The 66,246-nt window shown below is 40.2% G+C and overlaps 1 protein-coding gene across 2 annotated transcripts; it reads left to right on the top strand.

Annotated features, from left to right (window-relative positions):
* Positions 1–8,189: 8,189 nt before the first annotated feature.
* RPS6KA6 (ribosomal protein S6 kinase A6) lies at positions 8,190–50,684 on the top strand. 2 transcript variants are annotated; one of them, XM_068411793.1, is made up of 22 exons: positions 8,190–8,362; positions 17,914–17,973; positions 21,466–21,582; positions 25,317–25,398; positions 26,212–26,292; positions 26,811–26,890; positions 29,329–29,435; positions 29,719–29,756; positions 30,966–31,108; positions 31,942–32,012; positions 33,238–33,326; positions 33,784–33,848; positions 35,835–35,937; positions 37,312–37,436; positions 37,719–37,844; positions 38,411–38,500; positions 39,180–39,338; positions 39,524–39,685; positions 40,089–40,165; positions 41,892–42,009; positions 44,003–44,143; positions 45,038–50,684. In XM_068411793.1, the coding sequence occupies exons 2-22, from the start codon at positions 17,929–17,931 to the stop codon at positions 45,161–45,163; spliced, it is 2,145 nt and encodes a 714-aa protein (XP_068267894.1). In that variant the 5' UTR covers positions 8,190–8,362; positions 17,914–17,928; the 3' UTR covers positions 45,164–50,684. The 2 variants fall into 2 exon arrangements, with proteins under 2 accessions (XP_068267894.1, XP_068267893.1); XM_068411792.1 differs by having other exon boundaries at positions 8,219–8,381.
* The last annotated feature ends 15,562 nt before the right edge of the window (positions 50,685–66,246 follow it).

The following is a 66,246-nucleotide window of genomic DNA, read 5'->3' as shown; positions in this document are numbered from 1 at the left end:
TACAAGACACACTGGTGGTTCTGAACTCCGGGGTATTCAGCAGCCATCCATTTACGTGATGGGGTCAGGATCAGCTGCGCTCCGTTTGCAGCTCAGAAGAGGGAAGGTCCCAAACCAGCCCTAGAGCAGAGCCCTTTCCAGGGGTGCAGCACAGCGTCTTGGGCTGAGGGGTTTATTGTTGCAAGAAAGTAATTTCATGACAAGTTACCAAGCCTCTCGATGAAGTTACACAAATTTTAAACAGAAACAGCACTGCCAGGTCGTTGCTATCGCATTTCATTGTGATGCAGCCTTGGCCTGTTTCCCCTTCCCATGAAGACCATCCAGGTGACAGCAGCATTTCAGCAGCAAGGCTCCAGCTCTAGCTCCTTCCTGCTGAGCTGTTTAAAGTCTTGTTATATCAGCTGTGGGGCTCAGTTCTAATTTGCTTAAATTCAGTGAAACACCACTAACTGGTGAAACGTTGTAAACTTACACCAGGCTGGGGCTGACCCTTTGTAGCTTCATTAGGGTTTTCAAGATACCCCCCACCAGCATGATTCTTGCTGTTAAAAGAAGATTATTTATTGTTTACTCTGTAGTGGTCTGCTGATGTTCTGGTTTGCTGGGTAACAGCCATTCTTTAAAAGTCTGACCTCATTCTATTAGATGCTTCCTCCGCTGAGTGCTCTCATTTCTCACTGAAGCCCATACACAACATTTACTAAAAAAATCTCCCATTAAAGGCGGTGAGAATCTGCCTCTCAGATGGTGTGGACTGTATTTTTTCCTCACCATTAAGAAGTCTGTTCGTCTGTCATTTTTCACTGCTTTCATCTGTTCTGCCATGGCTACTGATCGATGCCTGTGACAGCTCATCATTGAAAGGAGAAGCAGCTCTTCCATGTCAAAGTCAACTTGTTGAAAACTCTTCATAATCGCTTGTCCTCATGGATTGACAGCAAATGAGAAAATATTACAAAGAACTGGGAACGGTCGCAAGTAATGTCCTTTCCCAACTTTGCACGCAGCTGCCCCTCAACCACTGTCTTTTATTAAAGCAGTAGAAGAAACAAGATAATGAAATGAACTGCGAAGCGTTTTGTGGCATTGCCCTGTATGAAAGACACGGCTTGAAGATAAATTGCAATTGTAATTGCTGCTTCAGATTTGTCCTGGGAAAGCACAATGTGACTGGGATAGATAGGTTTGACTTTGCTGGTAGTGCTGTGTTATCAGAGAGCGCTGGCAGGGCTGAGCAGTTAACTCTTGCAGAGCTGCAGTTAAATTAGAAAGACGAGTAATGAGCAGAGATGGTCTGTGGACATTCTGTATTTAGTGCTTGTGTAACGCCAACTAAGAGTAACGTGAGTTAGAGGCGTGCTTCAAAGCCAAACCTCCATCTTGCCTTAGTCTTTTAAACAAACCAGTATGTGACTGCAAAGGCTGCTCAGCCTGACATCCAGCCTAGTATAGAGTTTCAAGTAAGTTCTATCACTTACCCGCTCATCTGCATACAATGCTGTTATTTCTCTAATTGTTTCTATTCTTGTATGTTTGGTATGTAAAAACGCAGTAAAGCCATTATGCAGGGAAAGAAAAGGAAGGTAGCTGAGATGATTATTCTGTTATCAGTCATGACTAAGATGAAGTGAGATGCACTAGCAAGACATTGTTCCTAAAATAGAGATCTTGCAAACAAGAAACGTCAGTCAAATGAGGTTTAAATTAAATTCCTGATAGCAATTACTTACAGAGTGATCATGCTCCCATTGAAATTATTATGGATATTGTCACCATTTTAATGGAAAAAGATGTTGAGCTCCAGATACTGGCTCTGAAACGTATTTCAGAATGTCTTCAGCTTTCACCATGTGCTCATGTCCTGCTGAACCCACAGTCACACTGCCACAAAACAGGTAACTTGGCTGAACTGTGGCTTTAAGCAAGACTCTGCACAGGACAGTATGAATATGAGTTAAACTGAGAAATGGGCACTTGCGGGAAGTATTGAATGGCCACAAACAAGTGACCTCACTGGGAGGAGAACTGATGAAGTGAAGAAATGTGATGAGCGTTCCAAATAAAGAACTGATGAGTCAAGTTGTGCCCCAACTGGAAGAGAAGCAAAGTAAAGATGGCTTGGAAATAACCTTGATAACAGTAGAGAAGAAATAACAATCCATTCCAGCTATGCGGACCCCCAGAAGCTACGAGAAGAGCAGTGGGTTGGGGAGGTACACTGATTCCCTCCAGGAGTGGGAATTCTTTAAGTGCTACAGCAATTTTCTGAAGACCTAAACTAATATTACTGAAGTGGTATTCAGCGACCTACTCTCTATTCCCGGTAATGTATCTATTACTCATGCAGTCAAGTCCTTGTGTTCCACAATAAGGAGAAAACAATTTCTAAATATATTATTTTAAACCAGTATCTTTATACTGCAAGACACAAACAGCTACTGCTGAATTATTTCTGACAGATACTAAGTCCCTATTTCATCTTCCAGGTTGAGACATTTTTCTAAGCGTGGCTCAGTAGGAAGTTAATTATAATCTTCCAAAATGGGAAGAATTTTCACCTGAGATGATTAGGATACTGGTTTGAGCCATGACACCTGGGCTCCTAGCTACAGTTAGGAACTGGCAACATCTTTGGCTCTGTATCATTTCAGAAGTACCACCCTTTGCTGTCACAAAAATTTCCCTGAAGATTTGAGATCACGATGATTTTAGATGCCATCAATTCCTTAAGCATTCATCATTGTTGATACATTTGCATATTGAAATATCATGAAGGTTTATTCTGTGCTCTGAGGCAGAATTCACTGTGAATACAAGTTGGATTTTTTGGGCTTGGTTTCAGCTTCAAGGATTAACAGGTTTGAAGACAAACAATGAAGCAAGTTTTGAAAAATACAAAAGTAAGTGAGATTCAGTTAAACAAAAAAGAGAAAGGATCAGTTGCTTGGGGTAGATTTGCCATCTGTTGGTGTATTCACCCTGCTGTGGTAACTTATTTCAGTATTTACTTTTTCTGACCTGCATTTGCTCAGCTAACCTTAGGTGTTTGTATGAGAAATAGTTGCTTAAGTTTTCTTCAGTAGTTTTTGGAAAGAGCTGAATTACCAAAGAAATTCTTGTTGATGAGTACTTAGAATGAGGTTTGATAAAGCTGAGCCTTTGGGTTCTTCACTGTAAGTCATTATGTAGAGGCTGGAGTACATCTGTGGTTCTCTGCTGGGCTTTTCTAAGCACAGACTCCAGAACTGTACACAAAGCCGGAGTATCCATCTCCACAGCATTGCTTGTGGATGTAAAAGAAACTCCCTACTTACTCGATCACTGCTTGTGTATCCAGTCCTCGTGGCAGGCTTGTAATTTACTTTGAGTCGCCTGTCATTTCCCAGAGGACTTTGATAGCTAATGACTGCTCATTACTTTCCTTTCTCTTTGTAATGTGTGCATGTTATTGGGAGTTATTTTATATTTACTTCCAAATCACTAGTGAAAATGTGTGGAATTTCCCCACCCTACATTTACAAGTGACTAAACAGCCCAGGAATCTCCAGCCTGGGAAACGGAGCAGAGCACGGTAGGAGAGTGGAGGTGGGATACATACCGTGCATAAAATCATGCACAATGTGGAGAAGGTAATTAATCCCTCTCCCTTACAATGTAAGGGAATATCAGAGGAAACTAAGCATTAGGCTCAGAGTGAGATATGTTTGACACAAGGTGTAGTTGTGGAACTTGTGAGATGTTACGGTTGCTGAAAATTTACCCATTCAAGAAGGCCTGGGCAAACTGATGGAAGAAATATCTATCAAGACTTATTCCATGCAAGACACCACCCCTGGCTCACGAAACCTGAATTGCTGGAGGCTGAAAACAAATTCTGGAGCAGTATTTTTAGGTACTGCTCACCCTGTTTGTATTTTTTGTCTGGCATCTGCTTTGTTGGCCAGTGTCGCAGACAGGATACTGGATCTTTAATTTGACTGTACACAGCTTTTCGTTTGACCATATATAACTTCTGAGATGTGTCACTTGGCTGGTTTGCAGCATTCACTCAATTTTGGGGGAAAAATATACATTGTAGGACATTTGAATTCAAAATGCACTTTGAAATGAAGACGAGCGAGAGAGTTTTAAGTGAAAAACATTTAGATAAGCATCAAAAAATCTAGTGGGATCTTCATTCTCTGTACCTATCTGCAGTTTTCATCACCTGCTGTCAAAGCACTGTGATCAGCAGAGATAAATTCATTGTATTTTCCATATAGCTGAGATCTTTAGCTCATTTTGGACAAACATGGGAAAATTTGCTGCCAAATTTGTCCTGTGGTCCTAAAATAGCCTGAAAGAAGCGTTTGCTTTGATGGTGAGAGTGAAACAGTGAGTATCAAGGATGTATCTTAGGGTGTTGATCTAGGAGCATCATCTCAAATTGGCTTCCTTTTTTATCTGTAAGTGAGCTTTTAAAAACTAGTACTGACTAGAGATTTTGTCATGGTATTCTTCCATAAATCGAAATACACACAGATCAGTTCCTCCTCTGGAACGGTTCTGACGTAGACACAGGCATACAACTGTCCATTTTCGATGCATCAGGACAGCTCTTTTTCCTTCTCGTATGAGAACGAGTCACGCTAACAGAAGCATGCTTTGTACCCACGTAAATTCAGCCACACAATAGGGGAGAGTGGTACTGCTCTGACTGTGCAAGTGTTGTTAAACCGTAGTGTACAAAAGATTAAAGGTGAAATGATGATGAACTTGGATAAACTTGCCCTGAGAAATTAGCTGTATCCCCCCCAAAACCACCTTCACAATCGATACTAGAGTTCACAGTCTGCCTTGAACTGAATCTCCAAAAGATAAATTTGTACCTGTTCCCTTTCAGGGGCTTTACCATCATAGTAAAAACAGAGCAAAAATGTCAGTCTCGGCTTGGGCAGTTTCCTCAAACTTTGCTTTTTTATAGTTTCCTGCCTGGGATCTTGCTGAAGTAGATACTCTTCACATATTCCTGTATTCACACTGTGTTTTCTGCTTTGCTTTCCAGGGTGGAGCTGCGCTGTACTTGCCATGGTCAGCGTGGTTCGGATTTCAGTATCATTAACTGGGGGGAGGTGGGGAACAAAAGACACTGGCCTGATGATAATATTCTTATTTTTCCTTTGAAAAACATTCTGGGTGAATGAACACAAAGTTTGCAGGATTCTTCTGAAATAAATCCTCTTTAGGGACAAAGGTGGTGCAGACTGACAGAAAACTGAAGAGGGAACGCAGTTCTGCAATGTGCCTCTCTGAGAAATGTCCTGCAAGGAATGATATGCAGGAAATTTGCAGGGATTTTTTTTCTTTTTACCTCATAATCTGTTGTTCATATTTTCAAGTGTATGACTGATACTTTCAGGGAAATTAAATGAGCAGACTAAGCATGGATGCTGTCAGGTGGCTGCAGCCCTGAGGTCTACAAAAGAGACAACCGAGTGGTTGGAGTTCATGTTATTGACACTGAACAAGCTGAATTTTGGCTGCAGATCCTGTTTATTATTAATTCCTTTGCTATCAGGCTCGCTAAGAAAAGCATTCTCAGCAACTTTGCCATGTTGTAGAATTAATTTTAAGTGAATAAATAGTTAGAAACTGGTTACTTTGAGACTTTCACCTAATAAAAGCACCTGACAGAGGAAAAAGTGGTTATAATGTCATGCTGATCACACAACAGGAGCAGAATGCGCAGAATCTGCCGAACAAATTAAGGTACTGGCATGTAAAAAATATTCAGCTGAAAACTGCGCACCAAATGACACCTGATCTCCATGCAGTCATGGACACGGGCTAGATTAGATGCTCTAGAAAAAGGTATAAAAAAATACCCAAATATGTAAAATTTAAATATTCATTTGAAACCCAAGACATGAGGCCGTGGTCATCTTAAATTACTGACTTGCTATTATATTTTTGATGTTTTATTTCTCTATAAAATACCATGGCAGGGGACATCTTGCTAGGTTTTAAATTTCAGTGACATACTATTGCCTTTTTATTGAGTACCTTTTGCTTCTTTGGTTGTGAGACCTAGAGTAAAAGAAATTCTGAATTTACTTTTTTTATTCAGTCATTATGCTAGCTACATATATAATAATTCCCCTTTTATATTCCTTGAGATGAATAACAATCCTAACTTCTTTGATTATTGCTTTCCTCTGAACTTCTCAGATATCATAGTGTTAAGACTTTGGGGATGCACAACATTTGTTGGCAATCTCGTATTGTTTGAGGCAACGGGAAAAGTTAGACGCAGGGAAACGGCATCTGCGACACAAGTTCTTGCTGACCACTCAAGCACATTCAGAGAGTCACTTCTCACTTGATTTCCTTTATATTTAAATTAAGATCTGCCTCATGGCACTACTCAAGTACATACATATTTAATCTCACAGAAAAGATTTGGCCATTTGGCTTCTCGTGGATGCACAGCAGTTATACAAACACTGGCGTAGGTAGCTGTGTGTGAACCAAAGGCCCACGAAGCTGGGGCTTGTCCCTTCATCTCCTGTCGCTTAATTGCTCTAAAAGCTCCATGTTTGCACAATCCTACTATAATAAAAATAATGTTTACAAGTGACCTAGCCTAAACAGTTCTATATTTAAAATGTAAATTCTCTCTCGACATTAAGTCCTGGTGACTTTGGTCCTACATTTTCTTGCATACTTTTTATTTTCCGAGGGGTGAACGTTCCTGGTGATACACACTCCTCTTTTCAGTCTAAAACATTCCTCTTCCATAGTTGAGTTACAGACCTTTAAAAATAGGTTTGCAATGGAAATGCTGACACGCCAGCTGGCTGTTGCTGCAATGACACATTCACAATAGGCGACTCTCTTCAGCAGGCGCAGTGACAGGGAACCCGTAATGGTTAGCTTGTGAAACAGGGCACTTTGATTTCATCAAGGACTACAGCAGCACAGCATCTTAGACTATACACTTGTTTGTACCATCTGAGTTAAAAAAAAAAAATAGCAGCACAGGAAAGCATTCTGGACTATGGGGTGTACCAGCTTGTTCCCTCGGTCATGCTAATTTCATCAAAATTATTTGGCAATTAAGAACGGTTTGAGAGCTCCTTTCCTAGCTTTATCTAAAGGGCAGGGCTTACTCGTAAGTCATGCAGAGTGTTTAAATAAAAACTTAGTGTCATTGAGGCAGTTTTCTATCCTTAAAAATACATTTTTTCGATAGTATCATCTAGTGTTTTCCAGCTCCTGAGATCAAACGGTGATGGAGAACTATTATTTTTTCATCCACGGTCTTTTTTCTACCCCCTCAGGTCTGGGAATACTGTGGTGTTTCTTTCTAAACACATGCTTGGAAACAAAGGAGTCCATCCCCGTGGTGTCTGTAACCAGGGTGAAGCAGGCCGCTCCGCTCTTGCAGACCTGCACGCAGCTTATTCGTGCTTTTCATCTCACCAAGAACCTGGGGAGAACCAGGCTGTGGTTCTCCACTCTCCAGCCGCTTGTGTTTCATACCCTGCAACCTCTGAATTTTGAAAAAACAACCCTAAACTTTGGGGGGTTTTGCCCCTGCTGTCACTTCACCAGGGAGCGCCTCCCCCCTCACAGCCGGGCTGCCCCCGGGGTCCCCCTCATGAGGGGAACTGGAGGCGGCTGAGGCAGGGAGCGGGTGTTCCTGTGCGGGCTGACGGGACAGCAGCCCCTCAGCCGAGGGCACCTCACCGACCTCACGCGAGCCCTTTTTTTACCCGCTTTGTTCTTCTTTAACCCCCCCGTGCCGCTCTCCCAGACCCTCCCTCAGCTCCCCCTGCGCCTCGGGCGGAACGGCCAGGTGCGCCCGGGAGCTCCGCGCCGCCCGCCCCCTCCCGCCCTCGCGGTGCTTCAGGCCGCAGGGCAGCGCGGCGGCTCCCCCCTGCCCGCAGCCCGCCGCGGGCCGGCAGCCGGTGCCGCCCCCCCCGCCCCGGTCCTCCTCAGCGAGGCGCCGCCCGGCCGAGCGAACGCTGACGTCACCGCGCGTCACGGCCCCCCCCCCCCATGCAGGGGATTCTCCGGCCCGCCCTGACGTCATCCCCTTGCCGCGCAGGCCCCGCCCCCGCCGGCCGCCATGTTGGGGGGTGTGCGCGGGGGAGCGCAGAGCGGCGCCGCCCCCGCCGGCCGGCAGCAGCAGCAGCCCGAGCTCCGCCGCCGCGCTCCATGGGCAGCAGGACGGGGCCCGCCGCGGCCGCCCGCCGCCTCTGAGCCGGGGCATGCGCAGCGGCTGGCGGCTGCCCGGGTAGCAGGAGAGCCGGGACATGGTGCCGTTCGCTCCGCTGGAGGACGCGGAGCAGCCGGAGCCCTGCCACAAAATGGAGCTGTACGTGAGCGGCGGCGAGGTCAGTGTGGGGCGGCGGGGCGGGGCTCCCCGCGCCGCGGCGGCTCCCCGCGGGCACCTGCCTCCCCGCTCCCCGCCGCCGCCTGGCAGCGGCCGGGCCGGGGGCGGAGGGCGGGTGGACCGCAACGCCCCCGGCCTCTCTCCGGCGGCCCCCGCCCCTCCCCGGCTTCGCGGGTCCCGTCTCCCCCCGCCCCCCCCTCGGTGCCCCCGGTCTGTCCGCCGCCCTCCCCCGCCGGATCCCGGCGCCCTCTGTGGCGGCGCCGCCGCCGCCACTTCCCCCCCCGCCCCCCGCCCGGGATCCCCCCGGCCCCGCCGCCCGGGCACCTGGCCCGCTCACGGCTTCGTCTCCAGCTGCGCCGGGACCGGCCTTCCTGGGGACTCGCCCGGCTCCGTCCCGTCCCGGGAAGGCGGCGGCCCCCAGCGCGACCCGCGGCCCCTTCCCGCCGCCGCCGCGGGAGGGCCCGTCCCCGCGGGCCTCCCCCGTCGCCCCTCGGCGGCCGCGGCCGACTCCACTTCCCCGCAGCCGCGCTGCGCCCGGCGGCGGCTCCCGGGCTCGGGAGGCGCTGGGGGACCTCGCTGCCCTCCTGGGTGCGGGCCGCCGGGCAGCGGTAACGCGTGCGGGGTGCCGGGGGAGCCAGCTCCGCTCGCGGGAGTAACGCGTGTTAAAGAGCATTAAAGGCCGGTGCGCTTTGTGTCGCCTGCTTGGCGGTGTTCGTGTCACAGCTGCCGGTTCCCAGTTAACTCACAGCTCTGGAGGGTTTTTGTAAACTCAGTTTCGTGGCCCTATCTTCTGTGGAAAGTTACTTTAACTTCTGAATATTTGATTGTACTAGTCTGGATGAGCATCCAGGTAGGCTGTCGCTGGGAGAGGTCCCTTTGCTTTTGCGTTGAGTAACTATACAATAATTATCAGACACACAACGAACAGAAGGAACCAGGAGCGTGTGACTGAGGTTTGGATACTTAAACATTGTGTAGAACGAGGAACAACTTCGAGAGTGTCTTCAAGGTGTTGCTTAGCACTCCAGGTGCATCCATAAGCAAGTACCAAGTGCTATTTAAAGAAAATAAATGGTAAAACTGGTTATGCTGTAATAATGCATGTATCTCAGCAGAATGTGACACTCAAGTATTAAAGCTTTTGCACTTTTAAATCAGAAGCGTAGGATTGCGTATCAAGTATCGTCAAGTATGACAAATAAAAGATTACACCTAGGTGTACTAGACACACAAAAGATGTTATCTAAATAAAGCTTCTTAAAACTGGTCAGACTTGCTTTCCGTGATGCACTAGGCTTTTCTTATCGTAAGTAAAAAGGTCTGTAGCAAATTCATCTCCCAAGTACAAAGTGTGCAAAACAGGCGTAGGTTAAAGTTTTGTGAAGAGTGAAAGGAGATCCTTTAAAGGTTCTTGTTGAAACTTTATTCTCTGATAAGTAATCATAGGTATAAAGGGAAAAAAACCCCCAGTAATTCATGATAGGAATAAAGCCATGAGGTTTTAAATTTCTTAGTTTTTTTTTTAATTTTCTGTAGCTGTGTCTACAGAGTGCCACTTCCAAGTACTCTTAATTACTGGATGTGCATTTCTACACCATGGCTGCTGTGCTTTAACACTCTAAAATATTCTAATGATCTAATAATACTTGACACAGTCCCTGCACCTTAATATTAGAGAATTGCTAATTATGTTAGTGAAGCTACAGGTAAGGATTAAAAAGCCAGCAGAAGTATTAAGGCTTATTTGTTAATCTTATGGTTTGTAAAAATAGAATGCTGTAGTTCAGGTATGAAGCTTATTGAAGGTCTGAGAGCTTTCTTGGCCCCGTTGATCTGTTCTTTTATAATATTGCAGTGTTAAAATAATCTAGCTCAGACTATTGCAGCTGAAACGTGAACATTTGTGGTTATTGTGCATCTCTGGGTGTTTTTTGGCTGGTGCTACTTTTGGAGTGTTGTGTTCAGTGCTGCTTTTGTGTACAGATTTCGCTATAAATGTATTGGCAGTTAGCAAGGGGCTGGAGAACCAGCCCTCGCTCCAGCACAGCAAAGTACAGACAGGTACTTCTGCTGACGGGGGTGAGGTTTAAGGTATCTTCGAATACTGGACTGGGGCTAATGAAGAGATGTGAGCTTGGCGATGTGCTGCTGTAGGAGCCTGGTTCTGAACTCACACTCATCTAGCCGACAGATCATAGGGTGGTGGATGTCCAGCTGAAACAGCGCTGGGTTGGTAACATCTGAAGGCAACTGTTTGCAACAGTTGCTCTTTAAACTGTATTTTCCTCAAGCCTGTACATGAACTACTTACTTAACAGGGTCTGCGTAAAACTGTTTCAGTTGTACTCTGATTAAAATGAGACATCGTGTTTGTTACATCCGTGTTACATTTGGCTAGTGGCGTTCGAGACTTCATTTATACCAAAACCAGTTTCTTCAGGTTGCGTTTGAACTTCCCAAATTACGTTAACAAATGCATGTTACTGTTGTAACGCTTTATATTGCGTCTCAGGGATGTGTAGTACTTTTCACTTGTTGGAATTCTACATGTATTTTATGTTAAAATGAATTTTGGTTTGGTTTGGATTCTTCACTTAAAATTTATGAAATTAATTATAGCCTGTAGTGTGAACTACAACCTTCTGTTGGCAATCTGATAGATCTCGGTGACCTTGGCCTCACTGGAACTACAGTCAACAGTGTTACTGTGAAATCATCCTGTGTTTTGAAGAGTAACTTACTTACTGGTGCTCTTGTCCATCAGTTGTAGCATAGGAGGAAAACTTAGAGAAATGGTTCTCTCTGAGGAATCTGCTTGTTGAGTGAGTTTAGGATGTTATTAGATAGAAGTGCGTTGCCAGAGAAGTAGCGCTTGTGTTGACGGGGTGAAAACCAGCTGTCAAGGGAAGGGTGCGATCTTGAAGGTAGGAAACCACTTTTCATGCTGCAAGGCATAAAACCAATGTGAACTTCTGGAAGAAATTTAGGATTTAATTATTTTGCCCTTTTTCTCATTGGTGGCCTTTGAAGAGCTAAGGATTACATTTTGGACCATACGCTGTGCTGTTCCCATCTGTTCTGGTATTCCTGTGACAGTGTCACTTGTGAAGCAATCTTGTGACTGTGGGAATTCCTTAAGCATAGGCAGAAAGGGTCGGTGTCACCCAGTTTAGGCTTCAAATATTGAGTGAACTTCTTTCTTCCTAAATACAGGATGAATGAGTATTTTCATGCTAATAAAAGTAGGTGTGAGGGTGTTGATTATAACGAACTGTTTTAGATTATTAAAATATAATTGCAGTCTACAAAGAAACAGGAAAGTAAATGTTAAGATTTTATTGACCAAACTGAATGAAATGTGAAAATACTTGAAATTGGGCAGAATACAGTAATTTTGGAATTTTCTGCCCATTTACTAGATGCTTTTAAAAGGAAAACTGTAATTGACTTAAGCACATGCTGTTTGCAATACATGAATATTGTGAATTGCATAAACACAACCTCATACTCCTATATTTATTTTTGAAATAAACACTTCAGAAGCCGGTTGCTTGATTGGCTGACAGTGACAAGGAGGACAAGGCTGGAACAGCAAAGTGACTGGAAATTAAAGTATTTGCTAGAAAACTGGGCTGTATTAAAAGTTGCTGCCTTCCACGAGGCACGTTCATGTGTTGAGCTTTGCTACTGTTGTACGTAACCGGTTACTCATGCCAACTTAAACAAATTCATCTCTGATTTTGGCCAGTGTTTTCAGTCCATGCTCTTAAGCATGTTCTGAGCCTGGTCTGTCAAAGGCCACTGAATTTTGTCAGTGTTAGGCGTTGCATAACTCCTCTGCGAGTAATTACTGGCAGTGACGTGGGTGACTCAGCTACCTAGTGCTGTGCATCTCTGAAAATCTCCACAATTAGGTGGTGTTATGTTAAGAAAAGAAAGTAATAGTATTGCTCGTAGCTGGAATTCAGTGCCCTCAGCCATTGTACAATGGGTGAGTTGTGCAAACAATGTACAGTTTTTATAAAGACTTACGAGAACAAGCTGCCTTTAAAAAAAAAAAAAGTAAAAAAAAAAAGTAAGCACATTAATACTCTTCAATGGAAAACAATGAGTGTCTTTATGCACTGAAAAGCGCTGCAATATAATAATAATAATTCTGGTTTGGTATACCACTTTTAAAGATGATTTTGGAAATCTGCTGTGGTATTCAGAGTCTCTGAAAGGAGCAGGGGGTCTGTCCGAGGTAGCTCACCTCAGTTCCCGCAGGATAACTTTGGAGAGACTTCATAGTAACTCTAAAACAGAAGAATGGTGTGATTTGTTAACTTGTAATATATAGAATTTTAATATTTATGTAGATGTACTTCTTTATTACATTAAGAATAACATTTGAAAAATGTTGTTTTCATCAATTTTAAATCTTGCGCTTCTCCAGTATTCTCTAATCTGCCATGAAACATGATTTTCAGGGTGGCCACTTTATGCCCTTTGATTATGGAGTTACAGTCATCTCCAGAGAGACAGTAGTGAAAAGATCTGAAGTCCTTTAGGAGTTCAGTGATCCCGGTGCTTGTGGTAAGGCTTGTGTCTTCTCACAGCTATCACTAGTCTGAGGCACAGGTAATTCTCCCCTGATCTCTGATAATAGGAAGGATCAAAATGTTCCCTTAAAATCAGTAATTACCTGTTGCGGAAGGTTTGTTGTCCTGTCAGAATGTGTGGTGTATTTGCCACAGGAAAAGAACTTCAGAACTTTCCCTAAAGTATATTTTATTTTTATTAATTATTAATAAAATATTATTAAATTATAATAATAATTTATAATAATTTATTATAAATAATTTTTAAAGGTAGATGGCTTTATCTTCGTCTTTTACTTGGTATGTTTAAAGAGAGTGTGAGTGAGTTACCTGTGGAGTCTCACGTGGGCACTGCCGTCGGTGGGACATCCTTCCTCTGGTCCCATCGTGGTGGGGTGGGACTCAGCTTTAGCTGGTGTAACTCCGTGGCAGGTAACCCTAATAACACTGCTTCATCTTCCACTTCATGGGCTTGGCTGCTGTGCTGGGGGAAGCTGTTCCTTCCCAAAAGCGTGTGAGCCCAGGATCCAGCTTGGGCGTCTGCACGCAATAACAATATCTACATTTAAAAAAAAAAAGCCTGTTACGTGGAGAAAAGTTGTGGATGTTTTATAGGAAGAAGCCTTTAACTTTCAGTTTTGTTCACAGTGACTTAGATATTTTTTAAAAAATCATAAAACCCCTCACCTGTTTGGCTGTGGACAGAACCCCTAATTTCTCAAATTTATCTCAGGAAATAAGATTCAGTAGGCCAATGTGTTGTTAATTAAATTAATGATGCAAACTCTCTGCAGATGTAATTCAGAATAAATGAGGAACAAATGTGATCTTCTCAACAGGATTTTTTTTTCCAAAGTCCTTTCAAAATAATTGGGATTTCTAATGTTAGCTTCCACTCTAACATTTTGAAATAACTATTTGAAGTAATGCTTTTGTATGCGGGGAAGCAGACTGGTTTGTCTCGTGTTCATTTGGAAGAACTGGGAGGTGTAGGTCTGGTGACTGCAGCTGCAGTAACTTAGCAAATTGAGCGTGGTGAAGGAGGAACTGTGGAGGATGGAGAAGCTTTTGTTGATCTTTATGTAGAATTTTACCTGCTTGAAACCAGGCAAGATTATACGTGAGTGGTGATGAGTGACTCTTTCTGCTTCTAATAATACTATGATTATAAAATTATCAGTTCTGCTTTTTTTCTATAAAATTTTTAATTCTGTTTGAATGCTTAAATGAAGACGTGTGAAGGGCATGAATGAACCAGCTTTACATCTTCTGCTGGTTTTCCCTGTGGTTAGGCATTTTTGCCAACCATTTGTCTAGCTTCTTTTGGCCAAAACCTATAGACCCACCAAACCATAACGCATTTACCGTGTAAACTGTTAAAACGTCCTTAATATGGGGGGGGGAAGGTGGTTCTAATCTTTGGTAATACTGGAATTCCTCTGTTCTGCTGTAATTATCAGAGGAAAAACATGTGCAAGAGTAGTTAAGCTTTTTACCAGCCCACAAAAGCCCTTTGGATATTCTCCCAAGGTAGAGTCCCAGCTAGTCATGGGATCCATGGCAGCTATTTAAGTCGGAGGGCAGACTGTGCCGTGTTACCGCAGAGGCACTTTGGCACTGGAGGGCTGGGTCTCTGAGCCTGCACCTCTGGAAAAGTAAGTTTCTTACTCGCCAGGTTGTCTGACCTTAACTTTGTTCTCATCTCTTTTTATGTAGTGGGTTTGGTTATTTTTATACTGATCAACAATGCAGAATACTTTCCCTAACTTTAAAATTTTTTTTATTTGGGAAGTATTGACACTGTTTGCCTGAATGTCTGAGTTCGGTTTGTGTCTTAATGAAAGTTAATATTTAAAACGTTCAGTTAATTGTAGGAGTTTAGCAGTATTGAACAGCAAAATGATTCAAGGATGAAAAAATCTTCAGAATAAGGGCACTTGCTTCCTTTCACCTGTTCTCCTATAGAGATATGTGCTTTCTAATTCTCAATAATAAATTAAATTTGTGCGTTCATAGATATTTAGTAAGTACTTAGAGGTTACAATAGTTCTGTTCTATATAAGTTTGTGCATAAATATTAATGATTAAATCACCAAAAGGGGTCCCAGTTGGCTGTGGAAGCAGAATTTTGTATTTGTTTTCCATAAAGGTGGGAATTAAGTATGAATTGTAATTTTTCTTTTTTGCCTAATGTGAGAGATGGTGTAAACTTCTAGTTACTGGAACTTAGCCAATATAAGTAACTGTTTAGAACAGTAATGATTTGATTTTTGTCATTGATTTTTTTTTTTAACTGAATAACTAGCAAACTACTAGTTCTTTAAAACTTCTAGACTTTGGGTTGCAATCCAACAGGTGTGTTGGTGTGTGTTGGTGTTTGTTTTTTTTAATGGATGGTGACCAGCGTTCACAAACAAATAAGGCAGAAGTGTAGTCGTGTATATCGGGCAATAAAAGTAGATTCATGCACTTGAACGTAAAATTCTTTGGACTAAAAATTGGCAGGCATCCCAGTCTTTGTAGTTCTAGGGAGACTGGACAGGGAAAAAAAAAACCATGAGCAGCAATGAAGGGGAAAAGTGTACGGTAGGAAATTGTTAATTAAGATGACATTTGATTACCTGCTATAAAAATCCGATAACCCACTATATTTGATTTGCCAGAAGGCTGAAAGTTTGCCTCCATGGTGTGCTTGGGAACTATGTAGATCAAATAACATGCTGATTTTTGGTTCAAAACCCCATTCCAGTGGTGGCAGCTTTGGGTATCTGATTGCTGGGAGTTAAGCTACTGTTTTCAGTGTATCTGCAGTTCTGGCTAGTGGTATTGGTTCCAGAGCTTAATTTTAAGTAAAAAACAGTAGAAAACATTGACCATGTTTAAAGAAAGTAAATGGCGTGGAAACCCATTTTTTTACTAGGTCCAAATAAGTTTTTTGGACAGCTTTGATGGGCCTCGTGTTAATTCACGCTTGAATGTAATTTAGTGATATTGTGAAAAGGAATCACACGGCTGTGAATCATCTGAAATGAGGCTGGAGTTCATATCTGGTCTGAACTTTGGCATTATTTCTTGATGTATGTGATTAATTCATACACTAATAAGTATAGTGGGTGTCCCATCCCTCCCGGTATCTAATTTGGAAAAAATAGTTATGCAAAAAAGAAAGAAGCTGTGTAGCAAATGAGTTATAGCATTGGTTTCTGTAGCGTACGTGAGGTTTCTGGCCTTGAGAAACGAGGGTGGCAATGCATGATATATATGAATGATGAACATGGGGTTAAACTGATGGCTTATAGTTAAGGTGAAGAGTATGTGTGTAAACTGTGGTTAAAATAAATAGAAACTTAAAGAAGAGTGAAAGTAACGAAAGCCTCCTGCTACTTCCCTTGACTTCTTTTTTCAGCGAGGATATAGTCCCAAAAAAGTGTCAGTATCTTGATACAAAAATTGGAGATTTAAATGAATGATTTTGATAAAATTAGGACTTAGCTCTTAAAAGCTTTACTTGAAATCAAGAGTCCTAGAAGAAGCAGTGGAAGTGGTTGAGTTTGCATGGTGGTGGTGTAAACCTGTCCCTTCAGCCCTGCCCGTTTGTCGAGTTTTCTGGTTTGTTTTTAAACAGGGGCATGGTCTATATGGCATTGCAAGGTTCTGTGTAGTCCTGTGTTTTCCCAGCTCATATACTGATAATCATCCCATATTGCGGTATCTTAGGCACGTATTTTAGATAAATTCATAAGTACAAGGAAAAAAAGTCATTACCCAATTCAAGAACTTAATTGCTTCAACTTCTGTTTTCAGGAAAAAAAGTAGTTTGAGTTTCCTTATGTTATTTCGAGGTAGTATTTTTTTTGTGCGAGATCTATGCCACATGAAGGTAGTGATGCCGAACAATTAACATATAAATAAATTAGCAATTATCTTTTAGTGACAATCCATAATTGGCTTCAGCCATTTTGTCAGGTATTTCCAGTTTTTAATGCTTTGCATGTTGAAACAGAGCATGTCCTTTATATTTCTGAGGTTTTTTTGTTTGTTTCAGTTGTTAAAAAGCATTGAATTGTTTGTTACTTAAGGAGAGCTTAAACTAAACAACTTCATCTATAAATTCAACTTTTTTTACTGTGGCTATGAGCTTGATATCTTCTTTGTTGCCTGGAGAGTGTGAAGGGGGTAGGTAATGGTAGCAAGTATTGTGCTTGTTTAAGAGCATGTCATTTGTTTGCTTCTGTCCAGATGCATATCATACTTTTTTTCCTCTTAAAGGTGTTATTTTTTAAATTGATCCACAAATATTTTAATATACGGATCTAGTTTCTAAAGTACTTCATTGAAGTTTGCGTATTCTATTTGCTGGATATTTAAATAACTTTTGATGCAAGCAAATTTTTAGAGGAATCTTAACTTTTTAAAGAAATAGGTAATGATTTCTGTGCATAAGAATTCTGTGGTCTGTATTCTCCATTCTGCCTGGTCTTGCGCTTCTTCCTCTTGCTCCAAAAAGACTTGAAATCACTTTTGAATCTTTTCTCCTTAAACTGCAAATTAATTTTCAGCAGCAGATTTTAGGTTTCTGTAAAGCATCTGCAACATAAATTTTGTTCATAATGGAAGAATTTTACATTAGCGTCATCTTGTATGGATGGTATCTGTAGCTTTTAAAAAAGGTATTTTAAATTAATTCCAATAAAATGGCTATGGAATGGCATTAACAAAGGGATAAGCTACATGATACAAAAGGGAGATGCTAAATATAGCTACTAAGCAGTGGTATTTGTTGGAAACTACAGTTTTAAACTAGAGCAACAAGATTGCCAGTTTTCATTTGTGTGCTCTGAAATGTGAATTGGTAAATGATGAACTCTGCTTATTTGAAATTGTTAGGTCTTAATGTTGTTTTTGTGTTTTGTTTTCTTTCTCTTCTGCGTTCCCCTTCCTTCTCCTCTCCAGCTAAATGGCCTTAAAATGGCAGATGAGCCTATGGAAGAAGGTGAACCATATTCCTACCATGTAAGTACGTTTGATGGATGTTCAGTTTAGACACTCATTAGCGTGACTTGCTTTTGAAGCAAAATTTATGCATTCCCTGCTCTTTAATAACTTTTGAACCTATCATTTTATTTGCCCAGATCTGAAGAGGCTCTAAGTCTTAAAGATGGTTTTGAAAATTAGTAGCCAGGTAGGGGCTGTAAGTGCCTTGTTTTGGAAAGTTTGCTGCATGAGGCAGTGCTTTATGGAAAACAGATTTTGTGTGCTGGAGAGAGCATTTACAGATCCCTCAACCTCAGAAAATGCTCAGTCCAACCTTGGACATTTTATACACCATGTGCTTAATGTTGCTTTTATTACACTGTTATCTGTTCTTCCTTTGTATTTTTAATGCAGTTGCTGTACATTCATCCAGAAGGTACTTAATTCCTGCTATTTTAGAACAGAATTGATTTTTACACCAGTATGTTAATTTGACTTTTACGTAGAAATATCCCAGATAAACCCTGTTGAGCATGACTTTTGTCCAGTGGTCATGTAGGAGATGCTGAAGATCAGTGTTCTCTATGCTGGCTAATTGGACTAAGCTTGAGGCTAATTCTCTGTGTGGTGAAATGCCTGACTTTGCGTGGCCATCACTTTTAAACATACACATCCATGTATTTTTGAACAGGATCATGGAAGAAGGTATCAAGTAGATCATATTGCCAGCTGTAAGCACTGCTTTGTATTGCAATAATAACTTTTTAAGTAAGTGATTTGGAGAATAAACTCTTGGGGGTAGAAACATGTGGTGCTTGGACATTTTGTGGTGTGGAGTAAGTAAATGAACCATCAGTGTCATGGTCATCTTACACGTAGCAAAGAAAGATGAGCAATGAGTTGTCTCAGTCTTTCACTGTACTTGAACCAGAAGGATGTTGCTGAGCTTGTTTGTTAGGTGCTTGGAGCTACATACCAGTCAAGCTGTAACGAAGGAAGGTGGCACAAAGCCATAACCGATTGCAGCGTTTCTTTCAGTGCTTTGTCTTCTGGTGAACCTGCCGGGAATAGTTCCCTCTTGTGCAAGGTGACTCAGTGGGAGCTGGTACCTGAGCCCAGGCAGCAGAGCACACAGTCAGATAACCAAATTCGCAGTTCATGGAGGCCAAACCAGAAATGAAAATGAAACTGGCTTATATATCTGTTCAGCTCTTTACCTGCTCATTTCTTGTTGATGATGCAGAGGTCTTTTTATACTTCAGTCATGCCAGTTTTTAGTACTTTAATGATAGTTAAGTAGGTGAAATTATATAGACATCTTTTGTGAAGATAAAACACTTTATAAAAATAACTCATTTCATACATCTCAAGTTATTCTTTATTTGCAAGGAAAACATTTTTCTCCTCAGTTCACATTTAGAAATACTCTGTCAGTCTCCACAGCAACCACATGTGATGTCACAGGCTAATGACTCAAGGTGGGTGATAAACAGAAGATCAGATGAACTCTTAAAGATCTTTTCTCATGCAAAGGTTTGCAGTGTTAAGGAACACAAATTAGGATGATGAAGTAAAAAGGCTTCTAAATAGAGTGTTTGCATATTTCATAGAAAGAACCGTCCATTAAGTCTGTTGTACAACTTGGTGTATAACTAGACGACTTGCTGCTTTCATCTGTTGTCAGATGACTTGAAATACTAGTGTTCTTACCTGCCTTAAATTCCAGGCATGTGTTTAAAAAAATAAAAATGAAGGTATGTGCATCTTTCCAATGAATACAGATATGCATAGTCAACAAGATGAAGTTGGGATGCACACGCTGTATCAGTGTATGTCAGCTTTTTTTTTTGTGAAGAAACAGGGAAACAAAGTAGCTTAGAGTGTGAATTAAAGAATTAACTTTGTTATCCAGCAGTGTCTGGTGTTAATACTTACCTTTGCATGGGAGGCAGGCAGAACAAAAAGGCCTGGTCCAGAAAGAGTATGAAACGAGATGTAGGGGAGGGGAAGACTTATGTGCAGTAGCAGCTGGACTTCAGTTTGTGAATATACTCAGATGTTAGCTTGAATCCTTTTTTTCCTCTCTGGACAAACAAGGCAATTAATGCATAGACAGTTAATGCAGTGTGGTGATTGGCCCACTTATTTTTTTTTTATTATTGCAGTAAGTACAGATGCATTTAGATGACTGGATTTCTGCCCTGAATTTCTGTGTAACCCCACCTGGAGCATTTCATCTAGATACTTCTGTATCAAGTCTGATAACTCTTGAGTTTTAATGCATGGTCTTGGGCAGCAAGACTTTCTGTAGTCAACCTGACTATAGAATGATGTTCTTTCCTAAAACCAACTGTTTTGTCAAGTGGTCAGGTCTTTTTCTGGTGGTGTTCACACTTCTCATTGACGGAGAGCAATGCGCTGTAGGTTGGTAGGGCATTTTTCTGGTCTCTGCTATGAGAAGCTTTCAAGATGAAGATCTAGAGAGAGGATAGGAGGACAGTTGTTAATCAATTTGATACCCTAAAGAAATCAAAGTACTGCAGATCAGGTGGGATTTTCTGTTGCGATTGGGTTGTATTTGCAGTGTGCAAGAAATTAATTGGTATTTTGTACATGCAAGCTGAGGTTGCTGTTGTAGGCCTTAGCACGTAGTTTGTAGTTTCAAGGGTGCTTATTCTGACGTCTTGCTTGTTTTGGCTCACAGATACTTCTCTTACACCGCAAAAGCTGCAATAAATCATCTGATTTGTTTTCATCATGAAAGTTTGTCTTTTCACAATTGTAGCTGCTGTGCCCTGCTTTGCTAAAGATGAGAGTAACAGGAAGAAGTCAACAGCACACTGAATCTCCGACCTACCTCAGCATTTGCTTTCTGAAGGAGGTCTCCACACAGGATAGTCCTTCCATGAGCTCACACCCCAGAGCTGTGTTTCTTCTGTTGAGTGCAAGAATTCGCAGAGTTCTTAAGCTGACTCATATCTTATTTATGCTCTTCAAACGATGCGTATTCCCTTAGCTACAACTGGATGACCGTATTTATTATTTGCTTCTGTGAAAAGCAATAATTACCTAAAATGATGAAATTCAATTTAGCTTTCATTAAGACTATTTCAGGAAAGGGAAAGATGAGAAGAGTAATCACTGGGAAAACTAAAGGCTGCTAAAACAGAGGTGAAGCGCAGAAGAATCACCTTAGACTTGATTTAAAAAACTGTGTGTGTATTCCTTTCATGTAAGAAAATCCATCTTTGCTGTAGTTGTAGTATTTATCATAAAAGGAAATGAGCTTTCTTTGAGAATTTTTACTTCAGTTTAGAAATTTTCGATTCATTTATTTAAGAAAAGGTGGATGGGAAAACTCTTCATTTGAACAGCTTTCTTTTATGCCTTATTAGAATTTCAAATATTTAATTTAAAAAAAAAAAAACAACAAAAAACAAGACAAGAGCAGGCATTTACATGCACTTCTAATGACAGTTGCTTAATTCAGGCCTGTTCATTGTTGTATTTTTGTTTGCCTTGAAATAATAGGATGAAGGAAGTGTGAAAGAAATTCCTATTACACACCATGTGAAAGAAGGATGTGAGAAAGCAGATCCAGCACAATTTGAGCTACTTAAGGTTCTTGGACAGGGATCATTTGGGAAGGTAAGGTAACAAACTTTGTTTTCATCTGTTGTCCACTTTGAACCTACTTTGTCTTATAAGGGAAGTAAAACATTAATTTCTATAGTTCTACAAGGTTATGTATAAACCTAACAAATCTGAGTACAGGCAGATATGCTTGTGGAAATTGCCCTGTTTTGGAGGAGGTTATCCATCCTGTTTTGCAGTTGGTTGATGTGGGGTTTTTCTTTGGTGTTTGTTTTTTTTTCCCACTATGATAACGTTTCTGACTGTGCATTTTTTAGAGGAAAAGCGATGTCTTTCTCCATAGACCTGTCTGGACAGTCAGCCTGGGAAGGACTAGCTCAAGTACAGTTTTGGATAAGAAAGACAGTGCTGTAGCAGAGTCACTGGCAATGTTTGAAAAGTTATTGACAAATTCCATCTTTTTCCAATCTTGCTCTGGTGCCAAGGGAGCACTGTTTATAGTAGGACATATCGGAGACGGAGAGGCAACAGCCTCAGTCTCTAGGCAGAAGGGTGAGTCAGTAGCAAATTTTAGGAGGTCTGCCATGGAAAGTTATGGTTTGCTTTAACTGAACAGAGAGGCATGTTTGTAGTTCGTCTGGACTGGCAGCTGCAGCTTCATGGGAACAATGGCACCACCCCTGAGGGATTTTACCAGGTGGGTTACAGAGTTAGGGGTGGTTTTTATGCAACAGCTCTGGTGGTGTCAACTCTATTTGCCTAATGCCATTGCTGTTTGAAATAAAATAATAGTGTTTTCAACTGCCTCAAGACTTTATTGCAGCATCTAGTGAGGAATTGGAATGAATATCTCAGTTCCATATAGGTTGCCTCACGTCTTCTGGAGCTTAGGCTGATGCTTGGGAGGCACCAGCGGTGTGATAAACATCGATAGACACAGAGGAGGCGGTGATTTGTCATTTGGTAGCGGTACTTGACATGCTGTGAATGTTTGATTTTTTTCAATACATGAAAACTGTAGTGATGTAGGTATAGAAGAGTGATTGTGGTAGTTTGGAACTTGAACGAATGTAACAATAAAGTAAATAACTTGGGAAATGTATTTCAGTTTTTTGTTTTGCTGTATTTGTCAAGTGATCTACAGCTAAAAGACACTAAGTGAACAATTATTCAAATAGGTTATAGAAGAAATATGGCTTTTTTTTGTTAAAATAAGTTCTTTTTGTAATGTGCTGCTTGATGTCACGTTGCAGAAATGAAATTAAAAATCAAATGTCTCAATCAGTAGTTTGAAACACATTAATTGCAATACTAATCCTAATGTATAAGCAGCTAATTTATTTTTTAAAACCAGACTCTTCAACTAGATCTTTTGCAACACATAAAAAGTAGACAGTCAGCTTTACATGTTTCCATTTTCCTGTTCTTCTGCTGGTTTTGTCTATCTTATGGCAGTAACAAACCTCTGCCTAGAGTTGTGCAAGAGGGGAAAAAAATTAGACATTAGGAAGGCATTCTGTGAATAAGTGATAGTTTAGAAAATACTTTAAAATATTTCTTAGTGCTTTGCAGCTTAAGAAACATTTCTTTGTCTGGTAATGTTGGTTGTCAATTCCCTTATACACTTCTCATCTTCAGAGACAAAAAGGCTCTGTGCATTTATTACTCCTGACTTGAGATGTCTTAAGCTGTCTTAGGGTTCAGCACATCTGGTGTGGACATCTTAGTCCAGACAGATTCTTACTTCTGACAGCCGAGGAGCGTTCTTGCTCAAGGTCCCACCAGTGTGGTGAGACGTCTGTTTTGGAGCTTTTGAAACCTGGTGGTACTTGCTTCAGGAACCAGCTTTCAGAATCAGACAGCAACTTGCACATCTGAACAGAGCTCTTTTTATCTAATATTTGTAACTTTCTATTGAAAAGAGAAAACAAACAACCAAGATCAATGGCTGTTGCCTTTGTGGTGGTTGTTTTCTCTCTCCAGCTCATGCTTTCCAGGGATCTCCCTTTGGGTTTAGCAAACACCAGGTTTGTTTGCTTTGCCCTGGTGTAGTGCTGCAGCCCGTCCTCTCCCTGTCTCTTTCAACATCAGTGCGGGGTATAACACCGCTTCACAGAAATAAAGGGTTAAACCTCATGTCCGTTACTGAGCTTCTTCAGCCTTTGATAACGTTCTGAGGCTTCAGCGCCTGCCCTGCTGAAGATGGTCTTCGATTCGCTCGGGTGAATCGCTTTGGGCAATGTGTGTCCCTCTGGATCGAGCTTTACAATTAACAACCAGTTGTTGCATCTCCGCAAGATGCGGGATTATGGAGACTTTGTCTGCAAATTAAATAGGTGGTGCTTGAGTAGTCTTCAGTGGAAGCTGTTTTGGTCCTTATTAGCTGTAACTTGTACGTGAATTCCTTACGTTCTCACAAGTGCTAGTTATTAAACACTAAAATATTTGTACTTATTAATATTTTTACAATTGTGAGCATATTAATCTATAGATGTTTTCTTATTTGCTGGTGTTTGACTTACTCCCTTTACTATTTGATCATCAACATCACACAAGAGGGGAGCAATGCTGTAGGTCAGTCACTGGGCAAAACTTAAAACAAAAAGCCCCATAACCTTGAAACTTAATGACATTTTTCATCTAACCAGAGGTTAAAATAAAAACAACCCCTCTCCCAGCCCTGTGCAACTTAGTGACAGCATTTGAATTTCTGATTCTAGAATGGGAAAGTTAACAAGTTTATTTGATTTTTTTTTTTTTTAAATAATTTCTAAATATGTAGTAATTTCTAACGAAGTATGTATATAAATAAATCTAGTGTTAGTGGAAATCTGAATAAGGTAAGATCAGAGAGGAAATTTTGGGGAGCTCTTGACATTCTCTTGCGACTTGTACATTTATTAAATGTTCCTCATAACTAAAAATTGCTATTACAAGAACAACAACTTGGAAACAGGAGCACATAGCAAACAATTTTGTAACTTGAAAGACCTAGTAGTTAGAATGTTAGTCAGTAGAGGTACATGTATTTGTACTGCATTATTCTATCTAATACTATGCTTTTCTTAGTGTCAAGGTATATACCATCTATCTTTAAAACTCCTGTGGAAGGAAAAGAGTAGAAAAACCTGTTGGAGTTGCTATTCCAGAGGGAGAGGGTGCTTTGATCTTAAATGGGGAGGCTTCCTTGCTTTGTCTCACCGCTCTTACAGAATTCATTAACGGAGCCTGTTACGTATTTGGGACTTCGGTCTTAAATCTCAAAAATCTCTTAGGAGGTGGCAGACCAGGCAGAGTTGTTCTCCAAGAAAGTGATATAAACAAACGCATTTATATAAGTACTTATTTGATAAATACTTATTTAAACAGCTTGCTATAGGAAAGAATGTGTAGTGTAGGATCAGTGTGAATACTTCAGAGAGCTCGGTGGTGCCTGCGCCTCTGATCTGACTAAGGGAATGCAATTTTGCCCTTCCTTTAAAGATGTGTGCTTAGGGAAGGACACTGAAAGCTGCCTGAAATTAATAGCAGGTTTGCAAATGCTTTGTGATAGTTGAGTATCTGATTATTAAGTTTGCTTATGCAAAAAGAGTTACTGTGAGTATTTGGCATCTTTTTATTCCTCGGAGTTTTTGAGGAGTGGGATGGGACTAGGGACGTGCTATCTCCTTGTCTGTGTTAATGAAGTGAAAAGTAAAGACATAGTAATGCTTTTTTAGTCAGGTTGATTTAGTGTTTACATAAAATATTTTTAGCAGTAATTTTAAAAGTGGTGTTTGTATTACCAGGTCTTCCTCGTACGGAAAATAATTGGTCCTGATGCTGGGCAGCTTTATGCAATGAAAGTATTGAAAAAAGCTTCTTTAAAAGGTATGTGTACTTTTTGAATTGGAACTTTAGAAAATGGTTTTCAGTGGACCTGTATCTCTTAAATGAGTCTTGTAAATCTTTTTAAAAGCTTTTTTAAGTCTTAAATATTTTTCAGTGAGTTCATAACTCTTCTGACAGTAGTAACTTGTAAGTTCATGTTTAAGAATTATTTTAAATCTGGCCAGATAGCTTTAATTAATGTGGTAAAAAATATTCTTTCAAAGTTTAAAATTGCGTTATTTCATTCTGTTTAGTCTTTTCATTATAATAAAACAAATTAAATTCATAAACAGTTTTCCTTTTGTTAAATTAGAACTATACTGTGGTTATAACAAGAGGCAATGACTTAACAATTTTAGGTGCCATAGAAAGCTAGCTTACTGTTTTGGCTTTCAGAAGACACTTTAATGGATCCAAGTCCACCATGTGTAAATAGGGACTGTTACTAGATGAAGGGGAAAAAGTAATCTTAAAAGACAGAAAATATATATTCAGTACAGATAGTTAATTGAGAGGTTGAAGTTAGCCTGGAAATGTAGATGTGAGCTTTTTTTCTTGAAAGTAATATGGATTATCACACAATATTGAGATGTGTTGGAAAAAAATGAAGACAATAAGGAATCTGGGGTAGGTAAGAAAATAAGAGTTTTGCTGTCTGAAAGCATGTGTTTTGTGGGGAGACTTAAATAAGGTAACAAGGGAAAGTACTTCCTTAGACAGCAAAGACTTTCCATATGCTAATTTCTGCTCTATTTGTATTATACCAAATACATTTGTTTCATACTAGTCTTTTTTTCTTTTTTTTTTCCTCAGTTCGGGATAGAGTTCGTACAAAAATGGAGAGAGATATATTAGTAGAAGTAAATCATCCATTTATCGTCAAACTGCACTATGGTTGGTATTTTTTTTGCTATGGTTTCTTTCATTACTTGAAGGCATAGCTGATCTTGTTCTTTCTCAGTTTTGTAGTGTCCATTTTAGTGCCCAAATTAGGTTCTAGCAACTTGAAACACAGGACTAAAAAAGGAATGTAAATACACATGTATATAAAAGTTTTAGATTAAGTCCTCTTGAAATTAAAGATTTGGAAAATTCTTAGAAGTTGTGCAGAGTTTTTTGTACTTTTCATTGAGTAAAAGCAAAACGCAGTAATTCATATACTTGGTGTTTCCCTGTTTGACAAAGGAGAAACAAAAGAGTGGTATTTTAACGATCTCTTATGACTAAGATTGTCTTCTGTGAAGAAGCAAGTGATCATTCAATAAATTACAGCATGTGCTGCTGAATTATTTCAGTTTCATAACAAAAGTATTGACTTTCACTGAAATTTCCAAGTTGTAAAAGCATTCAGATCTGTTTGGTAGATCATCTTTGTCACACAACTATTAATTTTTTTTTAATTTGTTTTGAAGCCTTTCAGACTGAAGGGAAGCTATATTTAATATTGGATTTTCTCAGGGGAGGAGATGTATTCACGCGATTATCCAAAGAGGTAAGTACCGAAAATTTTATCTCCACTCAGTGCTAGACAGGGGGTTTTTTTGTCAGTATAGGATTGTTTTCTGTAGCTGTTTCCCCCATATTTCTTGTCATAGTCAAGTGTTTAATAACTTAGTTGGGCTTCCCTTACATATTCTAGAATATATTCTATAACCTTAAAAAACACGAGTCTGTATTGATGAGTAGCCTAAGTTTTAATTTGGTATCTGCAAAGTACAGTTCTTTTGTCTAAAAATGTTTTGTTGCTTGGAAACCTAACTGAAGTAAATTAAGATTTAGCAATAAAGAAAGGGGATGTATAGTTCTCGTGGCATAGTCAGCTTAGGTGCTCCTGGAAGCCTGCATCTGTAAGAGATTTCTGCTGCATTGTAAAATTTCATAATGCTGTAATACAAATCCTAATGCTTAATCTCACAAAGTGTGAACATTGACTATTTTTGAGACCACTCCCCTTCATCTAGCATCAGCATGCAACTGGGACTTTAATTTTTCATTTCTGTTTTTGTTTTCTGGAGAGAGAGCTTCAGAGGAGGGAATATGATGCAGCCTGTTATTTTTTTTTTTAAACATTTGTCATCAAATATTTATTATATGTTACCTTAAGTATTATGAACATGTTTATAAGACTTCTATTTTCTTTCTGCAAACCTTTCATAAAGACCTAAATTTTTAATTGCAATTTCTCAACAAGTTCACAGTAAGAGAGCTTTTCAGTGTTTTCACCAGTGTAAATACATTTATATTGCTAATGCATAGGAAAAGCCACTTTCTTAAATGAGAAAACTGAGTATCTGGTTTTTCATTATATGAAGGAGGTTGTATCCCCAGTATGTAAGGCCATGAGCTAGGTTTTTTCCCATCTACTTCCCTTTGGGAATAAAGTAACAATTGTCAAGTTTTCTTACTGTTAAGTCTCTCCATGTGTTTTGGAAGACTTCAGTTACCTTCTATGATGCCTTTTAAAGACTGTGTATATAGAGAAGAAAAAAAAATTAGGCCTTTTTATTTTCTGGTGAGAAGACAAGGTATTGTCGAAAGTGCATGGTAAAACAAAGACAGTGGACAATACACATGAGGGTAGATTCCCCATGGCGTTTCATACTTCCCACACAAGGATTATTTTAAATTAATTGTGTTTAGTATGAGGTTATGAAAACACTTTTGCTGGTCTTTAAATTCTAATGTGGGGATGAGAGTTTCAGCAGGAAGTGAAATGAGTATATAATGAAGTTTTCATTGGTAGTATTTAATGAAGTTGACTTGCATCATGTTTAATTTGACACAGAAAGCAATTCTAAATGAAATTATTATTGGGAGATTGTGGATTACCATTTATCATCATTGTATTCTGAGATTTGCGTTTTGGCTACTCCAGGGAGTAGTGGTATCCAAGGTTTCCTCTTGCTTGCTTGGATATAGATGAAAAACAGTATCAACGTTGCTCTTTAAAAAAAATCAAGATGAAGCTTTGTGTAGCATGACAGCTTTATTGTTCCTACAACGTTAATACATATCACTATGGAAATTAGGAATATTTCTGTTGCCAGTAGAACATATTACATATGTGCAATTCGAGATCAGTGTATTACTACATTGGTACACCCAGCTACCTTCATTTAAGTCTTATTAGCAATCTACTGTGCAGTTGAGATGGCTGCTCTCCTTGTTCCTGGTGTTTCCACAAATAAGAGAACAGTCCACTTAAACTTAAAATTCAGTTCCAGTAGTTGTAAAGGTTGCTAGCTTCTCCAGTAACGTGTAGAACATGGCAAGAGCCAACACAGGTATGATTCTTGTATATGAAATTAGAAGCAACCTGTTGAGTATTTAGGGTAGAAATGCCTCTCTCAAATGCTTTATGTGCAACACCAGTCAGTTTTTCAGTGTCTCATTTTAGGGTTCTTCAAATTTGTTTTCCTAAGAAGAGCAGAGTAGGTTCTTCAGCTCCCACTGCAGATTTTCATGTCATTGTTATTTTCACCAAAGTGTTTTATTTTGCATACTTTTTTCTAAATAATTTCTACTTTTTTCCCCTAAATATTCTTAATGTGAAGTTAGAGACAGTCACCCAATACAGCAGTCATATACTAAATTTTATGATGCAGTAGAAAACAGGCTGTATAGGATTGTGGCAGAAGGAACACTGATCGATAGCACCAAATATAACAAATTCATTACCTTAAAAGTTAGCTAATGCTCTGCAGTAATTGCTGATGTTTTTGTTTAAGTATTGCACGTAGTTCTTCTGTATACTTGATGATTAGCCTATATTAGTATATAATTTCTATTAGGTGAATTAATGAATTATGAATTCATAAGGTACTTCTAAAACTTATTTTGAAATTTAGGCAGACAGGACTATTTTTTTTAGATTGCAGTTTTAAAAACTGAAGACAAGATCAGAAGGTAAATCTATACAGTTCTTATTAGGTTATGTTTACAGAGGAAGATGTGAAATTCTACCTCGCAGAACTGGCCCTTGCTTTGGATCACCTTCACAGCTTGGGAATTGTATACAGGGACCTGAAGCCAGAAAAGTAAAGTAAAATGTATTTTACCACTATTACGTGTATTTTGCTTGTTGCTTTGCGTTTACCACTATAGTGATGTAAAAAATTAAAAATATTTTTGTTAGACTATGTAAACAAACATAAAATGTAAAAAAATATATATATATGTATCTGTGATTTAAATGAAATAATACTGGCTTGTTAAATTAATAACAAGTTGGAGATTAAAATTGTTAACTATTATATTTTAAATGTTGTATGTAAACATTCCTCTTTATTTGTATTGGTGAATGTGAATTTTAATTTTCAGCATTTTGCTTGATGAAGCAGGACACATCAAGTTAACAGGTAGGTATCACTTCTAGCACTTTCTGAACATATTTCTGTATAAGTATTTAGCTATACGCCTCAGATCAAGAGGTTAGGGACCCAGGCTAAAGTTGATGAATATGAGACTTTTAAAAGTGACCAGAGGTGCTTTTGTTGTAAAAAGATTTTAGTGCACAATAAGACTTCTGAAATATTACTTTTTTTTTTTGCATTTCTGGATTATCACTTTTAAATGCATATAAAATTTCAGAAAAATGTTCTATGAGGAACAATTAAAATACGTATATCCTAGGAAATTATATATACAAAAGACTGACTATTTGGAAACCAAATTACTATGAATTTGTGAAACCTTTAAATTACATTTAAGGTACCACTTTTGTATTATAAATTTCATTATATATTTGATCTATAGATATTGCTGTGAGATTCCAAGAGAAAATGAAGTTTTTTAAACTCTCAAAGACTTGATGGAAATCATGTTTATAAAATGCATCTTTTTAAAAAATTTTGCATTATATATTTAAATCCAATTCAATCCTAAAATTCTCACTTCCTTCTGAAACTGGAAAGAGTAATTGATGGAATTATTGATTAGCAATCATTTCCCATTCGGGGGAAAAAAAAAAGGATGCTTGAGAGCCTTGGCTTGAGTTGGGCTAACATCAAGGACTTGTGTATTCAATGGCATTGTTCAAACTAGGGAAAAAAAAGTATTCTGAGAATAAAATGAGCAGATATGCAAGACTCTACTGAACGTGGGTCAGGTTGCAGAACCATGTTGTGTTGTATAACAACAATATTTTTAGTCCGATTTTATTTATTCATCGTTCAGTAATACTAGATCATGCAGACTGCGTTCTCTTTGAAACTCATTTTTCCTTCTGTCCAATTTTTTGCGTGACTAAAGCAGGCAGTAAACAGAGGAAATGAGAACTTTGGATTATCTTAATGCCCTAAATGCGTGATATTTCAAATATTGAGTTATTTTGAGTAGTAATATTGATGGCTAATCATCAATTCAATATGACTTATAGAATGGTTTTGGTGCTACGTAGTAAGCTAAATGTCTGTTCTGGTTTCATGAAGAGCTAGGATAAGCACATAATATTCCTGAAAGCAAACAAACAAAAGCTGTCAACACTTTAATTTTTGAAATACTGTGCACAGTATTGTTTTTTTCTAAAGTTCTTTACTGGCTGTATTCTTGTGATGCTGTTGTTGTAGACTTTGGACTCAGCAAAGAATCGGTCGATCAAGAGAAGAAGGCCTATTCTTTCTGTGGTACTGTAGAATACATGGCACCTGAAGTAGTAAACAGGCGAGGGCACAACCAGAGTGCTGACTGGTGGTCCTTTGGTGTTCTCATGGTACTGTACGCTTCGTTGCTTCCCTTGCTTAAGGTCATAAATACACACATACATGCGTATGTCTGAGTGAATGTGACATAATGTAGTTGGAATAAGCTTGTCCAGATCTAATTATGGATGCTTGGGTAAGGGGAAGAGAGAACTCCATAACTGAATTGCTACTGAAATAGCAACTACTTGTAATAAAACTTACTTTTCACCTGCTTAACCCTGTAAGGAGTACTTATCAGGGAGCATAAAAATCATACGTGTAGACCATTAGTAGTTTAGAACAGCCGTAGTCAGTGTAAAACTTCAGTGTGTATATTCATTTTGCATGTTACTTGATAGTTAAAAAATCCCTGAAGACTTGGTTTGATGGAATACTAATAGCGTTTTTGTAAGAGTGAGCTTGTTGAATGAATACTGGAATGGAGTAGTGAAATAAGGCAGTAACAGCTAGCACTGTGCCTTTGCTGTGATGTGTTAGAGCATCAGGCTGAAATGTGCATATTGACATTAATAGTAAAGTACTGGTTTAGAATTTATTCTTGTTGCTGTTTTCAGAGTATGGCAACATCTAAAACTTGGGTAGGGAGGGGATTTTATTACTGTAATTAAAGTATCTTATGGATGTAAAATATTCCTACATCATCATTACATTACACTTGCCAATGTTATTATCATGTAAACAGCCAATGAAAACAAAATTTTAGATTTGTGAACTTTTTTGATAGTCTTTTAAAAGCTCAAGCCAGTATGTCTAATGTAGCGATAGGGGAGAGTACAGTACTTAACACTTTGAGCAGTTGGGGAAAGAAATGTTGATTGAGATTAACATTTGTTCTTTTCAGTTTGAAATGCTTACTGGTACACTACCATTTCAAGGTAAAGATCGAAATGAAACTATGAATATGATACTGAAGTAAGTATATCTTTTTACTTTTTGGAAAGTCAGAAAATATAATTTTTGAACGTGTTTTAACAGCTTGTTATAACTTCTGGCTTAATGCTCTTCAAGCACAAGAACAGGAACAAAAAAAGCGAAGCCCCCTCGCCAACAAGGTTTAGATCATGGACCGTGCAAATACTGTTAAATATCTGCAGGAATTAAAATCTTAGGGATGAACTTGTATTTTCATTGTAGGTGTATAATGAAGATAAAAACAGTGAATTAGAACAGCATGATTTACCCCTCATGTGGTTATGCTGTCTTGCTACTGTTACAGCCTACCTGATTTTGTAAGCAATATTTAATCAGGTGTTGCTTTTGTGCACGTATTTATGGAGAGTGCGCTTACATGCTCACATTTTTCATATTAAATTACCTCAGTTACAACAGAAGCTGTTTAACAAGACAGACTGGGTAAGCTGGTGATTAGTAAGTGAAGTTGTTGGGCAAATACGTTCTCGTCTTTATTTGTACTTAGCTAACAAAGACTTTCCCTTAGACCATGTGGAGAGCCTTGGGCTTTTCGAGGGGGTGATAGGGGAGGGGGTGTTCTTACCAATATATGGCAGTTTGAATTTACCCCAAGTATGAGCTTATAGTGATATCACCTGTGAAAGCAGAAGAAGATCACTAGCCTCACTCAGAGCTCCAAGTGATACTACAGTTCTGCAGAAGAATTTCTTGCCTTAGCATAATTGTTTTCATGAAATAAGCTTGGTAAAGTCGGTAAGCTTTTATGTAATGGCTTAATGAGCTACTCCTTGAGGCTCTTGCTTCAAGAGGATTATTAGGAATCACTTCAGGGGCAAGTAATTTGGCATTTGGTGAGTCTCTTCTGGCTTTGATTCTGGTAGAGGTATTTTGGTGATAACTTACTGGTGACATGAAGATATCTTTGAAAATACTTACGTACTCCTGAGATAATTGTTTTACTCTATTTTAGCCTAAAGCTTGTTTTGGGGGCTTGGGTGGGATTTGGGGTTTTTGATCTGCTGTGGAGGTTTTTTTGTTTGGGGTTTCTTTTGTCTGTTTTTGAAAACCACTCGTATAATGTGAAACTTAAAAGCTGATGAGTTAAATGTGTCCACTCTACAAGACTTTGGAATAGATCCTCGATACATCAAATTGTGCTATGAAGTCTATGTAGACAGTTTTTAGTAAGATACATTTCTTCCTCTTGTTCTCTGTTTTCCTTTAGAGCAAAACTTGGAATGCCTCAGTTCCTCAGCCCGGAAGCACAAAGTCTTCTGAGGATGTTGTTTAAAAGGAACCCATCAAATAGATTAGGTTGGCTCATTTATTTGGATCTTTGAAATAGAAGTAATTGTGTTGAGTTCTTTGTTTAAAGAATGTAGTTGCTAGAGACTCTCAAGCTCCAGATGGTCGGTAAGATTGGGGTTTAGATACCATTTCTTGTTAGCCTGGATCATAACTTCCTGGGTTTGGGTGATGACTGATTGCTTGCTTGGACCAGTGACTCTTAGCAGTGAGCCAAAGCTTTGACAGTGTCAGAGCAAAGAATATTGACTCTCTGTATTTATGGGCTTCTTGTGCTCTGTTTGCCTCCCTGATGAGGTGTACGCTACTTAATTGAGTATTTTACATCCTTGGGATATTTCTGTATTTACAATTCCCTCAAATAACCATGTCTCTGCAAATCTTTTAGAAATGAGCTAATTTTTAGTGCAATCTTCTTCAAAGACTTACCCAGAAGTGTTTTAAGTACAGTATTTTCTTTGTTCAGGAGCTGGTTCAGATGGAGTTGAAGAAATCAAGAGACATCCTTTTTTTTCTACTGTTGACTGGAATGTAAGTACAAAATGATCTGAATGATAAGGCTGGTTTTAATTTTTCTATGTGTTGTAGCAGTGTAAGTATTTGCATCTGAATAGGGCACAGTAAACACTGCAGTACTGCAGACTGTTACATTCTGGCTTCTAATATCTTACTTGGCATCTGGAGCTATAGTATTTATGGTATAGAAGGAATTAATTACAAATTGTGCGTTTACTTTTTAAATAATTAAGAGTTGCAGCATTCTAAAGCTTAAATTGTCTGTTAGAGCGTTTGTAGTTGGCAGTAAATGCTGGTGTTCCCTGTGTGCAAGAATCCTTCTCTTCAGTAAGTGTCCATCTAGTGCTTCCGTGCAGGGCACAAAAACCTGCTGTGCCTGTAGTTCTCTGACTTCTCTCTAGTTAGCCAAAGCACATTCCTATTTTATCAGTCATATTCCATTCACAGTTGAAGTATTGACTCTGGTGCTCTCAGTTGATCAGAAGTCTGTATGAGATCGTGATTGCTTGCTTAAATTTTTAACAAGCACCTGGATGCTTTTCGTCTCTCAAAGCTTTTGAGATGTGTTTCCCAGAAACATTCACAAAACTAAGATGCTCTATATCAAATAAATCCACTCTGAAAACACTCCTTTGCTAGAATGCCTACAAAAGGATAGACACAATAAATAAGATGTTGCTGTGCTGACAGGACTGTCTGCAATGCTAACCAATACTGTGCTCAGCTGTTTCTTTAAAGCCTATTGTCATTATCCTTCTCTTTATCTCTTGTATTTACTTCTGAGAAGGTCGTTTTCTAGCTGTGTTCATGCAGCATCTACCGTAGAGTCCTGATTAGCAAGTAGAGTTTACAGTAACAGAAAAACTTCACTGTTTTGTATGAGTACACTTCGTAAGAGAAGGCTATGTTATTATGGCTTAATTATCTACTTCTGGTTTTTTGTAAGGGACTGGTGTTGAAATAAATATCAGCAAGGAAGCTTGAAAGAACTGCAATTCTAACTCTTTCCTTTTTTTATTTTTTTTGAATTTTTTTTTCATTTGACAGTGCTTTGTCTTTATTTCAGTGTGATGGTGTCGATGGCCTCCTCTGTATTGTTTCCCATTATTTCTTTGGGATGAATTCAGGGCCCTCTTCCTTGGGTTTTATTTTTAATTGAAATATGTTGCATGTTCTTGTGCAGGACGATTAAATGAAAAGAATTGCAAAAAGTAGGTCTGAAAGGATGAGAGAAATGCCAAGAAATTTTCTCAGAACTTCCTGAACTTTGCATGGGGCTTTGACATCATTTCACATGAAATTTTCTCTTCCTTAAGTGTAAATGGGATTTAGTGATGATATGAGATCACTTGGGCAATGCATTTTTCTACAGCATGTTGAGTAAAGGAGAAAAAAAGGAGGAGCCATTGTTCTGCTTTCCCTTCCTTCCCCCTGACTAAGTTTAGTAGATTAGGAAAAACCTGGAATAGAGCTTTGAGAATTGGCAGTTCCTTGCCAAGAGGGACATGCCTGTCACTCGTGAGAGGTCTTTGGGACCCAGAACAGAAAGGTAAAGACTGTGTTCCATATATTCCCTTTGGGGTGAGTTTCGCAGAGTTCTGACAAAAGAGCAGCGAACCAGGTCTGAGATGATGGTAGAAGGTAAGATGTGCTGTGGCTGTTCCATGTTCTTCTGAATAAGCCAAAGATGAACTAGTGATAAGTAGCAACCTGCTGTTGTAGTTTCAAAAGTACAGATCTGGTAGATGAGGCAGATTCAGAAGAAGAAGGAAAAAGAGCTTTGTATTGTTGGATTTGTTTGGTAACATTTTCCCTAGCATTTCAAATCAAAGGTACAGGAAAGTAACTCAGTCTTTCCGTATATATTTGTGGTTTTCTACTTGCTATATATTACTCACTCTTTCAGCAAACTGTTTTAATACAACAGTAACATTTGAGTTGCTTTAGAGCATCCATGGAAGTTTCATTCACTCTTAATTACATGACTTTGTCCTTCTTTAGAAACTATTCAGAAGAGAAATTCAACCCCCGTTTAAACCTGCTTCTGGAAAGCCAGAAGATACCTTTTGTTTTGATCCAGAATTCACAGCAAAAACACCAAAAGGTAATTGTGCATGGTTATAAATTGGTGAGGTTCGTGGGACAAGAGGGGTCAAATTGATGTTACAACAACAAGCTTACTAAGAGAAAAAGCCAGTGACAAAATTAAAACGAAAGAGTGCAACAGCGTTCCAGTACTTTGAAGAAGTATGTTCTCCTCAGCAGGTGCTTATTCTTTGAAATATTCTGCTAAACTTTGATTCAGCAACAAAAAAAAAAAACAAAACCCAAAAAACCCCAAAAACAAACAAACAAACAAAAAAAGGAATAATAGCAACTGAATTATGGTTTCTAGTTATGGTTTAAAGTCAGACATGCAGTGTTTGGGGGGAAGTATTTAATACTAAAAGTAAACTAAATTTGGTTGCAGCAGTGATTATTTTTAGGCTCAGTATTCCACTGAAAAAGACTTGCTTTAAATAACTTTCTTGAGCCTATTAATTATAACTATTAAAATTAAATCTTAAAACTAGCATTACAATATTTTTTTCATTGAGCTGTTCCCTTCTCTACCCGTGCCGAATTTGACTTACTCTTGAGAAAACCTCAAAGGTAGAGAAGGATGGGGAAAAATGTACAGTGGACTGGGTACCTGTACTACTAGATCAGTTGTGAAGACACCTCAAATAGTTTGGAGAAGCTTATGAGAATTTATCTTTAAAATATCCCTTGGATTATTGCACTATGAAAATTTCCAAGTAACTGAACTTGGAAACAAAGACAGTAAGTGCAGCTTAGTATGCTTCAAGTTTCACTTCAGGTTTTCTTTTATGATTTTTTTCTTTACTGCTGCATCCAACTTTTAAAACCACTTGTCATGTGTGTTTGGAGAACGTCTACGGTTCTAATAGGCTACGCAGAATTATCAAGCTGTGCTTACTGTGAAATTTCAAAGTGGATTCAGAGGTGCACATAATATCTGAGGAAAACTTGTTTCTAATTGTTCAGTAGTATTACTAATGGAATATTCCTGTATTGCCTTACTTCTGCCTTGCCAGCAGCACATACACCACTGAAGTAGCAAAATCTGTGGGTACTCTTCTTTGTTATGCAGTCCTTGAACATAAGACTATGATCTCTATTTCTTCCTCATAAGTAGTAGTGTGCTTCAAAAAACTTCTTCCTAAAAACATGTATTCATACATTAGTTCCTGCAGTGTTTTGCAGCTTTAGATAAAACCCAGGAATACTTGCTTTGTGTGTGTTATTGAAGGAAAAGAAGACAGGTCACTGACTAGAAGTCTTACTCAACATCTGGTGTTGCTCATTTGCTTCCCTTCCTTCAAAATGTTTCTTCTAATGTATCTCCTGAATGAAGAAAAAAAAAAAAAAGCCTTGCTAGGATTTAGTCATGCTAATCAAATGTGTATGCAACTAGATTCTCCAGGAGTCCCACCTAGTGCAAATGCTCATCAGCTCTTCAAAGGATTTAGTTTTGTTGCAACTACTACTGTAGAAGATCATAAAATATCGCCGCTCACCAACATACTGCCGATAGTACAGGTAACGCTTTATTTTTTGGGAAACTTTTTTGACATACTAAAGATTGACCAATATTTAGTGTTTACAGTCTGTTCTTTTTTGGGGAGACGATTATAAAATGTGCATTATTAAAATGCCTCCGTGGGATATTTTTATATTTTTGAAAGTGAGTTGCTGTTTTTCTGGAGGCAGAACTCAGAAGGTATGGGCAAGCAGAAGAAACTTTTGCTGTTGGAAACAGTGTTATGGCAAAGAGCGCCTTGTTGCTTTAGATGACAGCTTGTATGTGTTTGTTTTTTAAAGCAACTTCATGGAAACAGCGCGCAGTTTACTGATGTGTATGAACTGAAGGAAGATATTGGTGTTGGTTCCTACTCTGTTTGCAAGAGATGTATACACATAGCTACAAATATGGAGTTTGCTGTGAAGGTACTTTGAAGAAATTTCACTGTGACAGTTCTGAAAATATTGTGTAGTAGACTTGTAAACTTAACTGCATGAATTTTCCAGTTAGTGTAGCTGTTTATATGCTGTGAGAAACAAAAAACAGTGTTCTCTTCATGTGTTTAAATTGTGTATTGGCTTCAGTAGCTCTTATTTTTGTGGGTGAATTTATGGCCTTGAAGAACTGGCTTTGCAATTGCAGTCTTGAAGCCTGAAAATATTGTACGGTGGTGAGAACACCTGAAATGAAATAAGGTGCACAAGGGTGGAACTGGGCTGCTTTGGACTGTCCATTGCGTTTCCCTGTCCTTCGGAGCAGAATAGACTGTGTTAATGATACAGTTTTAATTGGTAGCAAGGATAGAGCAAGAGATGAATAAACAGTGGGATGTGAAGCTGGAAGATGAATTAGTCATGATTTGTAAGAAGTAAGGAACTCTAGAAATTTTTTTTTTTTCTGTTGTTGAAGTGAGAATATAAATATAAAAAACCCTATTTATTAAATAGACCTTGTTTAGCCAAGTTGTTTTTCCTGTTGCTATATTTTGCAGATAATTGATAAAAGTAAGAGGGATCCCTCAGAAGAAATTGAGATTCTCATGCGTTATGGACAACATCCAAATATTATTACTTTAAAGGATGTATGTACCTTTTTTCTGCTACCTCTTATTACACAGTTGTCAATAAATAAATATAGATGTAGGGAGTTTATTGGGTTCATTAAATTTCTTTTACACGGTAGAATATATTGGGAGAGCAGTACATATAGTAAAGTGTTGAGTATTTCAAAATATGGCATTGTCCTGATATTAGTTTCTTCTAAAGGCTGTTTAATGAACTTGAAGTGAGTAATGAAGTAAAGGTTAGAAATGCCATATTTCTTATTTCAAATGAGTAGCTAATGTGTTGGTAATCTGAATCTAAAAAAGCAGCTGCATGTTGTCCTGTATATAGCTGCAAAGTGCCAGCAGCTAAAATCTGTCCGTAGAGGGGAAGAGCAATAGGGAGTGGTAGGGCTACTCTCTTACAACAGAAGTTCACAGACTGGAAAACTTAATTCCGAGTCATGAATTAACAATCGATTACCTCAACGTCTCACAGAACAACACATAAGCCATCTTATACTTCATACTTTAAGTCTCCTGAATTGCAGAATTAAAACTTTCAGTCCCTGCTGTTTGTGCTTTATGGTCATATGTGAATAGGTGAACAATCTAGCCTGTAATTTTCTCATTTATCAGGGTGTATAATTATAGATGATCTTTTTTAATAGATACGTGTGTATTTATATACGTATGCACTTGTTAAACTTCTCCTCAGGTGTATGATGATGGTAGATTCATATACCTTGTCACTGAACTGATGAAAGGAGGAGAGCTGCTTGATCGAATTCTCAGACAGAAGTTCTTCTCGGAACGGGAGGCCAGCGCTGTGTTGTACACTATAGCGAAGACTGTGGTCTACCTGCACTGCCAAGGAGTGAGTGGTTTCTTCTATGACATGACTTGAACTAGAATTTTCTGTTACTTGAAAGTTATATAATTGTATAGAACTGTTAACAGGTATATTAAACTAGAGAATAGGTTTTATAAATTGCTAATTATGTACCAACAAATGTACATGCAACTTCTAAATGATAAATTTTAAAATTTCTTTGTTTAAAGGTAGTGCATCGAGACCTTAAACCTAGTAATATTTTATATACGGATGATTCAAGTAACGCTGATTCTATCAGGATTTGTGATTTTGGATTTGCAAAACAACTTCGTGGAGAAAATGGACTACTCCTAACTCCGTGCTACACCGCAAACTTTGTGGCCCCAGAGGTATCTGAAGCTGCTGTGCATTTTCTCTATGCTGTTTTTGATGCATCAAGTATTTAAACTTTTTAGCAGTGCTTAAAAAAAAAAAAATTCTGCTAGTTTTCCTTAAATATAATTATACATACTTTCTAAACACTGATGCACATGTTTATTTTAAACCTGCTTTAAAAACAGCAGAATCCACCCTCAAAGGTAAGACATAAGCCTATTGAGAATCTTAAGAGATGATGATCTGGGAACAAGAAATATTGTTGATACTTACTGTAACCTGTATATTGAGAAATAAATAATCAAGCCTCTGAAATTATCCTGGGATTGACTTACCCTTCCTTAGGCTGTGTAGTGGTGTTGGTTTAGGGTGGGTTTTTTAATGTATGAAAAGTCTTTAACACTCTTTGTTTTATAGGTTCTCATGAGACAGGGATACGATGCTGCTTGTGACATATGGAGCTTGGGTGTTCTTCTTTACACAATGCTGGCAGGGTGAGAAATCTTTCTTAGCTTTCTTGTTTACCTAAAATTCCAGCCTGCTGCATGAACCCATGCTTTCATTAGCATCGTAAGATATTACCTCATTGATTTGAATGCAGAACGACAAAGACACTGAAGTGGAACAGGAAGCTGTAAGTAAATGCGTACATAAACTAGGCTTATCTTACAGGTGGGTTCAAGGCTTCTCTCTTCTATAGTGTGTGACTGGGGGATGCCAAAGACTCTCCCCAGTTTCCAGGAGAGAATTTAGTCTGTGGAAGTATGTGGTGGTTTTCTTCTTTCTCCTTCTGCCTCTTGTCCTCCCCACGCTAGTACCCTTATAGTCCACCTTCTTGTATCTCCTGCCACAGACTTGACTCCTGGCCCTTTTGTAGAACACACTGGCTTGTAACCTCTTAAGTTTTCTAAACATCTGAACTTTCATTAAGCACGATGAAGCACTTAGTGGCCAAATGATAAAAGGTTTTCTGAATTATGCTCTAACAGAAAAATATCAGGTTTTCTTGTCTTAGAGATAAATACTATCTATTGGAAACTGTTCCTCTTGATAAATATGTACTTACACGTGTAAAATCACCACCACTGCTACAGTTTTGTCATCAAAACTCGGACTGCTGTATGATTTAAGTGCAAGTATGCAGATATTGAGCAGTATACTGCTCGCACACTTGAGAAACATTGTCTGAACAAAAAGGTGTGGTAGGTGAAAAGTATGGGGGAGGAGTGGTCCAGCATGAATCCCTGTCTTTCCATTTTGTTCCCCTTAAGCTCATCAACTGAAAGACTAGAACTAACTGGCTGGGATACTTCCTAAACATCTGTTGGTGATGCTGGTTGATCTTTCTTCTATGCAGAGCTTTCAGAGTACTAAGAGAGAATGCATTAAGCTTAGTTATTACTGTTTGCAAGCTAATTTGAAATCTAAGAGGTCTTGTGATGTAACTACTTAATCCGAGTAAGATTTGGGTTTTATAGTTAAAACTAACTTGGTACTAGCCTATGATTGTAGGAGATGCCAGAACATTGTAATACTCTTGACATTGTTAAAAGGTGTATTGAAGTGATTCAGATCCGTTTTCAAATTTGCCAATTTAGTTCTTTCGAGTTCGCCGCAGTAGGATTTGTAGACAGTAAGACACATTTACAGGAAACCCTATAAACCGTTATAAGCCTTCAAAACCAATGATCTTGTGGTTTAAGCCTCCCAAACTCACTTAAGTAAAAAAAAAAAATAATAAATTTCTTTTAGCTTTTCCCCAAATGATAGATGTGTGTACGTTGTGCTCATTCTCTGTTTAATTAAATGCACACACCCTAAACAGAGTATTACTCCAGCTTTATTGGGTCATTCTAGGGTACTGTTCCAGGTTTGGATTACTTTACATGCTCTGGTAATCTAGCATAATTTGTGTTTATGAATCACTTCTATTTAAGTTGAAAGTCTGCACTGATTAGAATGCTTTATTAAGATATTAACTTAAGACATCTTTTTAGTCTGCATTTCCCATTTATTCTACTTGATTAACCACAATTATGGGGAAAAGAAAATATAGTTTCAAAGGTGAAATGCTAATATAAGAAGTATTTAATAGTATATGGTGTGTGTCTGTCAGCAGTGGGATATCTGCTCAGAAAGATTCATGAGATTTTACCAGTTTCTTACAGCTTCTTACTTATAATAAGACATTTTTGTTGTTCTTTTTTTTTTCTTCAACAGCTATACTCCATTTGCCAATGGTCCTAATGATACTCCAGAGGAGATCCTGGTACGGATAGGCAGTGGAAAATTCTCTTTAAGTGGAGGCAACTGGGACACTGTTTCAGATGCAGCAAAGGTGTAAATGTGTTTTGTTTTGTTCTTATATTTTCATAGAATTCAAATGAACATCTACTGAACTTTATAAAATAGACTAGTCTAACATAGTTTGTTATTATTACCTGCAAATTTTCTTGCAGTGAAGGTCTAGTCCAACCTCCTGCTCAAAGCAGGGTCAGCTATGAGATCTGACCAGGTTCAGAGTTTTATTCAGTCTGATGTTGGAAACCTCCAAGGGTGGAGACTGAACAACTTGCCTGAACAACCTTTTCCACTGCTTGACTGCTGTAATGAGAAAAAAGCCTCTACTAATTGCAAGCCAGAATGTCTTGTGTTTTGCTTTGTCCTCTGTCTCCATTCCTTTGGCCATGCTGACTAAAGGAATGCAATTGTGTCCCTCAGTCTATATTTGCTGTGCTTCAGCCCAGGATGTTGTCAGCCCTCTTGGATGCCAGGTCGCACTGGGAGTTCAGGTTCAGTTTGCTGTCTACCACCAAGACCTCCCGCTCCTTCTCAGCAAAGCTGGTCCCTAGCCAGTCAGTCCCCACCCTGTACCTTGGCAACAATTTCTTCCTTTCCAAGCACAGGAGTTTGCATTTGTCCTTGCTGAATTTTGTATGGCTCTGGTTAGCCCATTACTCCATCCTGCCTAGCTCCCTTTGGATGGCTGCCCTGCCCTTGAACTCATTAGCTCTTTCCCCGTGCCTCCAGTTTGATGCCCCACTGCAAACTTTGCAAGAGTGCACTGTCTTGCTTCCACCAGGTCACTGATAGAGATTTTAAATAAGTTGTGTCCCAATATAGGCTTTTCTAATCATCAGTATTTTTTTTATTCCTTGTTTTTGTGGGACCAAAATCAGGTGTTTGTGGGATTCCTTAAACGGAAGAATGACTTTTTACAATTACTGTTGGTTCTAGTAGCTAACCAGTCTTGCATTAATAGGTTAATTTTTTTTGTAGTGTAATTTCTTAAATGTAGTTCGCTGCTGAAGTCATCGGGTCTTCTGTCTTTGTTAGTAATTTCAGCAGTTAAATTAGTACTTGAACAACCAAATATATCTGGTTATCTTGCCAAAAATCTTGATCAGCTTGATTATGCAGCTGTCCTTTTTATTTAAAGACTGCATCTCTCATCAATTGCTGTGTGTGTTCTCCAGTGTTGGCTTGGTCTGTAGGTATCTTAGTCACCAGTGTTACCTTTTATAGAGCTTGGCGTTAATATTACATCTTTTCCTGACCCTTTGGAGCTGCACTGTTTGTTCATTTCGGTAGGAGTGATTCAGAATACTTGTTGGCTGATGCTGTCTTAGCACAAGTAATTCACTTCTGTATATTTAAGGATGCTTTGCTTTAGGTACAAAACGTTAAGGGAACATTCTGTCAGCTTGTTCATATTTTGTTTTCTTTCAGGCTATTCCTGTCTCTGTTCTGTGCCATTCCCACCCAGCTCTTGTTTTGATCAACATTGTAATTAGTAGCTTATTGCTAATGCTCTAAACAGGCAAAAACAAATGCCCATTTCTGTTGGCTTTACTCTTTATATAGCTCCTTGCAGGAAAATTTCTTTGATAGTATATCACTATATATGAATTGAATTGTAATATGTAGTCAGCAGACCCCAAATGTGTAGTACAAATGAGGAGAAATGTTTGCAAATAATAGCTTTCTTCCATAAAATGTTTGCTAAATTTTAATAGGATTTCTAGTCTTTTAAAAGACTGTATTAATAATAAACAAACTGAAATATGAAACGCAGAGACAGCAGTAAGTTTCTTTACAATAAAAGCTTGCTCTGTTAAACTGATTAAATAGTACAACACATTGTTTTCAGACTTCTGTGGTGTCAAGGCACAGAATGATCCCATTTATCTGCTGATTTTTGAGCGTGTGTGTGTTTGCATTGTGTTAATCCCTACCACATAGTGTACTTTTTTTATGGCTACTGTAATTAATGCTTTAAAGTCTATATAAGATTATTTTAAGTAAATAATATGTCTTTCATTTTTCTCTAGGACTTGTTATCACATATGCTTCATGTAGATCCACATCAGCGGTATACAGCAGAGCAGGTATTAAAGCACTCGTGGATAGCCTGTAGGGACCAGCTGCCCCATTACCAGCTCAACAGGCAAGATGCACCCCATCTAGTGAAGGTAAAACAACCTGAAGACTGAATGTTGCTTGAGCTGGTGGATGCGCAATGAATTGAGTTGCTTTTAGAGCTACAGGCAGAACTCTTTGTTTAATTGAGAAAAGAAGTTAGCTTTCTTTTGTTTTCCCTAGTGTGTGCTTATTTAAGTTACATAAGCAGACAAATTATTGGTAAACTAAATTTTTTTTAACCTACATATAAAGGAAGAGATTTTTCTGGGTGTTTTGTTTTCAAAGATTAAGGTAGCTTTGACCATATGGGAACCTGATACGACAGTTACCTGAGACTGAGCCTTCCACAGGTCTCTGAGCATTCTTATTCCAGAAATCTTTTGGGATTTGTTTGGCTGATATTGTGCTTTTCCTAACATAAATTGAAAAACTACGTTACAGTTTTTCCACCGGTATTTCATCTGTTCGTTCTGTATCTGTGACTCTGAGTTGCAACACAGAAACATTTACTTTATGCAGACAGCTTTTCAGTTGACTTCATTAGTTGTGTTGGACTCGAAAACAAGGGCCTGTGATAGCTAGTCTTAATTATGGTGTGTTCGTAAGTCAGGACCTGAATATCCATGCAAGTGGCTGCATTTGGTAAATTGATGCTAATGTTGTTTGGAAAATACTAATTCTGACCCAATTAAAAGGTTACTCCTACATCTGAGGTACGTAAAAGAAATAAACAGGAAAGAAAGAAACGTCAGACGCCCGTGCTTAGAAACCCAAAGGATTCAGCAATAAATGTTTTTTTCAAAAGAAACTTTAAAGAATGTGCATGACCTGGCATAAGTCCTGGGGGTTTTTTCATAGAGTTAATTAAGAATTTAATATTCAATTGCTTTATTTTCTGATAAAAATTACCTTCACAGCCTTTTATATATTTCGTTGTTCTCTAGGGAGCCATGGCTGCTACATATTCTGCACTGAATCACAAGACATTTCAGCCAGTGTTAGAGCCTGTTGCAGCCTCAAGTTTAGCTCAGCGACGGAGCATGAAAAAGCTAACGTCAACAGACTTATAGATCCACTGGGACACCTTAGCAAACAGAAGCAAGGGGGAAATCCAATAAGTGGCTCTATTCTGCCTGACCTATGATCACAAGGCATCTATGGTTTCCTGCTACACTACTTGAATTCTGTAAAAGTCCTTTTTTTAAAAAGAAAAAAAAAAATCCACAGGTTCATACTGTGTTGTTTTACAGGCCGTATCTGTTAAATTAATTTAAACATCAGGTACACCATAATGAATTTCTCTACACTGTCCTTTAAGAGATCTGTTGCAAATATTATTTCGCATTCTGTATAGTTTTGCTGGGTTCATTTTAAAAAATGGTTTAGGGGACCGTTGCCAATGACCAAGTTGTACATAAAGTGTCAGTGTAAGTTCTGTTCATACCTGTAGACCCTGTTGTGAAGGACAAATTCTAAATTTTGTGATTGGGCACTTAATTCATTCAACTGAATTCATTTAACTTGTTCATTACTATTATGAAAAGCTGACGAAGGTATTGTGCCAGTGTTAAATGCATTAGCATTAATTTGGAAGGTCTGTGTTTGCATGGTGCCAGTAACTGATAAGTTTATGTGAAAATACAAACAAAAGGGATGTGTAAAATTCTGCACTTTACCCATAAACTTTATTTGATCACTTGTGACCCAAAAGAAATGCTGGTTAACAAATGGCCTCTTAGAAGAAAATGAACATTGCTAGTTGTTACTACAAATGGTATTGTGTCCTGCGCTGAGCTGGGAAAGTATGTGTATAAACTGTCAAAATCGAGGCTCTAAATAACATTGACACCACTTTAAGACAACATCATGCAATCCAATAATTCTCATTATTTATATTGTCTGTCCATTTGTACAATGATTATGTTACTGTTTCTGTGGCACTCGTTTCCACTGACTATGCCCAATGTTAAGTTTGGCATGTAAGACAAACTGACACTTTATTGTGACCAACTTGGCATGTGGATTTTATTTTTTATTTATTTGATTTTTATAGAACGTTGCTTCTCTCTGAATCTCTCGACGCATGTACAGATATTACAGAACATAAATGCAAAATTCTATTTGCCTAACTGTAGGGGTAGCTTGGGAAAATAAATAAGCCTTGCAGTGTGCCCAGATAAGGGAATTCTGACCAAGAAGTTTCACAGTTATGGACAAGTTAGTGACAGTATCCTGTCACCAGCACCCACTCGCCCTTTCTGTCTCGGTGTTAGGACTTCAACTGTTTCTAAATGCTGTGATGGAGAGGAAATTAATTTCAGGGCCAGAATTATCTTGGGGTTTTCAGTCTCAAAACCAGTGCTAACTGCTAGTAGACTGGGAACTAAGGCATTCAAAGATGATGAGCTTGAAGTATTTTCAGACGTTGTAGACACTGCTGTGCAATTGTGCTGTCATAGTAGGATGATATGGACTTTAAATATTAAGACTGAGTAACTGTTAGATTGTGAATGGTTAGAGAATCCAAATGACCACAAATCAAGTGTATTTCAGACTGATTTGCCATCGTTGAATTTCCTGTTTTGGATAGCTTTTAGAGTGCCAAGTCACCTGTGATGGCAGAACTCGGCATTTTGAGACAGGGAAAAAAGCTTCCAGGAGAATTCTGGCCCAGCTGCCACGAGCGGCAGTAGTAACTCGGATCTTAAAGGCAGAGGGTGCTGACTGGTTTTTGCTTATACCTGTGAAGTACTTGGCAGCGTTGGAAGGCCTATTAGATAAGCTGCTTTCTTCTGTTGTGGTGGAGGAAGATGGAAATTATCTGGCCAAATAGTTAGGTATGAATATACGTAGATTTGAGACTTAATGGATATGGCAAACATAGGTGTGCTATTTGTATCATGCAGAACATACCCCATACTAAATTCTTGAGTGTTTGATAGATGTTGGAAGCTTTAGGGGCCATTTGTGCCTAGTTTTGAGGTGCCTGTTTGAAATGCTTTGAAAACTTATCAAAGAACACAACTGCTTCCAGGAAAGCTTTTTGTTTAGTACAAAATCTGCCCCTTACACAGCTGGTTCATCCTTCTTTTCATTACTGAAGACCTTTGCCAGCAAGAATGCCTGTAAACCTCTCATCTCCAGTCTATCAGTGTAATTTTTTTGTAAATTTACCAATGACTGCCAGAAGAATTTGAATTCACTCTAAGGAAAAAAAAAAAACAAAAACAAAAACAAACAAACAAAAAAAAACCCAAAAACAAAACAGTGGTGGAGATAAAGCCACGTCAGCCCAAGGTCAAGATGTAATGTGGACTGAAATGTACTAGTAAAAACCGTGTTGGGAATAGAGGGTAATGCGAGGAGTGGAACACAACTAAAATGTCAAACTTGAATAGTCTCCAGCTTTCCCGTAAGGTAGCAGCAGGTCTTTAATGGCTTTATTCATTAATCATTTAGCAGTGTTTATATTGGTATTTTCTTTTAGCTTGCTTAGAAGAGCCACATTAGAAGCACCTTAAAAGCACTTTGCACAAAGCAGTTGTAAGCAGCTGAAGGTACTTAAGTTCTTCTCAACATGCAACACAAAGGTGGTAAGAGGAAAAGTACACAAATGAGATGGCTATTCTGATTCTTAGCAAAGAATTTAAAAAAGCATCTTTTATAAAGTTATCCCTGCTGTTTTTACATCTTTGCTAGCCTTTAGACCAAGTGGTACTCCTGGGGTAAAAGCAAGGTTTCGGTGACTGCACCATTACAAAGTTATCCTATCACAAGGAAAACATATGGACAAACACCTTTGTTACATCTGACAGGCCAGTGTACCCTGGTATGCCAATTTTAATCCTTAATCTGGGGGGAAAAGTTCACTTGCTACGAATATTTCAGCACATCAGTCTTTGAAACATATTGGATATGCAGGGATACAAAAAAGTTCACTGTTGCAATTTACTCTTATAGTATTTAATGATAATCATCTTTGTGCTACTACTTTTGGAATTTCTTGCATACTTACCTTTTTTTTTTCCCCAAACTTAAGTTTTGTTCAATTAAGCAGTTATATAAAAGTAGCATGATCTGCTCATGAGTAATCAGTTTGGAATGGAAGAACACTCATTTGAACATGCTCTTGGCAGGAGTGAAAGGTTAGTGTAAATTGTTTCACTTTCATATCATCTCTGCACAGTTCAACAGTACAAACTAGTTACAATCTTACTGATTTACTTTTTTTAAAAAAAGTAAGAGTGAAATTTTCACAAAGGCTTATAATTACAAAGAAATTGGTATACATACTATGTATCTAGAGGAATTTCCAGAGAACTAATTAGTATCTTAAATAATAAAATATTTTGGATGTGGCTTCTGTTAGTGCCAGCAAAATAGCTTGTAGTCTGCTCTTTGGTAATGGCAATTACAAATCAGTGCTAGTTCTCAAGTGCACGTAGAGCCTCATCCGTCCTCACTAGGGAGGGCAGATTCCCACAGCCATCAGCTGGAGCTGGAGCAGGCTTGTGACACGTTTTGCTGTTCTTTCACCCTTGGATATCACAATTTTTATCTGCAGTTACCCTTTTGATTAAAAAGTGAGGAACTCTATTGTATTCCTGTTACATATCCAAAAACTATGCAGTGGCATCAGTGGTGTGTAACGAAGAGTGCCCGTACCCGAGAGCGTTACCGTTGGTGGATTAATTTGCACCACCAATGGCTTGTGTAGTCTGAATGCTGTTGTTAGCTGTTGTGTTTTTCCCATTATGCTTAAAACTAGCAAATTCTCTTTGATCACGCAAAGAGCCTCGGGTGTAGGTGGTCTGAGCGTACTGTCCGTTTGAGGCCTACGTTGTAGTACGGTTTAAATGTTCTCCTTGCATCCAAAACCTCACTGAGTCAGTCATATTCACAGAACCACAGAATCAATCAGGTTGGAAGAGACCTCTGGGATCATCGAGTCCAGCCGTTGCCCTTGAGCTTGAATTCTCTCTTCCGTGTTTGAATTAATTTCCCAAAGCTAATCTTCATATGCCCAATAGTTAAAATTACCTCTAGCAAACTTCAACAACTGGAAGTTACCTGCAGTATAGTTACAACCTGGTCATTTGCAGTGACAGGTTGCTGCGTCCAGTACTCAGCTCTCTGCCCTCAAATGTTACAATTAAAAAGTTGAGATAGCTTGTAAGAATTGAGTTCAATGAATTACACAATACTACAGTAATTAACCTGGTTTGTATCAATTAAATTAGGCTAAAACATCACTGCAGACATGGAGTTTTATGTACTTTTGTAGCACTTAAGTTTTTCAGTCCTATCCAGAACTGGAAGCTTGCAAATATTTGTGGGAGGGAAAGGGAGGAGCAGGTTTTTCTTTCTCAGAGTTTTCAGAAGGCTTCTGAAGCCGTGATGATAGAGCCCTTCTGTAACCCTCTGGGAGCTCTCTATGATGAAAAAAAATAAAAAATTTGTTCTTGAAAGTTTATTCAAAAGCTTTCCTGGGTATGTATCGATACCCATTGGTAACACGCCTACGCTGTCGTTCACACCGTACCGTCCTTCTGCATTAACACCCTTTAGTTAAGTACGTTCTGAATGCTGTTGGTCCCTACTTCAGAGTGTTTTTTAAATGTTCACTCCCCCAAATTATGTTGTTGTTAAGCCTACATTTTCCTTTGGGAATAGAAGAATGAACATAAATTTTAAAACCCCCCCACCCTTAGTGTATAGCTAAAGCTGACTTGAGTATTATAATAACTTATGTAATTAGAAGTCACCCCCCAAAAATATTCAGTGACTGGTTTTCTTGAGATTTTTCCTATGTAATGAAAGCAAACTTTCTTTGAAAGCTTTAAAAGGTATTTAATTGATTATGTCTCCTAATTATTAAGATTTGGGAAATAGCTTATTACCAATAATAACACTGAATCCTGTTTTGGAGGGTTTTTATGTGAGAACCGAAAAGATGCTCGAGGTGGATCTCCTTTGCAGGACAAAGCGTTCCTGTTTTGTGAGCTTTGCATTAGGCTCCTGAGCAGAGTTTGCTCAGTCGTTGCGTTGTCCTCATGTCCCGAGCACTTTGGCATCTTGCACTGATACTCTGATTCGAGCTAAAACTCTTCTGGCACGTGACTGGCTATAACTCCGTATACGCGAGGGCATTAATTGAAAACGGTGTGCAATGAATTACATGCTCTGAGGTACTTCAAAGATGAAACTATCCAAAAGGTCCCCGTTACCAGATATTGTAACTGTCATTTCTTTCTCTAAGCATATTGTGGATTTTGTATCATATTGTATTTATTTCATTTAATTTTAAAAACAAATGTTTTCTTTAAAGCTCTGTATATATTGACATTAAAGTTTGCATTGTACTACGTTCTCTTCTCCTTGTAAGGCTGAATCTAGTAGTGCATTGTATGGTATGTTGTTTTTCTTTGCACTGTGCTGCTAAAAGAGACTATTGCCTTGAATTATGACATGCCAAAGACAACCTCAAAATTGTATTTATTTTTGTTAAACTTTGTGAATAATGATAAAGGTACAGTTTTAAATAGCTGGCAGTTCCTTGAGTACTAGAATAAAAAGGTTGCAAATTCATAATATTTTATAATTGACAAAAATTGATCATTTATGATTTGGAAGTTCATCAACTCCTTTTTTTAAATTGATATAAAAACCAACGAGCGAACATTCCGAAATTACATGTGCTGTCAATTGCGTTATTTGGTAAACCTTGCCAAAAATCTCACGTACATCAAGAGTTTATATAAATTTATACTCACAGTCCAGTGTTTCACGCCACACTTTCAATAAAACATCCATTCACCGATAGGATTGATGTATTACTTTAGGGTGGGATGATCTGCCTTCTGTATGTTTTTCAGGTATATTCAGCTTTGATGTTACATATTAGGAGGAAATAATTTTCCTGCCAAGGTCTGGTCCTTGGAAAATGCAGGCACTTGTGTTATGAATGAGGGTAAGGGCACTAAAAAGTGACCTGCACGCCTGGTCAGAGTTAAGCACGTGCATCAGCGTTTGCCAGGCGAGGTCCCGGGAGCTGTAGCAGGCAGCTCTGCCTCCTGGCACCGCTTCGTCTGTGGATTTAAGCTGATGAATTGCTGCAGGTTATTGAACTCTTCTGTCCTGTACGTGAACCGTTACTGCGAAGCCAGACGTGGTTGATCTCCTCACTGGTAAGTGACAGAACAGCCCAGTACGTGGCTGATAATCCCCATCACGGGACAAGGATAGGAGATACTCGGACAAAACAGCGTTGAAGTTAAATTGCAATATCTGGACTTAAAATACTTCTAAGGTATGTAGTAACGAGTGTGTTGCTGCTTGTATTCAAAATGGGTGACAGATACCTTATTTTTCAGTTACCCTGTGAGTCTAAATAGAAACAAAAGTTTTTTCCACAACTGCCTGAAGCAAGTCCATCTCCTGGATGATGTTTGCTCATACAAGGCACTTCCATTAAAAGCACTTTTGGGCTCTCTGCTGGCGGGGTCACCGTGCCCCGGGACAGCCCTTGCTGAAGGGCTGGGCATGGCACAGGCAGCACATGCAGAGGAGGGAGCTCTGAGGTCACCCACAAACAAACCCCTCAGCACTCTGGGGAGGGATCGAGTGCTTCAGCTTTTTCTAATGTTTTCATTAATAAACTGGTAAGTGAAATCGGAAAGAAAAAGCAGGAGCTAAACAAGGACCAAGCTCTTGGTGGCAGAGAGCTGTTCCCTTCCTCCTGCCCAGCAGTGCCAGCCTGCAGCGTGCCTGGGGGACTTCTGAGCGGGGGCGCTCCCCAGGTCGGGCCAAGGCTTGGTGGAGTGGTGGTGGTGGTGCTGGGGTCTCCTCCCGCAGCTGGAGAGTGGGTGCCACATAGGAGGCAACATGTAAAAAAGTTTCCTCCATGGTGGTGGTTTCCTCAGGTTCATTGAAGGTAGGCAGGAAAGAATAAGCGAATTGGACAAAAAGATTACTTTAAAATAATTTTAAAACAATAACAAAAAGCCCTGAAAACCCCGAAGTCTTAGGTAGTGAGTTCCTGTAGGCTTGGTTGCCTGTAGGATGTTGCTGGTGGGAGAAGAGACAAGACATGGATTAAAAAATAACCAACCTTACTCATCAGATGCTAGTGAGTGTGTTCAAGGACAGGGACAAGCCAAGTGTTAGAAAGGAGGCTGCAAAATGTGCCTTAATCGCATCCTGCTTGTTTTGCTTCCCTGCAAACGTTGGTTCTCAGAAGCTGTTTTCCCCATGATTCATCTCTGAAGCTTTATGACTGTAAGAGGCACCTTCCCACGTCCATCTTTTGTGCTTCTATGGGGTAGAAAATGTTTTAAGGCGAAGAAAATGCTCTCAAAGATACTTAATATGTTTGCTTCAGCTGAGTAGCTTTCCAGAGGTAATCAGCAGATCACATCATCCACAGCACAGTGTATCACCGTGCTGGCCACCGAGGAGCTGGGACATGGAGGAGACCGGACTACGTTGGTCCTTGAAAGTAACCAGTTCAGCGACGGACCTCGAGGATGGGGAGCAGGAGGTAAGGACTGAGAGCACGGTGAAGTGAAGGTGAAGGTTTCCTACGGAACGTGGTGCCCTCCCAGCAGGGCTGCAGTGGGGCAGCGTGGGTGCTGCTGCCATGCCGTCCTCCACCTCAAAAGCAGCTTTGCCCCAGCACTAGCGTGTAGCAGGGAGAGCTCGCAGGTGGCTACTGGCGTATTTGCCAAAATACGGATTTAAGTGTATTTATTTTAAATTTTAACACTCTTCCCCCAGAACTTCTGGGGAATTTCTCCTAAAGAAAGAGGCTGGGGCTTCTTGTAGGCCTCGTGAAAGACACATATTGCCTGAGGTGTGCGGGTCAGTTTTCCTCCTTGCTGCGCTGCAGTCCTGTAAGGGCGGTTTTACCCAGCGCTTGGGCCAGGGCTGCCCTGCAGCTCTCCCATTGGGTTTGTTTCTCTGCAATTCCAGCCTCAGAGCAAATTCTTCACTCTCCATAGCCAGTTTGGTGCCTGCTCTTTGATCTTTTGGCATCCACAGTGTGCTTACCCCATAGCAAGTACCCAGTGTCTGAACAATGAAGTTTAATGCCCTAATATTGGCTAATAGTACAAATTGCTTTGTTCCTGAACAGGCACATTTCTGGCTCTTGTGGCTGTCAGTATCCAGGTTTGTGTCCTTGTTTCTGCTGGGATGACTGGGATTCACGAGTGCACAGGGCTAGAGCTGCTTAGTTTAAGGGGGTTATATTTGCTTTTACTTCTGAAGGCTTTTGAGGGGGAATTATAACTGCGCTTGTGGAGCACCGATACAGGCACTGCGCATCACTGATCTGGCAGAGGGCTGCACTGAAAGCCTTAGGGCTTGCTTGGAGGTCTTTGTAACTAAAGTAAATGTTGATCATGTAACAAGGCGTTAGAAACAGGTGATGTGTTGTCTTCCAATTCTTTTGGACCGAGTTTAGTAGTTTTGTAGGTGAGGAAGCAGCAACAGTAGCAGGGGTGAAGCACAGCGTGGGGGCTGCTGAGCAAAGAGGATGCAATTCCATTGCTCTTCTCTTGGGGAGTTCGTAGTGGTTGGGTACAGAGATAGAGCGACCGCGAACTGCCCTGAACGTTGGTGACAAGTTCAGCTTCTGTCGCGCCTGTCGCGGCGCCTGCGAGGGGCTTCGGGCGCGTTTAACGCGGCACCTGCGCGGTGGAGCCGTCGGGGTACGCGGGGGGCCGCAGCACCGCCCTTGGCCGTCCCTGCAGCCGGGCTGGCTCAGGGCGGGGGTACCATCTGCCGCTCCGCGCTCCGCTCCGCGCTCCCCGCTCCGGCCGGCAGATGGCGGCAGCGCCCCGCGCCCGCCGGCCCCGCACCGGCGCCGCACGGCCGGCGGGGGGGGCCCTCGGGAGCGCTTCGTGCGGGGTTTTTAGCCGGGGTGAAAACGTTCAGAGCCCGCTGACGGCTGGAGGAGGCACGGCAAGGAAGGCGGTATCGGCGTTAAATTGCATTTTATTATTATTATTAATAATTTTTACCTGTTGGGAACAACTCGCCGCTGTCCCGCTGGTGGGATCGCTGGGGCGTCCGTGTCCCAGAAACATACTGGGACGGCTCCAGCCCTGCCAGCCGCCTCCCCGCTGCCCTGGAGCGAAGGGAGGACAAGCCCGCGGCCCCGCAGGGTGCTCGGGGACCGGCTGCCGAGCCCCCCGGGCCGGCGGAGCGCGCACCCCCCGGGCAGGGTCCCCCCGGTGCTGGGAGGGCTGGGGATGGAGGCAGCGCGGGGCGGGCGGGACGGCAGCGGAGCCCGCGGGGGGGGCACGGGGGTATCCCCAAAATACAGATTTTTTATTTTTTTTGGAGATCAAAATAGAGATCAGGTCTATATTTTCAGGGATTTTTTTCAAAGCTGTTGAGCTCTGCTTTAGTAAAAGTGACTTAGATACCCATATGCTTGTAACTACAACTTTGTACATGCTTCCTATTTTAATTAGGGAATTTATTGCGATTTAAAATACTAATATGCATCTGGAGCATATTCTACAATAGAAAAGCTCTCATTAAATTGTGCTAGTAAAACAACGCTTTATGAGTAAAAATTATTTAAGATTGCCAAGTTAAAAAAAGCACATGAGCTGGTTTGCTGGCAGGCGACGAAGAGGCACCACTGCCCTGTGTCACCGTGTCCCCTAAGGGCAGGTGTGGGGGCAACTGTAATAACTCACCGGTTGAGACTTCTCGTAGGTGTATGGCATTTCTTATATCTTAATTTATACTTATTTCCATCAGAGGCTGCCTCTGTGTGGGGCACATGCGTTTACTTCGGACACCAAATAGGTTATCACTTGTGCCAGTCTTAACACAAGTGCTTTCATGGTGCTGCTCAGGTGCAGGGGAAGGATCAGAAAATGTCCCAGCATCAATAATCAGCTGCAGTCAGCTCATTCCCCCCGTGCCAAACTGGGAACGTATCCTTTAGCAGCCTTGCTGATTTTCTGTGCCCCACGGAAAATGATCAAACTCAAAAACAGCTGAAAGAATTAATTTAAATGCACTGGGCAATGGTTGTCAGCGATGGCATATGCCACCAGAAGGGCAAATTTGAGGGAATTAGTAATGTAACTGAAAGTTCCCAGCAAACTACTGACAAAGGCAATGAAAACTTGGTTTCAAATTAATTATCACAAATAAACATTTGAAATGCTACAGGCCAAATTAATATTTCAGAATTTTTCACTGTTTATTACTGTGCTTAATTTTCTTACTTAAACATATTTTGGGCCTAAGGCTGTTAAGAATTTAATTTTTGAGGTACTTTAATGAATTATAAAACATGTTTTAAACAGAAATGAATAACTAATAGATGCCAAAAGTGATTAATTTCCTGAAATGTGAAAAAGCCTTTGTATTTAATTAAAAAAAATTGCTCTAAATTGTTGCAAAGTAGAGAGAAAGAAAATACAAAGCGGATCAGTTGAGGTTTTGATTAACGAACTAAATCACATGTTGTGTTCCCTTTGCTGTGGCATGGCTGGGGTGAGGAGGCTGTAAAACAAGAGATGTCAACCTTTTCTAGGGACATTAACTCCAAGGTGGGTACATATCCATGATTTCAAGCTCTTCTTTACAGATTAAAATTTTCCTGGAATAGTATGACATCAAGGATATGTGATTTTATAAGCCCATATTTTTCTGACCATTTTAATATGTTTGCTTTTATTTAAGTAAAAAAAAAAAATGTGAGGACAGAGAGTTTTTCCTAGTTTAGACGAACTTTTAATTTAAATTTTGAATCTGGGGCTTGTGTAATGCTTAAAATTATATGAACCTCATCTTGACGTGGGGATTTATGTGCACGGCTTCCTGCCCGTTGAGATGAGAATACCTATCATTAATTTTTGTGGCTTCAAACCCAGCTTGATTTAGATGCTTTCTTCCCAAGGGATGAGACATTTTCTAAAATCACCGCAGTGGTAATTGTTTGGAGTTCAGAGTGAACTAACTTAAATTTCACATGAATCAATTGCGTACTGTAAATGATTTATGCCCTAGCACATGCCTTCAAATGTCCTTACAAATTATACGGCGCTAAGAACAGGATGATTTGCTGCCAGTGACACTTTGTAGACTGTTCAGCAAAAGTGTTTGCTTGCAGAGCTTGTTATAGGGAGGTCCTGCTCGTCAGTGGGGTCAATAAAACACAAATTTCTTCCCAATTTGCCTTTCCTGAGTGTGCAGAAATGCACACACGTGCCTGTACATCCAGTATCTTTTCTCCAAGGAGTTACCTCTTAGCAGGGGTGGTTTTACACCTTAGAGCCACTGTTCCCCCTCAACAGAAGATGCAAAACCTTTGAGAACCAGAAATGCAGGTGCTCAGCAAGGCCAGAGATCTGCCAAAGGTGTTCCTGCTGTTTGCCAAAGGTGTGAGCATCACGGGGAGAGAAGTGTTACGTGGGATGCAAAGAGAAAAAGCCATATGCAAGTTAGGACTTGGATGAAACTAGAAAGGAAATTTAAAATCAAACATCAAACAAAATTTCTTAATGGCTTAGAGGATAAAGTTATCGTAAAAAGGCATCATCAAAAAGAAACGTTAGAAAATCAGTCTAACTGAAATTTTTCATTTCTTGGCAAGTTTCTTTAACCTGCTGTGTTTTTTCCCTTATTTTTTGAGCTAGGATTTATAGAAAAGAGAGAAAGTCCTTTTCTTTCTCTAGGCTTCGAAATTTCCTAAATTCTTTTTACTTTGAAATTATTTTTCTTCGGAGCCTTTTGAATGCTTGAATCGATTTCTGTTTCTTCTCTTATTAATGAAACCATTCATCCAAGAAAACTTTGGAGAAGAGAGATCTAATTTACAGGCCTACCCCAGTGAAAAGAAATAAGGTGAACAATCAGCTGGACCATCCAAAGGATTATTACTATTTCAACGTAAGCTATTTAAGAAAATGTCTATGGGGAAATATCTGGAAATGTAATAACTTAATCCTAAATATCATGAAAACAAAGCAAATAACTGAGTATATTGTAGAGACTGAGAACATGAGCAGAGGCAGATGCTCACCTAGGAGGTTTGTTTTAGGCAGGGAAAGTTTTTATTTTGCTGCAAACTAGCCCTGGAAAAAAGACTGTCCTGAAGCTTGCTGTGATGACATGCAGGTTGCTGGGTTACTGGGAAAAAGGACTTTATTTTAGTGTCTTGCCACTGTAGTACTTGTATGTGATGTGCTTTAAGGGTGGAGGGATGATGGATCGTAAAGGTGATGTTGAATTCAGTAACATTTGCTGCGGCAAGTGCTGAGTTTCTGGCTGAACTAAGGTTGATGCATATATATTCTCTTCAGTTTAAAGATTTCAAATATCAAAATACCAGCGATCCTGCACGCCCCTCTTTGTTGGTGCATTACCTGGTGTTTCGGAAGTGTGGACCTTTCTATCTGGGTTGTGTTGTAAGAGTATCAGGAATTATGTGAGCTCATTACGACTGACCTAAAAGTTTGTTTGTTTATTACCTTTAACCAACCATTTTCATCCTCCCTTTAATTAGCTCTGTGAAAAATGACTTCTTTTTCTAGCTGATCTTGGAGGAGGGACATAAAGCTGAACACATGAGATGATTTTAGGGTTTGAAGAAGAGATGGATATAGCCACAGAGTGACAGCCAGTGAGGCTGGTCCATGCACACTGAGTTTTTGCCAGCTTGTGGAGGTGGCCACAAGTCAGACAGAGAGGAGGGTGCCCAGATGTTGGGCAGCTCAGGGTGTTTTGAAGTCCCTTGTCAGAGGGATCCTGGCAGAAATGCTTGCTGTAGGATCGTGTGCGACTGCATTGCGAATCTCTGCTCGTTTAATACCTACCCTTACAACACACCATCTCCCAAGTCGAGCTCGCCCGCCTGGAGGGAACGGAGCCAGCCGGGTGAAGTCTGACTTTGTTGTAGAGATGTCAAGAAAACCTGCGCTCTGCCCATTGCCAGGCCTGTGCAGAGTGATTATTCATGCTGGAAACCCAATGCTAGGAGACATGGGCTCAGGGAGAGGGAATGTCTAGTACTGGTAGGACGAGATCATTGTGCTGCAACTTGAATGAAAGGCATTTTTTTTTTTCATAACAAAGATAAGACAGGCCATGAAAGACACTTTTTTTCCACGAAGGAAGAAGGCGTTATCCTGCTTAAATGATTTAGACAGACTTTATTTTCTAGGAAAGCTATGAGTCTCTTCATGGATCATTGTCTCCAAGCTGAGTTGCTCAGTGAGACCTTTCGTCTATGGAAAAGAGACCCAAATAGTGTGAACTGAGCTGGTGACCTTCCACCACTATAAGTCAGGAGCCATAGAAATGTTTGTCAACACTTTCAAAAGAAATGGTTGTACTTGAGATGCTTTCCAAGGAAAAAATCCTCAATATGGAGCTGCAGTGAGGCTAGATTTTAGCACAGATCTGCCAGGACACGTAGGTTTCTTTTTCCTTTGAAATAAAATATGGAATTCATCTGGGGTGCCTGAGCTTTTGCGATATTATAAGGAAAATATTCAATGCACCTTTTCTTATTTTTAATTCAGGTGAGGTGAGCTCTGCGTATAATTAGTTTTCTAGAAAAAACACAAATATACTTTTAATACTGGAAGAAAAACAGCGTGAAAAATTTCCTGTATGAGAACTTGGTTTGGTGGCCTCCCATCTGGGGAGTGATATGCACTAATCTGCAGAGAAAAACCCCCAGATCCCAACTCAACAACATGTGACCACCAGCCCCAAAGGCATTTCTCCAATGATGGAGACAGGACCTTGGCCAACGAGTGTCGTCGATTGTTCTTGGTTAGGTTAAACTTTAGTTTGTCTGATAACCTCTGATCCTAGACTGGTCAAAACCTGGTGATTCTCCCTTCTGCAGAGCTAGTTACTCAAGCTGGGTATTACCCTTTTTTACTTATCTCCCCTTCCTTCCCCCATTCTTGACACATATAGGAAAAAAATGGTGTTACCATAGTTTGAACTGTGGGCTAAAGTAGTGTGTAGCATATATTTCCAGTAAACAACGTTCCTGCTTGTCAATTGCAATACTCAATAATCACTGTTTTGTCCAAAATCTGTTTTTCCACCTTTTTTTTTTTCTTCAAAGCAGGACAGCGTTTCAAAGCCACACGTCATAAGCTGCTTTCAACACTACTACGTTCTTCCTAGCTGGGTGCATTTCCCCACTCACTCAGTGTCTGCGAGCACTTACTGTGCTCGCGTGGATGACATCTGCTTTGTTTACATCACACCATTACCCTGGCAGATGACGTCGTAGGGAGGGTGGGAATCCTGCCAGGGATCCTGTGCGGTTTCGGCATCTGCCATTTGCTGCACGTGGCGTCGCAGCTATTTAAATGCTGTGAATTATGGGATGTGAATCTTTCATGAGCACTGGAGCAATTTAAAGTCAAAACTGCATTAAAGTAAGTTCTTCCATAATATAGTGTTTTGTTAATATGGCAAGATTAACCTACAAAATTAATTCATCTGTATTTCATCAATACGGACAACAGAAGACGGGTGTCTTGCCTCTTCGTGACCGACTGCCAGTCTTTAAGTTTCTACCCATTAATAAATATTTGTGGTTTATTGATAGAAATGAAGGAGAGGTGGGCGTTAGTTGGATTCGTACTAGTAGGGCTGGTGTGGTGCTAAAATCCCGCTGCTGTCGGGCATACCAAGCAGGTCTGCTCAGGCAAACTGTGCTCTGGGACTGATTTGATTTGCATGCAAGGCTGCAGCCAGGGAAGGCGTTGAACAGTTGCCTATGGGATGTCTGAGAAGTGTCTTTTTAAGAAAATCTGTGTGAAAATGGAGGAAATACACTGCTTTATAGAGGAAGTTCTTTTCTGTGTGAGATAATGTGATTTTTTTTTTTTTTTTTCAGAAAAAGTAATTTTTCAGAAATTACTATGGCTAGTTAGAAATTGCCTTGTTTGGGTTTGTAGGCAAGAGCATCATTTACTCCTGTAAATGATCCATAATGTTAATTCCTTCTAAATCATCGCATCAATATTAGTGAGTTGGCAAATAATGACTCAAAACCTGCGTGGTGACTCTCGACTTCTACGGAAGGCAGCATTCAGAGGAAAAGGAGTTGAGCCATCTTCATGTTGTTTTAAAATAGGATGTGATTTGAACAGAGTGGGGTTTTTAATTGAAGACTCACGCCTGGACAGATTTGCTTGCCCCTGGAAGAGGCAGCTACAGAAGACTCTGTCTCAGTGCTTGGGTAGATGAGAAGTGTTGAACTGGCTTTATGAGGAAAAAGAAATCTTTTCAGCGTATGCTAGCGGGTTGAGATTAACGGTAGATGGAAAATAATGAGCAGCTTTTGTTGCAAATTATAAAAATAATGAAAATTTTCTTTTAATTGGTGGGTATTCCTATTTGGGCAATATTTAACTACTTAAGATATTAGAATTAATCACTGCAGTTTACATTAGAAAGTTTTTCATACTTTTTTTTTTTCTTCTTTCTGGAGTTTGTTTTTCAAAGGCTGCATGAGCCTTTGAGGCTTCAAAGAGCTCATGGGAGCTAAAGGGCCTCCTTCCTTCAGCGCCTTGCTGCTGCTTTAGGTTCACCCTCCCTGAATCCCCGTACCCCATGGGAGATGTTCAGCTGTCTCCTTCTGTGGATGTAGGTGGATAGCTCCTCGCAAACAGTTTTGTGTTTGACTGAAGACTCCTTCTTTCAAGCAGTTATTTGCTTCATTCCTTGTTTCTTGTTTATGAGGAAAACATAAAAACGCTTTCTGCACTTAAAGTCATTCTGGTAACGCTCTAAAGTCTGTGTTTAAGGATGTATTTAATTAAAGATTGACTACGGCATAAAGTGTAGGTTAATTAAACACCAATCAATTCCTGTATAAAATACATATAAGGGGGCTTGGACTCAGACAGTACAATGAGTCTCCAGGAGGAGATCCCCCCCTTGCACACCATGCAACTGAAGAATGACTTCCCAGACACTTTTCCCCACTGTATTTGCCATTCCAAGCGCTAAAGCACCTGTATAAAAGCTCTGTTTATGGAAACAAAGCCCTGGTCTGACCCATTCCTGCTGTTTGGAAGAGATTTCCCAGAGACTTTTCCATTGATTTCAATTGGATCCTCGCTTACGTTACGGTGATGTGGGTATAATTAGACAAAAATCTAAATGAGGAAAGAATAAATCTGAAGTGCTGTAGTTAATTTTTTCCAAAGGTTTTTGACAACGTCCCTCATAAAGTCAGTGCCATGAGCTTCCCAGCTTGGTGGGTTTTCTGACTAGCTCTGAAGGTGCTTCTCTGCTTTCCTTTGTGTTCCTTCTTTCCTTTTCCTTTTATTCTCCTTTGTCTTTTAAATTGTCATCTCAACTTCTATATTTTCTCCTTCCTTTTCCATTTTGTCTTCGCTCCCTGACACTTAGTGGATGGCCAGGGTGAGGTGCCTCTTCCTGCACCAGGTTTGAGCCAGCAAAGCTAACGGCAGAGGTGAAGCCCTCCGAGCCCAACGACACTGCACGGCTTCTTGTTGATATTGTGCCTGACACGCGCATACGAGGTACGAGTGGCAAAAATGAAGTTGCAAGTTAATTGTTCTTGTTGCTGAAAGGCCTGGGTTAGTTGCTGTCATTACACTAATTTTCATACTGTCTTAGTGACCTTCATATCATATTAACAATTTTATATTATGTTAGCAAATTGCTCAGTGAGAGCTGCTAGTCTGATTGTGTTCTGAAGGTCATTAATATGATATGAAAATCTTATTGTATTCTCTGCTTTCATATTTTATTAGTGATATGGAAAGCAATAAAGAGGCTGATTTTTGCTGGGAGGTTCCCCAGGGAAACAGGCTCTACAGCAGTGGTGTCCCACATTGGCTCCTAATCCAATCTCAATGGGAAGTTCAATTTCCTCATCATTAATTATTTAGCTGTATTTAACTGCTGTAAATTCTCAGATTAATTTTTTTAACTGTTGAGTCTGATGACCTCTAAAGACATTGGTATTAACCAACGCACTATGAAATACAGTTGCTTAATGCAAATAGGAGCGAACTCTTCCACGAGGATTTGTGTGAAGGCGTAATAACGGCAAATTTAATTTTTCTGCTATAACAGTGAAGGCTTATTGCGTTACTACCTTTGGTGCAATTCAGTATTGCAAAATGAAGGATGAAGGTGGTTGTGGCTGGGGCATTCCCTTCGGGTGTCCTGACTCGGATGGTCCCTGGTGCAGAGTGTCCAGGCGGTGGCACTGGGGCTGTCCCCAGGACTCGTTGCCAGCGGCCACCCAGGCATTCCCTTCGATGAACTGCCTGGTGCTTTCAGCTGCTGATCCACTGCACCAGCACAGGGGAAAGCTAGTGTAACCCACGTCTCAGTTTGGGCTCCTAAAATTTTATTTCTTAAGTAATGTAAAGCCCTAACGTGTGTGAGTGATAGGTAGGAACATTATCAGTCACCTGACAGAGCCAAATGCGACGGCAAAAACCTTTGGGCAGTTTTTGTCTATTATTTAAGTACAACAAAGCTTTAATCTCGAAGAAAGTAAGTTAGAAACAATAAAGAATTTAATAGAAAAGAAAGGTCATCACTTGCAAAGACAAATGATTTTTCGAGTTAATGATGTGCTCTACCAGAGTGACTCCAGTCGAATGGGTGTCTGGTGTTAAGCAGCAGCAGTGAGGTGCTTTAGTGCTTCAACAGCCTCCTGGTCCCTTAGAATTACACGTAACAGCAATTTATCAAATGTAACCAACAACAATATTGAATTATAAAGCAACAGGGTCCAAATGTTGGTTTTTAACATGATTGTGCCAACTAGCGTGTTTTAATATTTGAATTTATGCTTTTTCCATGCCATAATATGAGGCCACTTTGAGTTCATCGGCTTCAGCGGCACGATGGCTGCAGCACAAGCAACGTGTAGCACCTCACACCCCAGGAATACGCTTCCAAAACAACTTTGTAATTGGCTCTTTTGGTGGTAAGGGCTTGCGGGAACGTTAGTCTGGAGGCTCCCGCAGCCTGGGTTTGTGCTGCTCTGTGAGCAGCGACCAAACTGGGTTGTATCATTCGACAGAAATCAGTGCCGAGGGGTATGGTCTGAACTTCCAGCAAGAGGCAGTGTGCGGTGGCAACAGGCCTGCCTGAAATATTCACACACATCTGATTATTTATCTTCAAATAAATAAAAACTAAGTCAAACTTCTAAGGGTGTTGAAAGCTTTCTCTGAGCAATGAGTGAATTATGAAGCTTGAAAACCCAACCAAAATAACACTAGATGCAGCTGAGGACTCGACTCAGGGTTTGTGTGTGCCGTCCCCATGCCTGCACCAAAAAGATTTAAAATCATTATTTTTTTTTGCCTGTGGTTGGGAATGGAGTAACGGCATCGTGTGGAGGGTGTGCGGGTCCTGCCCATCGCTGTGCAGTGCTGCTGGCAGTGCTGTAGATGGCAACGCTCCACCAGTGCTGCACCAGCACCGCCAGTGTGCCCAGCACCACTGTTATCCCCAGCACCGCCAGTGCACCCCTACACCGTGCACCCCAGCACCACCATTGTCCCCAGCACCATGCACCCCAGCGTCACCAGTACACCCCGCTGCCCGCTCCTGCCGTGGCCTCTCGCTCACAGAAGGCTCCACTCCTAACTGCTTACATGGAGAGAAGTGGGTGGCCTCTGCCCCCCACGCTGCTGCTGGACAGGGGGCACGTAGGGGTTCAGGTGTTCACCCTGGTCTGGGCACAGCGGTGACCCCAGGCTCCAGGGAGATGGAGCCTTGGTCTCGCTGGTGGTGCAGTGCGATGGAGAACTGCTGGTGTAGCTCCATGCCCACGTATTTTTACCCGCAGTGTAGCTGTGACGGTGCTGCTTACCCTTCAGTTTGTGTCCTCTCCTGTCTGGTGCAGGGCATGACCCAAATGGCAGCAGATGCCCCGGAGCCACGTGGTGCATCACCACATCTGCAGTTCATGTTCATGCAGGGTACATTCATGGCACCGACCTTGGCACCATCCGGCCTTAAATATGGGGCTGTAAAACTCTGTGAGAACCTAGAACAAACCAGGCAAAGCCACATCGAACTCCAGTAGGAATTTTATTGATGGTAACAAAGTCTTCTGGTGTCTCTTACAGGACAGAGGAACATGTCAAGCACGGTACTGGTTAACATTGCCTGAGACAACAGTCTGAGAGTACTGAAGGTAAGACTCTGTGGACTGAGCTATATTTCATCACAAATAGAGCCCTGTAACCAGCAAACTTGTTCTGGGAAAGTTTCCAGTTCAGACAATCTCTTGCATTGTGGGGTGGTGGGATCTCCCATGCTAGGAGCATCAAAGGAGTCTCTGGAGATGCTTTAAAAGAGGATAGGAGCCTGGGAGGGAGACTTCAAAATCCTGGCAAGTGTACAACTAAAATACACTTCGGTCTTAAATTAATGTAAAATATTATGAAGCTGTCTCTAGGAGATTATTCCCAACGTGGGGTTAAAAAACAAACGAGCAAACAAAATGAAAAAAATCCTGGCTGGTGTCCACAAAGAACAAGTGCTCTGCTTCCCAACCGCTGAACGATGCTGTCCTCCAGAAACCACCTCCTTGGGAAGGTTCCGCATCTCCAGCAAATCCAGGATGGATTTATCTGCATCCTCTGTTTAAAAAAATAACAAAGAGACATCCCAGGTCTCTGAAAAAAAAGAGAACTTATCCCTTGACCTGAAACACCAGTTGATGCAAAGGTTTCCCCGCCCAGCCTGCGCTTGCCTTGCCGGGGCTGTGTCCGCTCTCCGGAGCAGTGCTGCTCCGTCGGCAGTCGTGGGGCTCCGTCGGAGCACGGCTTTGCTGCTCTGGGCTCATCCTGAACAGCAAAGCTGAGCTGGGAAAGCCGGCTCTCCCCCTCCGGGGCCTCCATGTGGCTGGAGAGCAAAGTTGGGCTGTGTCTGTCTCGGGACGCAAACAAGAAAGGCAAAGCAAGGGGTGGGGGAAAAGAGACCAGCAAATAAAGCCTGAGCAGAGAAGGATTTAGAAGAAAAGATAATAATAATAATATTATTAATGACAAAATGTCATTAATAGGCTGCTAATGAATTTTATAAGCACCATAAAATTGCCATAACAGCCTAATTGCTCTGCTTGTCTTGCCAACAGCCAGTGAGAAGATGAAGCGTTATAATCCCCTGGATTTCGATGTGGGAGGTGGCGATTGAGGGGACATGCTGGGGTGCCGGGGCCTGCACGGGCAGTGCCACCATGCCGGGAACTGGCTCGTTTCCCAACAAGGTGACCTGCTGCTCTTTGAACGGCTGCCACCGCGGAGGAGCGTGGCCGGGGGGAAGCCAGCGGTGCAGCGGCTCTGCCCGAAGTGCAGATGGAGTGACAACAAACGGTTTGTAAATGAATTTCCGCTTTGCCATAATCCTGCAAGAAATGTGGAGGAGTTGTGGTTCTGTTGCAGCTGCTTTCGTGCTCTCGTGCAAACCCTCTCACCCTCTTATTGCCCTTTTGAAAGTCGTTTTTGATTTAATGCCAGCACAGATCTCTCTATTTTTTTTCCTTTTTTTTAATGCTTACTTTTTGTAACAACCATGTACTTGTACTTATAGGAAATTACTTATAGTAACTCAGGTTGTAGAGACACCAGTTCCTAAAACCACAGGAGCTCCCGTTCCTCTCTGCTGCTTGACACCCTTTAGAAAAGCCCCCAAACACAGAGATACCCGCTAACTCCCAGGGCACTATTCAGGTGGCACCATGGTCACACCTGGAGTAGTTATTCAATGAGATGGGTGTTTTTCCTGTGCTTTATTTGGCAGTGTTACATACACACTTGCCACTGGTTCTGTGATGAGCAATTTGGATTTATCTGCCCCGATCCCCCTCATTCAGGGGTGGGGAGAGGCTGCTGTTATGTGCTGGGGCTGTTTTCAGGAATTAGTCCTTTCTTTTCTGAAGGTTGTAGTCAAGTGAGATCACATTGTTTGCTATAACCTTATTGCTGTTATTTCTGAAGAGAAAAACCAATAGCTGGTTTGGGTGATATGGGATTCTGTAAGGTACAGCAAAAATCCTTCGGCTTTTATTTCGCATCATTTGTGCTGCTGACTTTACTGTCTTTACATATTTATATTCCTTCCATTCTTAACAAACGTGGGTTTT

The sequence above is a fragment of the Nyctibius grandis genome, chromosome 13, assembly GCF_013368605.1.
Source record: "Nyctibius grandis isolate bNycGra1 chromosome 13, bNycGra1.pri, whole genome shotgun sequence".
In the NCBI taxonomy this organism is placed as follows: Eukaryota; Metazoa; Chordata; class Aves; order Nyctibiiformes; family Nyctibiidae; genus Nyctibius; species Nyctibius grandis.
The sequence above is the reverse complement of the archived record's forward strand: the minus strand, read 5'-3'. Positions and strand labels throughout refer to the sequence as shown.

What these genes read in the sequence shown, in the direction of transcription:
- RPS6KA6 (XM_068411792.1), top strand. Translation starts at nt 8,301, where the DNA reads ATGGTGCCGTTCGCTCCGCTGGAGGACGCGGAGCAGCCGGAGCCCTGC. An exon ending in AGGACACATCAAGTTAACAG is followed by an intron (nt 29,757 to 30,965) that starts GTAGGTATCACT and finishes CTGTTGTTGTAG; the next exon opens with ACTTTGGACTCAGCAAAGAA. An exon ending in CTGTTTCAGATGCAGCAAAG is followed by an intron (nt 42,010 to 44,002) that starts GTGTAAATGTGT and finishes ATTTTTCTCTAG; the next exon opens with GACTTGTTATCACATATGCT.